Below are 72,089 nucleotides of genomic sequence, written 5' to 3'. Positions count from 1 at the left end.
TCGCTCATCAACTCATCCCTGACCGCTGGCTACGTCCCTTCCGTCTTCAAGAGAGCGAGAGTTGCACCCCTTCTGAAAAAACCTACACTCGATCCCTCCGATGTCAACAACTACAGACCAGTATCCCTTCTTTCTTTTCTCTCCAAAACTCTTGAACGTGCTGTCCTTGGCCAGCTCTCCCGCTATCTCCCTCAGAATGACCTTCTTGATCCAAATCGGTCAGGTTTCAAGACTAGTCATTCAACTGAGACTGCTCTTCTCTGTATCACGGAGGCGCTCCGCACTGCTAAAGCTAACTCTCTCTCCTCTGCTCTCATCCTTCTAGACCTATCGGCTGCCTTCGATACTGTGAACCATCAGATCCTCCTCTCCACCCTCTCCGAGTTGGGCATCTCCGGCGCGGCCCACGCTTGGATTGCGTCCTACCTGACAGGTCGCTCCTACCAGGTGGCGTGGCGAGAATCTGTCTCCTCACCACGTGCTCTCACCACTGGTGTCCCCCAGGACTCTGTTCTAGGCCCTCTCCTATTCTCGCTATACACCAAGTCACTTGGCTCTGTCATAACCTCACATGGTCTCTCCTATCATTGCTATGCAGACGACACACAATTAATCTTCTCCTTTCCCCATTCTGATGACCAAGTGGCGAATCGCATCTCTGCATGTCTGGCAGACATATCAGTGTGGATGACGGATCACCACCTCAAGCTGAACCTCGGCAAGACGGAGCTGCTCTTCCTCCCGGGGAAGGACTGCCCGTTCCATGATCTCGCCATCACGGTTGACAACTCCATTGTGTCCTCCTCCCAGAGCGCTAAGAACCTTGGCGTGATCCTGGACAACACCCTGTCGTTCTCAACTAACATCAAGGCGGTGGCCCGTTCCTGTAGGTTCATGCTCTACAACATCCGCAGAGTACGACCCTGCCTCACACAGGAAGCGTGCCTGCCTAATCCAGGCACTTGTCATCTCCCGTCTGGATTACTGCAACTCGCTGTTGGCTGGGCTCCCTGCCTGTGCCATTAAACCCCTACAACTCATCCAGAACGCCGCAGCCCGTCTGGTGTTCAACCTTCCCAAGTTCTCTCACGTCACCCCGCTCCTCCGCTCTCTCCACTGGCTTCCAGTTGAAGCTCGCATCCGCTACAAGACCATGGTGCTTGCCTACGGAGCTGTGAGGGGAACGGCACCTCAGTACCTCCAGGCTCTGATCAGGCCCTACACCCAAACAAGGGCACTGCGTTCATCCACCTCTGGCCTGCTCGCCTCCCTACCACTGAGGAAGTACAGTTCCCGCTCAGCCCAGTCAAAACTGTTCGCTGCTCTGGCCCCCCAATGGTGGAACAAACTCCCTCACGACGCCAGGACAGCGGAGTCAATCACCACCTTCCGGAGACACCTGAAACCCCACCTCTTTAAGGAATACCTAGGATAGGATAAAGTAATCCTTCTCCCCCCTTAAAATATTTAGATGCACTATTGTAAAGTGGCTGTTCCACTGGATGTCATAAGGTGAATGCACCAATTTGTAAGTCGCTCTGGATAAGAGCGTCTGCTAAATGACTTAAATGTAATGTAAATGTAAAAGTGTTCTCGTTTTGACTTTTCAAAATACAAAAATTTTCACTTTGTCAGACTTAAAATATCCAAGAGAGTGCAAAAAAAAAAGTACTGTCTTGGTACCCAGACCCAATACGTCAAGACTAAAGCATTGCTATTGACGTATGGAATTCACTGACAGGCTCCTTCAAAATACAGCATGTGTTGAAACATGACCAAGCATCGTGCAGTGAGTTGTGTGTCCGTATCTGTCAAATGATGTGTTGGCGTCAGTCAAACTGCCGAGAATGGTCAAGCCATTTGTCTTTGAGCATACCATGTCATTTCACATGCATCCTGTATAGCTACAAATCTCGGTCTAAGAATTTGAGATTGGTTACATTTACCCAGCCCCATCCCTCACCACTCACATCGCATCTCCAATCCAAAATTAAATCTAGAATTAGCTTCCTATTTCGCAACAAAGCATCCTTCACTCATGCTAACAAACATACCCTCGTAAAACGGACTATCCTACCGATCCTTGACTTCGGCGATGTCATTTACAAAATAGCCTCCAACACTGTACTCAGCAAATTGGATGCAGTCTATCACAGTGCCATCCGTTTTGGCACCAAGGCCCCATATACTACCCACTACTGCGACCTGTACGCTCTCGTTGGCCGGCCCTCGCTTCATATTCGTAGCCAAACCCACTGGGTCCAGGTCATCTACAAGTTTTTGCTAGGTAAAGCCCTACCTTATCTCAGCTCACTGGTCACCATAGCAGCACCCACCCGTAGCACACGCTCCAGCAGGTATATTTTACTGGTCACCCCCAAAGCCAATTCCTCTTTTGGCCGCCTTTCCTTTTTGTTCTCTGCTGCCAATGACGGGAACGAATTCCAAAAAAATCATTGAAGCTGGAGACTCATATCTCCATCACTAATTTTAAGCATAAGCTGTCAGAGCAGCTTACAGATCATTGCAACTGTACATAGCCCATCTGTAAATAGCCCACCCAACTACCTCATCCACATATCCCCAATTATTTTGCTCCTTTGCACCCCAGTATCTCTACTTGCACATTCATCTTCTGCACATCTATCACTCCAATGTTTAATTGCTAAATTGTAAATATTTCGCCACTATGGCCTATTTATTACCTTACCTCCCTAATCGTATCTCATTTGCACACACTGTATATAGACTTTTCTACTGTTATTGACTGTACGTTTGTTTATTCCATGTGTAACTCTGTGTTGTTGTTTGTCACACTGCTTTGCTTTATCTTGGCCAGGTCACAGTTGTAAATGAGAACTTGTTCTCAACTGGACTACCTGGTTGAATAAAGGTGAAATATATATATATTTTAAAGTTGTTATTCAAATCCCAGATTGCTCCTCAAACAGCTGCCATAAATTATGAAAATATTCTGATATCTATGTTTATTTTGATGAAGTCAGTATAGTATGAGGATTTATCCATGCATATTATCAAGGTAAGAATGAACATCTGATTTGTAAAACACATGTGAGAGTCACATTTATCAGTTCATTAATTATTAATAGCTTAAAGCTGTATTTTTTTTAAAATATTACATGCATTTTAAATAGCCACTCTAATTTAATAAAGTACCAATGAGACATTATACCCTTGGGTAACTTTTAGAATGAACTAAACAGTCTTATTTGACAGTAAAGCTAATGTCCATGACTAAGTTTTGTCTAAAAAATACCATTGCTGTTTTAAACCCTGTCAAGATCATATTGTTAGATTTATAGATGGAATGTTTGGATTTCAACCAAAGGCCTTTTTCCAACTAGTCACGACCTTGCTCACATGAACAACAAGGCTTCAAAATGTTATTGGCCATTTGCACTCTCTTGAATAACAACTATGTTATTCACAAATGTATTTATTGCTGAACACATCCACAGATAAGTCAATGAGAAAATATATTCTCATGTAAGGTTCAATAATCGGTAGTCTTTTTGTTTCTCCACAAGTTATTCTTAGAACATCAAAAAAGAAAGAGCCACAATAGCCCGGATTTACAAACAATGCTCAAACCCTCAAACCCAATGGCTACATTTCTTTGAACTGAAAGAAATATTCTTTGAACTCAAAGAACTACATTCTTCTGAAAACAGATGACCATGAATGTTAAGAATTCATGCCCAAAGTGAATACTGAGGGGAAAAAAATTAGAAAATGTTTTTTTTTCTCTCTTCACATTTTTGGCGAGGACTCTCAGGCCAGAGCACCCTCTTGTTTTGTCAACTGATAAGGATCAGTCAAAAGCAGCGGACCTGCCACCCTCTCTCCAACATAATAGGCTCCATGGAATGAGAGGTCAGAGAGCCACTGGGTGACTTTAAAACAGTGGGGAAAATCAGAAGATATCAGCAAATATCACATTGGTTCCACTCAAGGAGAAGGAATTTGGAACTTAGGCTCTTACAATAACTTCATGAACTACAACTTATTTGTTAAAGTTGTCATCAGCACGTGTGCTTCACAAATCATCTACATAAAGCAAAGTCATGCTACATAAAGGATGATATGTAATGTCATTACATATGGTAGTTTGCCAAATCTGGCATAGCCGCATTGCCACCCATTGCATTTGCTTGTGAATGATTTCTCAAGCATCTAAATAGGTATTATAAAGGGATTAGGAAGGCTTCCCTAAGCCTCAAAAGTTGGAATTTGTGTAAAAAAAAAAGTTTACAGTAGATAGCTAGTTTTTCAAGAAATAAAACCGCTGACCTATGGCGATTGGTGATTCCACGTTAGTATAAAACTGTCATTCAGTTTCTCCAACTTTCAACCTCCTGAAATTCCAGGGACTGTGAAAACAATTTCAGTGTCATGACCCTCAATGACCCCAATGAACATGTGTTTTCACAAGAGAGAGAAAAAGTATCTCCATTTACATGATTGGGGTGGTGGTATTTCTGGGTCACTGTCCAGAAACCAAATCGTAAGCGTGCAAAAAAATCATTAAGACAAGACATCCATCTTCATCTAAATTACAGTGTCTACCACTAGCAGACATTCATTGACCGTCCCTGGAGGCTCCCCTGACTTTTCCTCCTGATACTCACTGCACCATCTGCTACTCCTGAAGGAACATATTTTATGAGTTTGTGATCATTTCCCCAGGAGCCTCAAAGCCTACCAATTATCAAGAAAATAGTGTTCTCACTTGTCTCACCTTCATCAGAGCTAAGCACCACACACCCTAAGTGCAGCCCAGTAAAAAACATGAAACAACTGGCTTGAACAATGCAGAGAAAATGAATCTGAATAAGCTTCTCTTCTCTATAAGCTTAAAGGCTGGAGCTATGGGATGCCTGGTTAGGGCGGACCTATTTCCCCTACAGTGTGTTGTCAATGTCATGGCTACTCACCATTCTAGAGGTTGGGGTTGGACACTTCTGCTGACAGTGGATGTCTTCAGAGGCAAACTGTGGAGAATTCAGTTAGTGTCTTCAGAGGGAAACTGTGGAGAATTCAGTTAGTAGGATAGATCAGCTGCCTTGCACAGACAGGCTTTTTTACTCACAGCTTTCAGGGTAGAAGCTTGACATGTTACTACTGGACATTTATAAATGGAAATTTAACGTAGTTTGCACTCTTGAGCAAATTGTTTTCAGTTTTGGCCATTTTCGCACTTGTTGCTGAGGTGACGAAATAGAAGTAAAAGATGTTGTAGTTTATACTTTTAACAATAATAACAATATACTACAGAGTAGATGAAATGACCTCACATACATGTATCTCTCCCTCTTTTCATTTTGAAAAATAAACAGCCACCCGCCAACCTTGCCGGAATCTTTTCTAAATGATCTCACCCTTGTGGCATTTTTGTGGCAATTCTTTTCTAAGTCACTAAAACCAAAACCTCTGTCACTTGATACTTTATGAAATAACTTATAATGTTTTTCATAGATGTTCCTAGTGGGGTTAATACGCATCTGGGTGTGGTAATGCAACAGTCATATCATGATGTCATCCGGGACAAATTTACTGGAGAAAAAAATGTATTCAGAATTGTATTCCGATGTCTAATGCGCCAACAGCCTATAAATGTCTATAACGTGTTGTCAATTTAACAATAGCTTGCAGTTGAGTAAGACGAGCACAGTTGAAGAATTGTTGTAAGAAGTGTAAGCTGAGCAGGTGTGCTCTGTTGGGAAAAGACCAATTGTACTGTTTGGTGTCATTCCTGCCATTCTAAGAGTGTCCCCACTGGGCACAGACGTCAACTCAACGTCTATTCCACGTTGGTTCAACGTCATTTCTTTGAAATGATGTGGAAACAGCATTGATTTCAACCAGTGTGTGCCCAGTGGGTCTCCTCAAAGGGTCACGTAAAAGCATGGTAAGTAAGAGCCATTTTAGGATATTTGCTGAAGCGCTTTTCTTTGGAGAGCCGTTTGTGGCTGACGTGATAAATGAAGGTAATGCAGAAACGTTGTCATGGGGTGATTGACAAATGAGGACATGGTCACTAGCTGTACGCTAACCCCTTGTAACTGCCAACACATACGTAGTATGACTAATAGTTCAATGAGGGGGGGGGGGGGATCTTTGATCGGGGGAACCCGCCCTCTGTGAACGTGATGGATGGAGAGGAACATGTACAACACATCAAGAATAAACATGGACATGAATCACTTGATGTCAAGGGAACCTGTGGCTGAACCAAACTCACTCTTCCAGTTCTGTCTGGGACAACAAATTAATGCATTTGAGCATTTGTTTATTGAAACCAGTCATGGCTGGTAAGTTAGTGGGAGGACATGTGGGAAACAAGGACTATTTTTTACAATGTTTTTGATTATTTTTAATGTTTGAAAAATGCAGTGTAAAGTACTTAAGTAAAAAATAATTTAAAGTACTACTTAAGTAATATTTAGGGTGTCTGTAATTTACTATTTATATTTTTACCAACTTTTACTTTACTACATTCCTAAAGAAAATAATGAACGTTTTACTCCATACATTTTCCCTGACACACAAAAGTACTCGTTACATTTTGACAATTCACACACTTATCAAGAGAACATCCCTGGTCATCCCTACTGCCTCTGATCTGGCGGACTCACTAAACACAAATGCTTTGTTTGTAAATTATGTCTGAGTGTTGGAGTGTCCCCCTGGCTATCCATCAATAAAAAATAAACAATAAAAATGGTGCCGTCTGGTTTATACTTTTAATATTTAATTACATTTGAGAGCAATTTATGATTTTTAAGTAATTCATTTGCATTTTATTGCATGACATAAGTATTTGATCACCTACCAACCGGTAAGAATTCCGGCTCTCACAGACCTGTTAGTTTTTCTTTAAGAAGCCCTCCTGTTCTCCACTCATTACCTGTATTAACTGCTCCTGTTTTAACTCGTTGCCTGTATAAAAGACACCTGTCCACACACTCAATCAAACAGACTCCAACCTCTCCACAATGGCCAAGACCAGAGAGCTGTGTAAGGACATCAGGGATAAAATTGTAGACCTGCACAAGGCTGGGATGGGCTACAGGACAATAGGCAAGCAGCTTGGTGAGAAGGCAACAACTGTTGGCGCAATTATTAGAAGAAGTTCAATATGACGGTCAATCACCCTCGGTCTGGGGCTCCATGCAAGATCTCACCTCGTGGGGCACCAATGATCATGAGGAAGGTGAGGGATCAGCCCAGAACTACACGGCAGGACTTGGTCAATGACCTGAAGAGGGCTGGGACCACAGTCTCAAAGAAAACCATTAGTAACACACTACGCCGTCATGGATTAAAATCCTGCAGCGCACGCAAGGTCCCCCTGCTCAAACCAGCGCATGTCCAGGCCTGTCTGAAGTTTGCCAATGACCATCTGGATGATCCAGAGGAGGAATGGGAGAAGGTCTGATGAGATAAAAATATTTATTTTTGGTCTAAACTCCACTCGTCGTGTTTGGAGGAAGAAGAAGGATGAGTACAACCCCAAGAACACCATCCCAATCGTGAAGCATGGAGGTGGAAACATCATTCTTTAGGGATGCTTTTCTGCAAAGGGGACAGGACGACTGCACCGTATTGAGGGGAGGATGGATGGGGTCATGTATCGCGAGATCTTGGCTAACAAATCAAATCCAATTTTATTTGTCACATACACATGGTTAGCAGATGTTAATGCGAGTGAAGCGAAATGCTTGTGCTTCTAGTTCCGACAATGCAGTAATAACCAACAAGTAATCTAACTAACAATTCCAAAACTACTGTCTTATACACAATGTAAGGGGATAAAGAATATGTACATAAGGATATATGAATGAGTGATGGTAGAGAGCAGCATAGGCAAGATACAGTAGATGGTATCAAGTACAGTATATACATATGAGATGAGTATGTAAACAAAGTGGCATAGTTAAAGTGGCTAGTGATACATGTATTACATAAGGATGCAGTCGATGATATAGAGTACAGTATATACGTACATTATATAAGGTAGCATTGTTTAAAGTGGCTAGTGATATATTTACATAATTTCCCATCAATTCCCATTATTAAAGTGGCTGGAGTTAAGTCAGTGTCAGTGTGTTGGCAGCAGCCACTCAATGTTAGTGGTGGCTGTTTAACAGTCTGATGGCCTTGAGATAGAAGCTGTTTTTCAGTCTCTCGGTCCCAGCTTTGATGCACCTGTACTGACCTCGCCTTCTGGATGATAGCGGGGTGAACAGGCAGTGGCTCGGGTGGTTGATGTCCTTGATGATCTTTATGGCCTTCCTGTAACATCGGGTGGTGTAGGTGTCCTGGAGGGCAGGTAGTTTGCCCCCGGTGATGCGTTGTGCAGACCTCACTACCCTCTGGAGAGCCTTACGGTTGAGGGCGGAGCAGTTGCCGTACCAGGCGGTGATACAGCCCGCCAGGATGCTCTCGATTGTGCATCTGTAGAAGTTTGTGAGTGCTTTTGGTGACAAGCCGAATTTCTTCAGCCTCCTGAGGTTGAAGAGGCACTGCTGCGCCTTCTTCACGATGTCGTCTGTGTGAGTGGACCAATTCAGTTTGTCTGTGATGTGTATGCCGAGGAACTTAAAACTTGCTACCCTCTCCACTACTGTTCCATTGATGTGTATAGGGGGGTGTTCCCTCTGCTGTTTCCTGAAGTCCACAATCATCTCCTTAGTTTTGTTGACGTTGAGTGTGAGGTTATTTTCCTGACACCACACTCCGAGGGCCCTCACCTCCTCCCTGTAGGCCATCTCGTCGTTGTTGGTAATCAAGCCTACCACTGTTGTGTCGTCCGCAAACTTGATGATTGAGTTGGAGGCGTGCGTGGCCACGCAGTCGTGGGTGAACAGGGAGTACAGGAGAGGGCTCAGAACGCACCCTTGTGGGGCCCCAGTGTTGAGGATCAGCGGGGGAGGAGATGTTGTTGCCTACCCTCACCACCTGGGGGCGGCCCGTCAGGAAGTCCAGTACCCAGTTGCACAGGGCGGGGTCGAGACCCAGGGTCTCGAGCTTGATGACAAGCTTGGAGGGTACTATGGTGTTGAATGCCGAGCTGTAGTCGATGAACAGCATTCTCACATAGGTATTCCTCTTGTCCAGATGGGTTAGGGCAGTGTGCAGTGTGGTTGAGATTGCATCGTCTGTGGACCTATTTGGGCGGTAAGCAAATTGGAGTGGGTCTAGGGTGTCAGGTAGGGTGGAGGTGATATGGTCCTTGACTAGTCTCTCAAAGCACTTCATGATGACGGAAGTGAGTGCTACGGGGCGGTAGTCGTTTAGCTCAGTTACCTTAGCTTTCTTGGGATCAGGAACAATGGTGGCCCTCTTGAAGCATTTGGGAACAGCAGACTGGTATAGGGATTGATTGAATATGTCCGTAAACACACCGGCCAGCTGGTCTGCGCATGCTCTGAGGGCGCGGCTGGGGATGCCGTCTGGGCCTGCAGCCTTGCGAGGGTTAACACGTTTAAATGTCTTACTGTAGTCCGTGATTGACTGTAGACCCTGCCACATGCCTCTTGTGTCTGAGCCGTTGAATTGAGATTCTACTTTGTCTCTGTACTGACGCTTAGCTTGTTTGATAGCCTTGCGGAGGGAGTAGCTGCACTGTTTGTATTCGGTCATGTTACCAGACACCTTGCCCTGATTAAAAGCAGTGGTTCGCGCTTTCAGTTTCACGCGAATGCTGCCATCAATCCACGGTTTCTGGTTTGGGAATGTTTTAATCGTTGCTATGGGAACGACATCTTCAACGCACGTTCTAATGAACTCGCACACCGAATCAGCGTATTCGTCAATATTGTTATTTGACGCAATACGAAACATATCCCAGTCCACGTGATGGAAGCAGTCTTGGAGTGTGGAGTCAGCTTGGTCGGACCAGCGTTGGACAGACCTCAGCGTGGGAGCCTGTTGTTTTAGTTTCTGTCTGTAGGCAGGGCTCAACAAAATGGAGTCGTGGTCAGCTTTTCCGAAAGGAGGGCGGGGCAGGGCCTTATATGCGTCGCGGAAGTTAGAGTAACAATGATCCAAGGTTTTTCAACCCCTGGTTGCGCAATCGATATGCTGATAAAATTTAGTGAGTCTTGTTAAAATCCCCAGCTACAATGAATGCAGCCTCCGGATAAATAGTTTCCAGTTTGCAAAGAGTTAAATAAAGCTCGTTCAGAGCCATCGATGTGTCTGCTTGGGGGGGGGATATATACGGCTGTGATTATAATCGAAGAGAATTCTCTTGGTAGATAATGCGGTCTACATTTGATTGTGAGGAATTCTAAATCAGGTGAACAGAAGGATTTGAGTTCCTGTATGTTTCTGTCATCACACCATGTCTCGTTAACCATAAGGCATACGCCCCCTCCCCTCTTCTTACCAGAAAGATGTTTGTTCCTGTCGGCGCGAAGCGTGGAGAAACCCGTTGGCTGCACCGCATCGGATAGCGTCTCTCCAGTGAGCCATGTTTCCGTGAAGCAAAGAACGTTACAGTCTCTGATGTCCCTCTGGAATGCTACCCTTGCTCGGATTTCATCAACCTTGTTGTCAAGAGACTGGACATTCGCAAGAAGAATGCTAGGGAGTGGTGCACGGTGTGCCCGTCTCCGGAGTCTGACCAGAAGACCGCCTCGTTTCCCTCTTTTTCGGAGTCGTTTTTTTGGGTCGCTGCAAGGGATCCATTCAGTTGTCCTGTTTGTAAGGCAGAACACAGGATCCGCGTCGCGAAAAACATATTCTTGGTCGTACTGATGGTGAGTTGACGCTGATCTTATATTCAGTAGTTCTTCTCGACTGTATGTAATGAAACCTAAGATGACCTGGGGTACTACTGTAAGAAATAACACGTAAAAAAACAAAAAACTGCATAGTTTCCTAGGAACGCGAAGCGAAGTGAGGCGGCCAACCTCCTTCCCTCAGTAAAAGCATTGAAGATGGGTTGTGGCTGGGTCTTCCAGCGCTGACAACAACCCAAAACACACAGCCAGGGCAACTAAGGAGTGGCTCCGTAAGAAGCATCTCAGGATCCTGGAGTGGCCTAGCCAGTCTCCAGACCTGAACCCAATAGAAAATCTTTGGAGGGAGCTGATAGTCCGTATTGCCCAGCGACAGCCCCGAAACCTGAAGGATCTGGAGAAGGTCTGTATGGAGGAGTGGGCCAAAATCTGTAATTGCAAACAAATGTTTCTGTACCAAATATTAAGTTCTGCTTTTCTGATGTATCAAATACTTATGTCATGCAATAAAATGCTAATTAATTACTTAAAAATCATACAATGTGATTTTCTGGATTTTTGTTTTAGATTCCGTCTCTCACAGTTGAAGTGTACCTATGATAAAAAACCTCTACATGCTTTGTAAGTAGGAAAACCTGCAAAATCGGCAGTGTATCAAATACTTGTTCTCCCCACTGTATATTTAAAACCAAATACTGTTAGACTTTTACTGAAGTAGTATTTTACTGGGTGACTTTTACTTGAGTCATTTTCTATTAAGGTATATTTACTTTTACTCAAGTATGACAATTGAATACTTTTCCACCACTGGAAAAATGTTTGAGGAGGACTGTCTCCCTATTTTTCCCAGGTGGAGCCTTCACTAAATGAAACACATAAAATATGTGCTTTGTTTCCTAATCAGTTAAGTGAAAAATCTGATTAAGAGAAAGTTAAACAAATAAAATCTAGCTAAATAAATATATTTTGCACATGTCATCCACGCTTTGTCCACACGTAAAATATTGGCACAGAGGGAGAAGGCGTAGAAGACTGTAGAGAAATACAAGCCTTTCTCTGTATATCAACACCCACAATTAAAAAGCCATATCAAATCCGAGAGAACACAGTACATACCTTCATCATGCTGTGTTGCATATTTGAGAGGAAATGTCACTCAATCAAAAAATTGCACCAGACACAGCATTGTGATGTCTTTAGAATTTGCCAAGGAAAATGACTCACACAGGAACTGATCAAACATACAATAGAATGATGCCAAGCATCAACAACAGAGACATCAGATCCACTGGAGACGAGGTCCCTGCAGTATTAAGGAATCTGAGTTTAGCTGTGGACTGTGGTGTAAACGTGATGGGCTGGTGTAAATGATGGGCTGGTCCCCATGTGGTTCTGCAGCTGTGCAAACCAATCGCGCTACCATCTGTCCAACTCAGACAATCTCATGATGTCATCGCAGGTGAGGTCACTGCTGTCACTAAGCAGAGTGACCGGGAGTAGCGTGCTGTCAGTCAGGAGCGGACACAGGTGCGGGGACATGCTCAATGCTCCAGCCCAGCCGCCTCACTGCAGTCTTTACCGACCGGCCAAAAGCAACAGCTCACGGCTGGTTGGGTTTTACTCTCCGTCAGACGTCCCCCCACCCACCACTTTCCACAAAAAAGCCAACATTTCCCCTTTCTGTGTCCCAGGTGAACAAATATCTGCACACTGGATTTAGTGGAAATTCGATTACCCTGAAACAGTGGAGGAAAGAGAATGTCTCATGAGGTCAAAGGCTCTTGTTCGCCCAATCATCACAAAGCGGTGTCATTATTACCATTCCATTATTTATCCTCAGATGTTCCCAGTTGAACGTGACATCAACAATACATCATTGTGTTTGTAAACTGGTAAATAAGACATTATAGCTAGATCACTTCTTTTTTCATGACGACATCAAGTCATGTTTTGGTTCTTACAGTTGAAGTCGGAGGTTTACATGCCATCCAGGACCTCAATATCAGGCAGTGTCAAAGGAAGACCTGAAAAATTGCCAAAGAATAAAGCCACCCAAGTCATAGACTGTTCACTTTGTTACCGATCGTCAAACGGCACCGGAGCATCGGCTCTCGGACCAACAGCTTCTACCTCCAAGCCATAAGTTTAAATAGCCGGACTGCTAAATAGTACATTTATGGTCCCCAAACTATACACACACTCTGTAGACTATATACACACACCATATACACACACTCCGTAGACTATATACACACACCATATACACACACTCCGTAGACTATATACACACACCATATACACACACTCCGTAGACTATATATACACACCATATACACACACCCCGTAGACTATATACACACACACTCTGTAGACTATATACACACACCATATACACACACTCTGTAGACTATATACACACACCATATACACACACTCCGTAGACTATATACACACACCATATACACACACTCCGTAGACTATATACACACACCATATACACACACTCCGTAGACTATATACACACACCATATACACACTCTCTGTAGACTATATATACACACCATATACACACACCCCGTAGACTATATACACACACACTCTGTAGACTATATACACACACCATATACACACACTCTGTAGACTATATATACACACACTCACTAGACTACGTAGGTGGTCAGACCGGATATAAAGACGTATGTTTCTGGTCACTAAAAAGACGTTAACAAAACTTCCTTTCCCAACTAATATACAACGTGGCCTGGACTTCACAAAAACTGTCCTAATGACGTCATTGCAACCAGTTTGGCCTGCTAGGGTTAAAGTATTTATATTTTCTAAATGTGGAGGGCAATATTCCTCAGCAGCTTTGCATTCCAGTTTTGTCCCTCCATTACAGAATCAGTTGCTTCTCCTACGTAGTGATCACATCTTGTGTCGTTTCCAATACGCCAAGGGCTAAAGGAGACCCTGAGCAATCCGCCCCAGGCATCAGTGACTGTCAGCTCAAGACCTTTGCACACTTCCCGCTGCACACTCCCACAGTAAAGCATGCAGAGCCACAGCCAGAGTCTGATCAGTCAGGGAGGAAACGTGACTGACTACTGAATAATCTCATCCTCCGGATGAAACTAACTGTACACGCATCTGAAAAGCTGCTTTCTGAAGCCCAACAGGTACAGCAGATATTAATAGTCGAATCAGTGATCTTGTTGGAGGTTAGTTTGGAAGGCAGTTAGTTGAGAATGGCCAAACAGGCTGATGTCAACATTTAAGGTATATATTGTATTACGATAACCTGATTACTACTACCAATATTCAATGTTATGTACTGTAGCTACATTTCTATGAGCTGGGAGATTATTTACATTTACCCTCCTATATAAGAGTGTTGATAAGCAGCTATGAAGCCACATAAAGTACTAATCAGTGGCAGAGAGAGAGAGAGAGAGAGAGAGACCTATTTATTTGTTTACTTTAATATCATAAGCCCCTGGGCCAGATACAGAATGTGCCGTGTTCAAAGGGGAGAGAGAGAGAGAATTGTTGAACTACTATTGAACTACAGTATACTGAACTAGTACTATTGAAAACCATACAATGAAAACACGTCTAAGCAATGTGTGTGTCCCATACGTGTCCACTGTGATATTCCCTCATACATTGAAATGATCCATGCTTCACATCTCCTGCTTTGTGTACCTCTCTTCTGATTGGAAATCAATATGATAATACCTGACCTGACCTTAAGTCCTTAACCCTTAAGTCCTCTAGGGACACTGACCAAATATACCAGCATTTTCCCACCATGCAGCTGGGGGCCCTCAGCAGGTGCAGCTGATTAACAAATCCTACTCTCTTAAGGATAGTTATGAGAGGGAAAAACTCCTTTCCCACTGAGAACATTTGCTTTTCGTCCATTTGGTTTGAATCCAGGAGGAATAGAGAGCTCAGCTCAGCTGGGTTGGACCCTATCAGTCATCTAACCTCCTGGCTCAACCAAAGAGGAAACTATAATTTCCATCACAAGCTGAAGAGCTATCAGCTAACTGAATTAGACAAGCTTTACCTGAGGACTTTATCATACCATGACAAGTGTAATGTAAATGAGAAATGTTGAGCACACTACATATTTCAATTGAAACAGAGCTGTGGAGTGTAATTCTAGTGTTAAAGCTCATGTCATGTGTCATGTAGCATAATGGTCAGATCTAGAATCCCATTGGAGAAGTGTACTGTATGTGCTAAGATGTTGTTGAAAATGATTTAGCCTTTCATTATGAACAAACGTGTATGCGGAATTGGTTGAATTCTGAGGTACTCAACAAATCCTCAACGAAAGAACGGTATAAACACTGCACATGGACCCTAAATGTCTTGGTTAAGAGGGTGGTCTAGGCTGCTTATCTCTGTGGTCTGTTTTTAAAACCCTCTTTGGTTTAAAAGATCTCTCTAGATCTCTGGAGATGGCCATTGTCACTGAAATGAAATGCTGATAGTTGCTGTAAGAAAAGACTGATAAAAGGGGATGTAGCTCAGCGCCACGTCCCAGAGCCTGTGTAAGAGAGCATTGCTAAATATTGAGAACATGCATTACACTCTCGTAAACACAAAATGGCATGACACATACAATGATTAAAGGGGCAATCTGCAATTGATACATTATTTTTTTTTACTTAAATGAATGACATGTACCCACTGATTCTTGATAACTTATAAAATGCCTTAGAAACTTAGTTCAACTGTCGTACCCATCAGAACCCAAAATAGAAACTTGTTTAACTCGGATGTTTGTAAACAAAGTAAATGTAATGGTTAAAACTATCATTTTAATTTCATGGATGGTCAGTGCTTACATCCATAACTCTGTTCATGTGGTTACATTTCTCCAGCGCCATCCCTCGTCTTTTTACCGAAACCGGGGCGGAGAGACGCTTTGTTATGGTTTCAACTGCTGATTGAGGCTTTACGGTGAGCAATTTGGCACGAGTATCAATATGAACGTATAATGTTATTTGACCCGTTTATGGCAAATGGAATTACGATAATGTACGTTTTTGTCTATGTTGAGCATTGCCATATCTACAGTCTATTGCCCAGCTGTCACAGCTGCATTTTAGCTGATGCCTACGGTCTCTGACCCCTGTGAGACCATAGTTTAGTTATGAATGCGTATACATGTTGTAAGTAGCCTCTTCATGTCCTATTCCGTCCACCAGTGGTAATACAGCAGCAGTCATCCTGATAAAGGAAAAGTCCATAATATGACTTTTGACTCAATATCCTCTCCTTATTATGTAGGAAAGAGTTTGGGGGGGAAGCGTATGCTTCCTAAAGCTACGGCAGCTACAGTATGTGATGTGGATGGTGAAGTAGCTTGCTGGAGCCTTGTAGCATTAGGTCAACTGACTTGGTGGAAAAGTCAGAGCATCACCTCATCAGATTGGGAAGCCAAAGGATCCAGTTTGTCTTGGCCCTGTATAGTCACAATTCAACTGCTAAGGAAAAACACTGCAAATATGGGCTGGATGACACAACAGAGTTACATGTCATGGATATTGGAGTAAATCAGCACACAATGGACAGATGCAGGAAAAAATGCTGGACACATGCTGGAAATACAGGATTCAAGCATTTTGAAGAATCTTTATTAGCTCCTCCAGGCTAATAACTAGGCTTTGGCTTTGAGGGCTAAAAGAGACCATGGTTCGAACCCCAGTCAGTCATACAAGGACACCCTAATTGACCTATTGAGTGAATATTCCAATAGTATTTCATTCCGTTTTACATTGACGTTTCTTTGCGATTACTAAGACTACAAAAAAAGCTTTTGCCATATTGTCTGATGAATATAGAGGATTTTGAATGATTCTTTTAATGTCTTATTCTACGGGAGTGACAAGAAAAACAGCATCTGTGACCTTGCAAATAACTGTCTAATCAGTCTGCTACCCTGTCATTCATCAAGTGTAACAAGAGTTCAACTCTTTCTCTAAATACTTACCTCATTCCCTGCATTACTAGCCCCATTATTTATTTTTATTTAACCTTTATTTAACTAGGCAAGTCAGTTAAGAACAAATTCTTATTTACAATGACGGCCTACCAAAAGGCAAAAGGCAAAAGGCCTCCTGTGGGGACGGGGTTCTGGGATTTAAAAAAATAAATAAATACAATATAAATACAGGACAAAACACACATCACAACAAGAGAGACACAACACTACATAAAGAGAGACCTAACACTACATAAAGAGAGACCTAACACTACATAAAGAGAGACCTAACACTACATAAAGAGAGACCTAACACTACATAAAGAGAGACCTAACACTACATAAAGAGAGACCTAACACTACATAAAGAGAGACCTAACACTACATAAAGAGAGACCTAACACTACATAAAGAGAGACCTAACATTTTTATTTTTATTTTACCTTTATTTAACCAGGCAAGTCAGTTAAGAACACATTCTTATTTTCAATGACAGCCTGGGAACAGTGGGTTAACTGCCTGTTCAGGGGCAGAATGACAGATTTGTACCTTGTCAGCTCGGGGGTTTGAACTCACAACCTTCCAGTTACTAGTCCAACGCTCTAACCACTAGGCTACCCTGCCGCCCCATAAAGAGAGACCTAACACTACATAAAAAGAGACCTAACACTATATGAAGAGAGACCTAAGACAACAACATAACAGCAAAACATGACAACACTGTTAACACAGTAAATGGATCAGCTGTACTGTTCATGACACTAGAGCTGTCACCATTACAATCTCTCAAGCACATGTACTTTATCTACTGTAAACTGTACATGATTAGTGGTCATTCAACAGCTTTTCAGCTCTCCTCCAACTCAAACAAGCACCTCAAATCAGACAATCGATGATGTTGATGACTTTTGCTGTCGTTTTATTTTTTGCTCCTTTTCTCCCCCTCACACGTCTCAAAATTAGCAGAAGCATTCACATGACTGCCACTGTTGATGTGTCTAATGTGCCTGTGAACGGATCGGTTCACTTTCCCAGCGAAAACTGTCTCTCTGTGACTCATTGCCTCACTGGCCAACAATGTGATATGCAGGAGCTGTGATGGAACAGCATCTGTTTAGGCCACTCGGGATTAGTAGGAGGGGGAGAAATCAAATTGTACTTGTCACATGCGCCGAATACAACAGGTGTAGACTTTACCATGAAATGCTTACTTAAGAGCCCTTCCCAACGATGCAGAGTTTTAAAAAATCTGACAAAATAAAATAGTAGCACAAAATGAATAAAATACACAAGAATGAAACTATATACAGGGAGTACCAGTACCAGATCAATGTGGAGCTATATACAGGGAGTACCAGTACCAGATCAATGTGGAGCTATATACAGGGAGTACCAGTACCAGATCAATGTGGAGCTATATACCGGGAGTACCAGTACCAGATCAATGTGGAGCTATATACAGGGAGTACCAGTACCAGATCAATGTGGAGCTATATACAGGGAGTACCAGTACCAGATCAATGTGGAGCTATATACAGGGAGTACCAGTACCAGATCAGTGTGGAGCTATATACAGGGAGTACCAGTACCAGATCAATGTGGAGCTATATACAGGGAGTACCAGTACCAGATCAATGTGGAGCTATATACAGGGAGTACCAGTACCAGATCAATGTGGAGCTATATACAGGGAGTACCAGTACCAGATCAATGTGGAGCTATATACAGGGAGTACCAGTACCAGATCAGTGTGGAGCTATATACAGGGAGTACCAGTACCAGATCAATGTGGAGCTATATACAGGGAGTACCAGTACCAGATCAATGTGGAGCTATATACAGGGAGTACCAGTACCAGATCAGTGTGGAGCTATATACAGGGAGTACCAGTACCAGATCAATGTGGAGCTATATACAAGGAGTACCAGTACCAGATCAATGTGGAGCTATATACAGGGAGTACCAGTACCAGATCAATGTGGAGCTATATACAGGGAGTACCAGTAGCAGATCAATGTGGAGCTATATACAGGGAGTACCAGTACCAGATCAGTGTGGAGCTATATACAGGGAGTACCAGTACCAGATCAATGTGGAGCTATATACAGGGAGTACCAGTACATTTACATTTAAGTCATTTAGCAGACGCTCTTATCCAGAGCGACTTACAAATTGGATAGAAGAGGGGGAGGGAGATAGAAGAGGGGGGGGGTGTAGACAGTGATCAGCTGTGGTGGCACCAAGAGCCCCCTCTGTTCTCTAGAGGAAGACCACGGTTCAATCTGAAGTCCAACGGAAACACCTTCCTCTTTATTCAATCCCCCTTTGAAAGATCAGTACCAGATCAATGTGGAGCTATATACAGGGAGTACCAGTACCAGATCAATGTGGAGCTATATACAGGGAGTACCAGTACCAGATCAATGTGGAGCTATATACAGGGAGTACCAGTACCAGATCTATGTGGAGCTATATACAGGAAGTACCAGTACCAGATCAATGTGGAGCTATATACAGGGAGTACCAGTACCAGATCAATGTGGAGCTATATACAGGGAGTACCCGTACCAGATCAATGTGAAGCTATATACAGGGAGTACCCGTACCAGATCAATGTGGAGCTATATACAGGGAGTACCAGTACCAGATCAATGTGGAGCTATATACAGGGAGTACCAGTACCAGATCAATGTGGAGCTATATACAGGGAGTACCCGTAACAGATCAATGTGGAGCTATGTACAGGGAGTACCCGTACCAGATCAATGTGGAGCTATATACAGGGAGTACCCGTACCAGATCAATGTGGAGCTATGTACAGGGAGTACCAGTACCAGATCAATGTGGAGCTATGTACAGGGAGTACCCGTACCAGATCAATGTGGAGCTATATACAGGGAGTACCCGTAACAGATCAATGTGGAGCTATATACAGGGAGTACCAGTACCAGATCAATGTGGAGCTATATACAGGGAGTACCCGTAACAGATCAATGTGGAGCTATAACCATTTAATTAACTATTTAGCACTCTTATGGCTTGGGGGTAGAATCTGTCTCTGAGCTTGTTGGTCCAGGAGACGATGCTCTGGTACCATTTGCATGACTGTAGCAGAGTGAACATTCTATGGCTTGGGTGGCTGAAGCCTCTGGCAATTTTTCGGGCCTTCCACTGACACAGCCTAATATCGAGGTCCTGGATGACAGGGAGCTCGTACCCAGTGATGTACTGAGCACTCACCACCTGATGTAGAGCTTTGCATTCGAGGTCAGTGCGTTTGGCACACCAAGCAGTGATGTAGCCAGTCAAGATGTTCTTGATGGTGTAGCTGTAAAACTTTGAAGAGCAGAGGGATCATGCCAAATCTTTTCAGCCTTCTGAAGGGGGAAAGGTGGTGTCATGCCCTCTTCACGACGGTGCGGGTGTGTATGGACCATGTTAAGTCCTTAGTGATGTGGATGCCAAGGAACTTGAAGCTCTCGACCTGCTCCACAACAGCCCTGTCGATGTGGATGGAGTGTGCTCTCCTATAGCTCACGATCAGCTCCTTGGTCTTGCTGACATTGAGGGAGAGGTTGTTGTCCTGGCACCACACTGCCAAGTCTCTGACCTCCTCCCTGTAGGCTGACTCATCGCCGTCTGCCTGCCACATCATGCCATCAGCAAACTTGATGATGGTGTTGGAGTCGTTAGCTGCCATGCAGTTGTGGGTGAACAGGGAGTACAGGAGGGTACTATGCACACACCGATGAGGGGCCCCCTTGTTGAGGGTCAGCGTGGCGGAAGTGTTGTTGCCTACCCTCACCACCTGGGGCCGGCCCATCAGAAAGTCCAGGATCCAGTTGCAGAGGGAGGGTTTCAGTCCCAGGTTCCCTAGCTTGGTTATGAGCTTGGAGGGGACTGTGTTGAACGCTGAGCTGTAGTCTATGAACAGAATTCTCACATAGTTATTTCCCCTCTTGTCCGGGTGGGAGAGGTCAGTGTGAAGTGCAATTGAGATTGCGTCGTCTGTGGATCTGTTGGGGCGGTATGCGAACTGGAGTGGGTCTAGGGTGTCTGGGATGATGATGTTGATGTCTGTCATGACCAGCCTCTCAAAGCACTTCATAATTACAGATGTGAATGCTACAGGACGATAGTCATTTAGGGAGGTTCCCTTGGAGCTCTTGGGAACAGGGACAATGGTTTGAACGTTTTTGGGATTATAGACTAGGGCGAGGAGAGTTTGAAAATATCAGTGAAGACACTTGCCAGCTGGTCTAAGCATGTTCAGAGAACCTGCTCTGGTATTCTCTCTCCTGGTGTTCAGAGAACCTGCTCTGGTATTCTCTCTCCTGGTGTTCAGAGAACCTGCTCTGGTATTCTCTCTCCTGGTGTTCAGAGAACCTGCTCTGGTATTCTCTCTCATGGTGTTCAGAGAACCTGCTCTGGTATTCTCTTTCCTGGTGTTCAGAGAACCTGCTCTGGTATTCTCTCTCCTGGTGTTCAGAGAGAATGAGAGAGAAGGAGTGAGAAGGAGAGAGAAGGAGAGAGAGAAGGGGGGAAGAGGACACACACCAACACCCACAGTAGATGGAGAGACAACTGGACAAGAGAAACATACAGACATCCATCAGAACAGGGAGACAACTACACTGTATGACATCAGAGGGCTAGTATGGCTTGTTGACCAAACTTCACCACGTAGGTGTGCCAGAGAAGATAAGACACTATTCAGTTATCACTGAAACCTTACTGTATATTCCCCCATAGAGAATATCACTGGCTTTTTACTGCTGAAACACGTATGGTACAACTTCCAAGCTGTTCAACATTGTGTTATTGCTGAAGTATGTATTCCTACGTTTATCTATGATCATGATGATAGTACAACTACAAGTATCGTCAGGAGTGCAGTGAGTGTAATAACACTGGCAAGGTATACAGTTCGTAACGGCTTTGCTCATATTGTCTGAAGTACTGCTTTGGGTAACTGTCAGCTACGTATTTCTCCAGCAAATAAAAGAGGGAAAGAAGGACAGATGAGGTTTCTGTTCAGGTTTTGTTTTCAGTTATGGGATGGGAAACTATCCAAGGGGAAGATTGGAAAACGTTATGTGGCGAATCAGTTTGACTTCAACTGAAATATGAATCCCTCCCCGTTATGGATCCAGAGATGTATAACAGATATTACGTTCATTCAACCTGAGGTCCAAACTGTGGGGGGAGAGAATGGAGTACTGCCCAGAATGGGTGGTCTGTCCATAGAAATAGACTACCCATTGGTCGAGACACAGTCTGATGGCCTTTGTCCCTTCTAGTAATTATTTTCTAAGGGTCTGTTGCTCAACTGTCTCGACCAATGATGTATATAAACCCTAGACTGCTGATCTTATGTATTGGCCATTGATACGCTTTGAAGCAGCTCTCCATAGGAATTAATGGAATTCTACAATATTTCAATTAAATGTTTCAAGGACAAAATTACATTTATTTAAGTATTATTTTGCTATAGTGGCAACAGTAGTAGACATTAGTCATCTCTAAATATTATACTTTAAGGATTTTTACCAAACATATTTAAAAAAACGTAATTTGTATGTTTAGCTCACATAAAATAATTTAAAGTATGCATTAAGGTGTCCGTAATAGAATACATGTTTCAAAAATGAATGTAGACATGAATAAATGCATTTCTATAGCTTCTAAAATGTTTTTTTACAATGGTGGGGGAGTGCCAAGATGGAGGCTTCGACACACCGCCCCATACAGTCATCTAGTATATACATAAACCATTGGTCTCAACTCAATCTAAGTTTAACATTTTAAATAAGGACCCAACACTTCCAATTATTTTCTGTGATTGAAACTCCTAGGCCAGCTGAGCCTGTCCTGACCTGTCTGTTAGAGAAGGATGATTGAAAAAGACAGCCGCTGCCGCTGAGAGGCAAGAGAGTGGAATTAATCGGGAATTCAACAAACACATAGCAGACTCCTGAGAAGCAGCAACTCCACTCTTGCAGATGGTCTTGCCAGTGGTGAGACTATATCCATACAGTGATGTACCCTTTGGAAGTGGAGATCATTTAGCCTGGTCCCAGATATGTTTCTGCTGTCTTGCCAACTCCTGGCATGATCAATGGCAAGACAGCAGAAACAGAACTAGGACTAGTCTAGGTATCATTTTGGGGGTAAATGATGACTGATGCTTCGGGTGAAGGGATACTTTGTAGGATGATATGGGAAGTAGAGTGGATTTCAATGCAGCAGGTTAGGTTTGATCAGGCCATCTGTCACCAGAGGAAAGGCAGATGCAATACATGACTGTGCCTCGCTAGAGCTTTTGAACTGCCAGAACCAAATATTTCCCATTTTATTTCATCAATTCATCACTTCTGCCAAAAAGTGGCAGCATGCAATTTAATTTAATGTATTTTTTTTACTCCATCTGAGGGGGAAGATTTCTACCTTCTACAGAGTAAAATGTATTAACTTCTACATGAAAGTGTTTTTTCCCCCTTATCGTGCAACTCAGAACCAAGTATCAATTGTACAAAATGCAACTGACTTATATAGAAAGCACATCTTTGCTATTCTTCCATAACAACTCTAGACCAAGCACAGTATCATAGGATATAGCGTCTGCCTGAGGACATGCCAATAGGATTTCACTTGTGCAATAAACTCTTAACATGACAGCGCTGTGCAGTATCTGCTCTTTGTCGTCAATTGGCAGTTACCAGTTAACGCTATGCTCAATCTCCCTTTAAATGGCCCTATGTAACTCTTTCCTGAGATCAAGCTGCAGCCTGATAGGGTCAAACAAGGTTCAGGCTTTGATCATTGACCAATCAGGAGCACCATAAAGTCAGTTGCCATCTAAGAAGTCTGATAGCCATCAGGTCTCCCAATAAAAGAGCCATTTTTATAGGAAAAAATTATATCCAAATAAATCCTGTTTTCTTTCTTTGGTTTGGCTCTGGGGTCAGAGTCATTTGGGGTCATGGTAATGGCACCAGTCATTCATGAGTTAACCCCTTCTTTGCCTTCTACTACCCATGCACTGATAGCTTGGCTTGGGGAGGAGCTGCACAGTGGAACAAAGGTAACTACATTTTGTGAAATGGATGTCAATTTTGAATCCGTGTGTGATCATTAATGTCTCCAATTTTTTTTTTTCCTAAAAGGTCCCTTACGAGCAATAAAGAGATGGACCAGAGATGAAATGTATGAGTCTTCTCTAAGACAAATGAACTTGAATTGAGATGATCATTTGCCCAAGATTCCTATCATGGCTGATGCATTTCTCTTTAATTGACTAAAGAGCAACAGCTGAGACATCACGAGGAGTTAGATTAACGTGGTATCATAAACCAACAATTCACTTACCTTGATTTTAAGTGTTAGTACAAAGGCACAATAGTATAGGCAGGTACAACTGGATAATTGTCACGCCTTGGTCTTTAGTATTTTGTGTTTTCTTTAATTATTTGTTCAGGCCAGGGTGTGACATGGGTTTTTTGTATTGTCGTATTGGGGTTCTTGTAGGCATTGGGGATTGTGGCTGAGTAGGGGTGTTTAGAATAGGCTTGGCTGCCTGAGGCGGTTCTCAATCAGAGTCAGGTGATTCTCGTTGTCTCTGATTGGGAACCATATTTAGGTAGCCTGGGTTTCACTGTGTGTTTGTGGGTGATTGTTCCTGTCTCGGTGTTAGTTTCACCAGACAGGCTGTATAGGTTTTACGTTCCATTTGTTGTTTTGTAATATATTAGTAATTTCATGTATCGTTGTTTCTTCATTAAAGAACATGAGTAACCACCACGCTGCATTTTGGTCCGACTCTCCTTCAACAGACGAACGCCGTTACAATAATACCCTGAACGGAAGTTGTCACACAAGTATGCAAACATCAGGCAATACTGTGTCAGTTCCAGCTGTATTCAATCTGATCAATGAAATTGTATCACATGTAAAGTTCTGTTGTGTTTTATCTCTAGCTAGCAATAGTGAACACTAAACTTGTCAGTTAGAGGACACATTCTTCCAACACAGGCAACTACCTCCGAAAAATCAAATAACAGCAATAATGAAGACCCACAGACCTGCAACGAGCAGTCGCGGAATCCTGACACTGTATTCTTCCACTGTGTTGTGCTGTACATGAAGATAGCATTGATTGTGGGTTTCTGGACTGTCTTGACTATTGCATAATTATTTGAATTTTTATTGGCTGCCATTTTGAATTTCCTATTTACTTGAGCAAACAACCCACTGGGCACACACCGGTTGAATCAACTTTGTTTCCATGTCATTTCAATTAAATTACTTTGAACCAAGGTGGAATAGACATTGAATGTATGTCTGTGCCCAGTGGGAAGCAGCTTAATCAAAGAGGAAACTGTTGATTTCATGTGAAAGAAAGCAAAGTCTTACAATCTGAGTACAGCTGCACACGGGCTTTAAAAGGCTCTCATGTGTAAAGTGCAACCACAAATTCAAAGATGGATGAAATCAGGTACTTAGCTTTTCAGGAGAGCAGTAGGTTGACTAATGAGTATGACTAATGAGCTGTATGATCATCGGCCAATACAAAGTTCTGTGATCTGTTTGGGCTTTTCTCAAACATGCATTGCATTCTATGCACCTGTTAGATTTGGCAGCAATAGTGATGGATTCCATACCAGACCACCACTGTTCAGCCAAACCTAATGACTGAAACTAAATGACCATCTAATGATCTGTTATGAAGGAATATTGAAATTGCTAAGGGCATATTCAATATCGTGGGCATTAGCCCTCTCATTATGTTGGATCAATCAAAACAAACATTGTCCATTCGAAAAGACAGGTGCAGTCAATTATGGGAAGAGAAGAGATTTTGGTCACAGCTGTGAGTGAGAGCATTTTCTCAGTCTATGATTTCCGACCGCATTGCGACACAGTCAAACTGATATTTACATCTGAATCCTCTGAATGAGACGACTGCATTCCTCCCATCTCTCGGCATCAAATAAAGTACAACATACAGAGTACAGCGATGCTTAGCTGATTTGTAGGCACAAGGAGGGTAAAACTGCTTTCTGAACGGATGATGAGTATTTAAACATTCTAAAAGAAGGTAACTGACTGCCTGATAGAAGAGATGAGAAGATAGGGTCACAGGTGGATCCCAATGTTTTTTATGATACAGCCTCCCTGTTGTCGATACATAAGTCATGTGGAATTGCACTAAAACTCAACTATTTGATCAGAGCTCCCCCTGGGGGAAAATGTGCTCACTTACAACCAATAAAAATAATATGAACATAAAGATGGGCATAAGTCATTTATTTTTGAGTAAAATATTGTGCAGGTGTACATAAAGGATGTTTAATATTTTTAAACTTTTGTGATATCAGGGGAGAACTAGTGTTTCATCACTTACCAAGATAACTAACAAACCAGCACAGTACAAAGAATCACACCCTTCTGTATTTTCTAGTTGCAATGCAAACTATTTACCAAGCTTAATCTGAAGATGCACTGATACTGGAAAAGATACACTGGATACTATCTGTGTAGCTACTACAACTACAATATAGAGCAGGGAGTTTGTCAATCGACATACTGTACCGTGGCCATCTGACAGGAAGATAACCACCAGAGGGCACTGTTGTACAGCAAAGTGACCCTCCTCACCATCTCCTACTGTCACATACTTAATGAACACACACCCCCGCCAGGGATCACATAAGTCAGAGTGTGTGGCTCAATAAAGACACAGTCATGGTCTCATGGATGACTGAAGTCAGGGATCTTTAAACTAATGGTATAGTGTGTTTCATCGACATCACAACAACATTTAGTAGGATAGGCGTGGTATGGTAGGCAGCAGTGGTGTCTTGCGTTAACCATTTTATCTAAAAAGGAAATCACTGTTGATTATTTCACCAAGAATAAGAGGTAGGTTTAAAGGTAATATATATGCTAAACTATGTATAACCGTTTATATTATAGCATGTATCATGCTCATAGATTCGATGTATTAAGTCACTATTACAATGAACAGCAGAGAGGTTCAAATAACAGCCGCAATGTGAGACACTTTATACAGAGAAACATATAGGTTACAAATAAGTCCACCAATGTGGTATTACTAGTAAGAGAAGCGAGCTTAAAAGAATACCTCAAACGTCCTTGCTCTTCTGTCCCGTGAAATTTCTGCCTGGCACGTGTCTACATAAGATCGAAAAGAAAACTAAAGAAAACAGGCACAGTGTGCCTTTCAACACTGCCAAAAACCCAAAGCGTGTCAAATAATGTTGGTGATTCAAGCTCTAGGGATTTCGTAACTTTCAGTGAGAACATATGTTGTCGATGTAATTGAGGACATGAAGACTGGTGGGGTTCCTGCTGATCTTAAACAAGTCTTTCTTCTCTTTACTCTATTACAACTGTATGCTGTGTGCCAACAACAAATACCTGTGGGCACCATCCATCTGGAGAGCCCCGTCCATGGACGCCTTGCATCAATGCTATGGCCTTAGTTGTGCCCAAAACCTGAGCAACTAACTATATGGAAGATCAAAAGTTATTTATTTTTCAACTTACTGCTTGCTCACTTGGGGAAATAGCTGTCAGGGGTGAAATAACATAAAAGTCACCTTTGGAAATGACAGAACAATTTGTTTATATATATTTAAATGTAAAAATGGAGACATACTATTCTATATCCTCTCCTCTCTAAATTGTTGATTTATTCTCTCTTCTCTCCTTTGTTTGTTCCCTCTCTCTCAAGGAAGTTATTCCATGCTGGGAAAACAGACATGCATTTTCTCCCCCAAATGTTCCAGCTATCTGCATAGCGAAAATCGTACAATTTTCAATATCTTTGCTTCCCTACTCAATGTCCCACCACAGTAAAGGAGCTTCATCGATTCACTTGTTCTACTCTCCAGTGAAGAAGAAGCTTCTGTATGGTGGTGGGGGATGGGGAGGAGTTCACCCTAGCAACCACAGGCCTCGCTCTGGATATGTGAGAGAAGATAGATTGGCCTGAAAGCCTGCTTCCTGGGGCCTACATTTTACTGACATAGAAGCCTCTGACAGCTAAAAGCTGGAACCTTCTCCGTTGCCGCAGCGACCCAGGCCTGACAGTTTATAAATGTGAGGTTATGGTGGATCCATGAGTCTCCTTTCAGCCCAACACTGAGTCTGTGTCCTAATGGGTCATGGTCAAAAGTAGTGCACTAAATAGGGAATAGGGTGTCATTTGGGATGCAAAGCTGATTCTCTGCAACCAGTGCTCACAAGACAATACCAAATCAATCTCCTTTGTTGCACTCGGTTTCTGATTCAACAAGGCACAGTTTTCCAAATTCCTTCTAAAGAGAGGGAGGGTTGGAAAAGTGCAGTCACTGTGACGTGTGGCCTGCAGAGGCATGTACTCTATGTACTGTAGATAGTCAAACTATTCCCTGGCTCACCGCCACATCACAGAGACCCCCCACAGTTTGACAAAAGAGGACACTCAGAGGATGTGTCCCAAATGGCACCCTATTCCCTATACAATGCTCTACTTTTGACCAGGGCCCGTAGAGTGAACTATGTAGGGAATAGGGTGCCATTGGGGACACAAGAAGCATATCTCTCCAGGAATAGCTGGCCAATTCAATAGGACAGGGCCTCTTAAGGCAGAATCCAATTCAAATAGCGGCTACCTCGCATAAGATAGAGAGAATACCAAGATGTTAAGCCTACTCATTCATCATAATGTAGCAAACATTTACAGAGTGAAAATGTTAATATGACATCTTTATAACTACATGTAAACCTTAACATAGTTCACATTGTTTATTTGGACTGACACACACACACACACACACGTTGATTATGTTTGAATGAAGGACAACTTCTTTTTCGGTCCTTTATGTCCGTTGGACAATCAGAACCCATTGGCTTGCATGACGCAGTTCAACCTTTACGTTGTATAATGCAGTTATTTGCCTTTCTGCAAAAGTTAAACACGGGTTCTGCTTCAGTGAAGCCATGGTCAAGGTTAGCTAGGCTACACTAACTAGCTTTGTCTGTCCATGACTATTGTGTAGGGGCTTGTCCACCCATTTGCGTCAGATCCTCACATGGGAGCTTTGAGTTTTGTGATGTAAGTACCCATATTGAAATATAATTATTATACCATGTCAGTCATATTGTGTGTACCCATTAGTGTTCCGGTCGAATTGCTGTGGTCTAAGGGTCATTGTCCCTTCTGGTAATCCTATTTCTATGCATACCACTTCCACTGGTGTGTATAATATGTATAGTGTGATATACCACTAGATAGCTTCTGTGTATGTTTAAGGGGGCAAGCCAAGCCTTAATGGTTCAGAAAACCGCCCTCTTAACCACAGTTCCAGACCAGAACTACTGTGTATAGCCTAGTCAGACAAAATGATTCCCCTTTTATCATCTCCACTTCACCCAGCTGTTACGTAACGTTCAATCTAATCAAAGCTGTCACTGAAATGTTCACGAGAGTAGAGGGAGAGGGGAAAACTGTGGAAACACGATATAGATCAGTTGATGTGGATCCCAGGCACCTCATGGAAACATTGACAGAGAAAATATATCTAAACATTTGCCCTTGGTTGGATGGGAGACTTTCATGATAAACAAACCTAGAACGTAAGTGCCTGTTGGGGAAACATTTAGCTAATCTCCATGCTGGATAACAGGCGCAGAGATGACGATGATGATGATCTTGGGTGATGCTGGAGATGTGGGGATTTGGCGGTAGTCAACTTGATTTGCCAATTGTGTTTAGTATGTGTACTTTGAGAAAAGATCATTCATGCATGAAATAATCGTCTGACTTGTCATATTAGGCACTTCAAAGGAGGTACCTAAAAGACCATGTGACAATGACCCTGTTCGTTATCAGGTTTGACAATAGATTTTAAGAGCAAATCCTTATTTTATCGCCATTGGATTATACTTCATGGTCATTTAATGCCATTCTGTAAAAAAAGGTTTGGTATTATACAAGCAACCAAAGAACGATCGGTTCCACGGGTCTGTTCTGATTTGAATTATGATAGGTCTACAGATTTCATCCATTTTCCTTATTGCCATTGGAAGTGAACCATTTGTCTTCAGGGCACAGCGGGGAACCTGGCAAGGTGCTTCGGCAGATTTCTTTTTCTTTTTTTACACTGATCCATAACAATAGAATTTTGAATAGTTGGATTTTTGGTTTCAAATGAATATGCAAACTTAAACTCTCCTTCTCACAGTGGGCCAGAAAGCTGTGTGTGTGTGTGTGTGTGTGAGACTGTGTTTGTTTGCGCTTGTGTGACTGTTTGCATGCACGTGTTTGTTACAGCTATCGTTTTATAAGAGATCACTTGATAACATGAGTGATGAGGCTGCGAGACTCACACCATAGGGTGAGTTTCTTTGGATTATTCAGTAAACATATTGGTCTAGTCACAGTGTTCGTGCAATGCTCCCCCAATGTAGTATAATATTAGATTGTGCTTTTAGACTAGAGTAGGCCATAAACATCAGAATGTACCACTCCTTTGGAGACAGCAAATCTAGACCAAAATATTTGGCTCTCATTGGTTGGTGGTTGTATACATTTGGTTTTGTAACTTCAACAAGGGACCAATGCTAAGACCAGGGTCATGTGAAGTTGGCTGAAACTGGGAGGGACGACCTGGACTGAAGAGCGTCTGCTAAATCAATTACCTGTAAGCCACCAAATTTATATTTCCATTGAAAAACTTTTAAAAAACTGTTTCAGATGCATGTCCCAATGAACACAGACCAGATTTGCATGTCCTAATTCAAATATTCCTTGATAACACTGCTATTTTACATTTACGTGTTTTGGCAAAGCAGGCCCTGCACAGAATACCATTGTTCCCCGGTCAACCGGTGCTCCCCTCCTTGACTCACCATATGGCTTTGGCTAAAGATGGCGTCATCAGGATCAGGGCATGGACGCCTTGCAGAGAGTGTTTTCTCTCTTCACACCTGTGTTCATTTATGGTGTAGCCTCTCGTTTGATCAACACAGAGAGACAAAGGCCAAACAAAGCTCTCAGGTACAGAGGCGATGACTGTGTTTGATGTTGCATCTCTGGGCCATTGTTTAAAGAAGATGGATTACCTATGTTCCATTCATGAACACATTCTGGCCCTTCTTAAATGGGGACATGCTGGCTATATGGCTCTGAGTTATAAACGATTTAGCCAATGAAAATGCTCAAATCAAAAGAAACTACTGGGCCTTAGCCTCATTGACCTCACTGTTACGGTCTGGAGAAAATGTGTTTGCATTCATGTTCATGATAATGTTCTGATAATGCTGATGACACTGAGAAATGAGAATGCATTGTTATGTAGTTCTAGTGTATTGTACAGTTGTCATAAACATGCGTGAGCACCTTATAAAGGCTTATCATCTCGCAACGATTCAAACTATTTACAACCATTTTGTGTCAGAGGCAATCTCCTACAAAGAGAAACATAACGTATAATTAGGCTTATAAGATATAAAAGCACATACATCAATTTATTTATTTTTTTGCCTAGTTTGATATTGAACAACAAATGGTATACACTTTAGGTCATTTTATTGGTTTTGAGAATTATCAACACCAGAAAATGTAAAACCTTGTGATGGAGTCCAGTTATAACACACTGACAGAGTTACAAAGAGTCACATTCAAAGCACTAATATGTACAATTCCACACTCAAAAAGCCTTCACTGGTGTAAACTGAATTGGGATTGTAATGTCAAATCAGACATGTAATTAAGTGATAAATTGTATTTTCTCAATTCCCTCCCCTCTGACCTTCTCCTCCCATGTGTTTTGAGAAGGAGGCAAGGTGATAGGACAAGAGGAATTGAGGAAAGACGATTGAGAAAGACATGAGGTGTTGACAAAAGGGAAGTTCGGGAGAAATGGCGAGACTTCAATGGAATAGCAGCTAGCAGCCATTGCGTGCAGAACCCTTCTGACGAGAAATCAAATAAATGCCTAACAATACCACTTCTGTAAGTTAATTCATCACCGATAACTTATTTTTATCATGGGGTAAACAAATTATTGTGTCTATAATGGCACCATACAGAGTACATAAGATAATTTGACAAACTTTTTTTTGTTCAGTACTCAAACAACTAGCAAAAAAATCCACGTAACAAACTGACAGATTTGCAATGTGTTCCATGTGAAAACGGCACTCACAATTTTGTCAAATTAGTTATGTGTTGAAACATGAACATTTCATGTGACGTGATACAGTTGAGGACAGGACAACTGTCTTGCAAAACGCAAGCTACCCCTAATGTTCATCACAAAGGATTCAACAGGAACAGAGGTGACAGCTAGGAACGTGTTCAGGAAGGAATAAACATCACAGTACACAACATTCAGCACAACATCAGAACACACCTTGTCACTGGGGTTTGCTACTACTTTGTGACACGATGTACAAAAGGCATGTCCACAGACTACATAGTAAAGACAGACGAGACCTCTTCCAGCCATATTTAAGGCAATTTAAAAGCATTTCCTACAGGTATGAATTCTCTTCGGTACCACTGGTATCCCTGTCAATCTTTTTGAGCAATACACATTTTCACAGAAAGCATCATTACAATCGAACAAACAAGTTAGACACAATCAAATAAATCAATCACGTTAACGAGAATATAGAAATAAAGAATGACTGCAATATTATGTTCTTTTAAGACAAAGATGAGAGTGCAACGGATTGTGTAAGGACACATTGGACCTCTGACATCAGACGTACGCTACTATGCTGCCTGCATGAGCTTTACCTGGCGTCAGGCCTACTGTACACATATAAAGGCAATAATAAGCATCATCAGTAAGAGTGAGGAATGTCAAACACGGTGAACATCTTGTGTCACGGAATGCCAATGTTGAGAAGTCTTTGTGCCAGTTTCACAGACATAAGTTACGCATAGTTAGGCGATTGCACACCAGCATGATCCCCCAAAAATATTTGGGTCATCTCAGATTGTTCTGCCAATTCTCACATAAAAACTTAATTGGGAGGAAGGATGTTTCACATGCTTTTTTGAGAAAAGCCATTTTAGGCCCTTTTAAGACCTACCTATACATGCCTCCTGTAAGACCCTATGATCTGTGAACAGTATGTGGTATAGACATCTTGGTGCCATTATCCTCCTTATAGTGTGCTCTGAAATATGGAGTATGTCTAGATTTAAAAAATAATAATAATCACATTAATTGTTTCAACATTAACAACATTATTATAAATATCTCAAAAGTACCATTTTTGATTTAGCTTAGACATATTGTTTGGAACAACATGCTCTTAAAACACATCGCATTTCCAGAGAGGGCTCTCTGCTACTTTCAAAGAAATTATCAATGATATACATCGAAATGTACCGTACATTATAGGTCATTAACCAAATCACACCCTCCTGTAGGATTGCACATTCAGAAAATGTTTTCCCCATTCACTATGTTTGTGATGCTCTTAAAATGTATCATAACTTTAAAAAGTAGCAGAGACCCCTGAAAATTGGATGTACTTGTATAGTATATTACTTAAAACCACCATTTCGGGCCCGTGGGAAAAGCGGCCATCAAGAGCTTCAAAGTGCAGTGGCCTTCATCATACAAGTTCAAAACGTGCGAGTGACCACTTTAACAGAAACGTATCAGTGGACCATATCAGTACGAGCCAGGCCTCAGGAGGATCCCGGGAGTAAGGGGAGTACAGTATTAATGCAACACAGCACATGTGCTGCTCGGTGTAGAGCCAAGGGGATCAAAAGGAATAGGGGCATATAACAGAGAACACAAAGGCAAGTCATCCCGAAAGGGCAAAGCACGACACAGTAAGCCTAAAGTGGGGGAAGAAATCTAATTGGACTTCTCCAAAACCACTAGTGATTCTAGTAAACTTCTAGCTCCAACAGGATACAGAAAGACCACGAGGGATAACGATGGTGTGAAGTCCATCTGAAATTAGTTTGGTACAAAGCTGGAGGTTTTAGGAAGCAGGAAAAGGGTGGATTTGGGAAGTTTGGTGTGTTGGTCTTTTTGAGATCAGAGAGGTATTCTGATCAAACAGAAAACAGGTGTTGGGTAATCAACGCTGCTCCGGATGTGTGGCCGATGTTTGAGACCCACAGACGTCATGGACTAAATCGGAGACAGACCCGGATGTCCTCGGATCCAAAGTTTCAGCGGTGAAGGTGGCGACACATGAATAATGGCATTTATCCAGATGCGCCAGGCTGGACTTTCATCGGGGGCTATTCACTGACACAGTTGATTAAACGTGTGTGTGTGTGTGTGTGTGTGCGAGTATCTCTCCCACGGCTTTTATGGTGGTAGTTTCTCTGCGTTTTTGGACAGACTTTGCAGCAGGGTTTTCTGAAAGTGCTCTTCAGATGTTTCAGGGACGAGGAACTCGAGGAGAAGGTCCCAGATACAGTAGACCAGGTGTCTGTACAGGGTAAGAGTCACAGGTTAAAGGTCAGGAGTCTTCCAGAAATCTGCTGTCCAACATTTCCTCTCTCCAAAATTATACATAATTTCATTTCAATTCATAGGTGGACATTTTAAGTTTGTTTAAAATGTTGAAAACTTCATTTGTGGCTAGCGAATTTTACAATGGGTCAAATTACAACCTGATATTTCTGCAATTGTGTTGCAATTTCCCCCATTTACATCAAAGCATGATTTAGGCGAAAGCATACAGGCCAAGAGCATATACTGGCCAAAGATACGTTTTTTTCAAGGTTTTACTGCTAACCTACAAAGCATTACATGGGCTTGCTCCTACCTATCTTTCTGATTTGGTCCTGCTGTACATACCTACACGTACACTACGGTCACAAGACGCAGGCCTCCTAACTGTCCCTAGAATTTCTAAGCAAACAGCTGGAGGCAGGGCTTTCTCCTATAGAGCTCCATTTTTATGGAATGGTCTGCCTACCCATGTGAGAGACGCAGACTCGGTCTCAACCTTTAAGTCTTTACTGAAGACTCATCTCTTTAGTGGGTCATATGATTGAGTGTAGTCTGGCCCAGGAGTATGAAGGTGAACGGAAATAAAATCAAATTCAATAATGTTTCAAACACTACAGGGAAAGGCTCTGGAGCAACGAACCGCCCTTGCTGTCTCTGCCTGGCCGGTTCCCCTCTTTCCACTGGGATTCTCTGCCTCTAACCCTATTACAGGAGCTGAGTCACTGGCTTACTGGTGCTCTTTCATGCCGTCCCTAGGAGGGGTGCGTGACTTGAGTGGGTTGAGTCACTGACGTGATCTTCCTGTCTGGGTTGGTGCCCCCCCTTGGGTTGTGCCGTGGCAGAGATCTTTGTGGGCTATACTCGGCCTTGTCTCAGGATGGTAAGTTGGTGGTTGAAGACATCCCTCTAGTGGTGTGGGGGCTGTGCTTTGGCAAAATGGGTGGGGTTATATCCTTCCTGATTGGCCCTGTCCAGGGGTATGATCGGATGGGGCCAGAGTGTCTCCTGACCCCTCCTGTCTCAGCCTCCAGTATTTATGTTGCAGTAGTTTATGTGTCGGGGGGCTAGGGTCAGTTTGTTAAATCTGGAGTACTTCTCCTGTCTTATCCGGTGTCCTGTGTGAATTTAAGTATGCTCTCTCTAATTCTTTCTTTCTCTCAGAGGAGGACCTGAGCCCTAGGACCATGCCTCAGGACTACCTGGCATGATGACTCCTTGCTGTCCCCAGTCCACCTGGCCGTGCTGCTGCTCCAGTTTCAACTGTTCTGCCTGCGGCTATGGAATCCTGACCTGTTCACCGGACGTGCTACCTGTCCCAGACCTGCTGTTTTCAACTCTCTAGAGACAGCAGGAGTGGTAGAGATACTCTTAATGATTGGCTATGAAAAGCCAACTGACATTTACTCCTGAGGTGCTGACTTGCTGCACCCTCGACAACTACTGTGATTATTATTATTTGACCATGCTGGTCATTTATGAACATTTGAACATCTTGGCCATGCTCTGTTATAATCTCCACCCGGCACAGCCAGAAGAGGACTGGCCACCCCTCATAGCCTGGTTCCTCTCTAGGTTTCTTCCTAGGTTTTGGCCTTTCTAGGTAGTTTTTCCTAGCCACTGTGCTTTTTCACCTGCATTGCATGCTGTTTGGGGTTTTAGGCTGGGTTTCTGTACAGCACTTTGAGATATCAGCGGATGTACAAAGGGCTATATAAATACATTTGATTTGATTTGAAGAGGACCAAAACCTCCTACAAGGTTCAACAAGCCAAATTAGATCAGCAATGAAATCCTTACAATTGAGACCACTTTCTTGATTCTAACAGCATGTTTCAAACACTACAGGGACTTAGTTGAGTCGTAAATATATTATACTGTACCTTACACACACACACACCTTATTTGAACATTTCAATAAGAAGATTAATTGTGACACATGCTGCTATAATCAAAACTAACGTATCTTAAGAACAAAGGGCTGGCAATGTAGAAATCATCAGCTTTACCCACTGGAAACGTGTCTGGAAAGAGGTATATAATATCAAACACGCTAGAAAACTTGGCTGATGCCCACTGATCCAAAACCAGCTCATCACTTGGCTTTAGCACCCTTTATCAACACCTCATGTCATGTTCCTTCATAATCTATTGCAAGACCATGATGTCAGGCTCTTTAAATCATGGCCAGACAGACAGACGGGTAGTGTACGTTACTTTGTTGTGTGTGTGTGTGTGTGTGTGTGTGTGTGGTCACCTGTTTATGTAAGGGTCCTGCAGAGATTCCAGTGCAGTCTGCCAGCTTAGTTGGTATTTGTCTGAGCCCAGCATATCTGAGAGGAGATCTGTAAACACAGAAGAGTACAAATATAGGACCGTGAGGCCACACAGGACTCAAAAGGGATAAGCTAAAAACCATAGCTAGTTGGATATAGTAAGACCAGTAGTCCCTGAAATGGCTTCTTAGAAAGATCAATAGTTCGTTGAAATTATTGAATTTACATTAAAGCAATATCATAAGCAATATCTACGACTGTAATACTGATGAATTGTATGTTTGCAGAGCTCGATAGGAATGAGTGTGTATGGGCCAGGAGTTTCCTGATCATGTGCTGTACTGGACTCCAGACCAAAGTTATAACCTGGTTCCTTTTTCATGGTCAGGTCACAAGGTCAGGATAAACTCCTGGGTCATGTGTATTAGTAAAGTTCATGATTTTTTTTTTTTACAAATAATAATTAGAACGGAAAAATTAAAATGAGCGTTCATTGAACAAGTCCATAATCCCCCGGTTTCAGTCCATTTCCTTCCATTTGGTGCCTAATGAACACGAGCCTGCCTCTTCATTAGTGATCCCTTACCTGGCAGTAGTCTCATGAGGCAGTGCAGAGACTGCTGCTTGGTGTCCTCCTTCTGTTGGTGGTTGCGCTCTGGGCGGGGCTGAGCTGGCAGGCTGCCCCCCGGCCATACAGCCTCCTGGAGCACCCGCAGGTAGATCACCCAGTACTGGGTACAGGTCAGGTTAGCCACACTCACGTCAAGCCACCTGCAAGGGACAGACAACACACACATCAGGGATATGATCAGGACAACATATTATAGATAGTAAATCAGTAGATACAGTCTATTCGGAAAGTATTCGGAAAGTATTCAGACCCGTTGACTTATTCCACATCCTGTTATTTTACAGCCTTATTCTAAAATTGATTAAAACAATTCTCCATCAATCTACATACAGTACCCCATAATAACAAAGCAAAAACTTTTTTTTTTTTTTTACATTTTCGCAAATGTATAAAAAAATAAAACTGAAATATCACATTTACATAAGTATTCAGACCCTTTACTCAGTTTATATATATATTATATATATATATATATATATATATATATATATATATATGAAAGATGAACAGATCGGTCCTTGATGAAAACCTGCTCCAGAGCACTCAGGACCTCCGACTGGGTTCCTGAGCACAGACTTAAACCCTGAAATAGCTGTGCAGCGACGCTCCCCATCCAACCTGACAAGAGCTTGAAGGAATCTTCGGAGAAGTATGGAGAATATATATTGGGAGTTTTTCCCATACTTCTCCGCAGATTCCTTCAAGTTCTGTCAGGTTGGATGGGGAGCGTCGCTGCACAACTATTTCCGGGTTTAAGTCTGTGTTCAGGAACCCAGTCGGAGGTCCTGAGTGCTCTGGAGCAGGTTTTCATCAAGGACTGATCTGTTCATCTTTCCCTCGACCCTGAGTTCCACAGAGGAACTCTAGAGCTCTGTCAGTGACCATTGGGTTCTTGTTCACCTCCTTCACCAAGGCCCTTCTCCCCCAATTGCTCAGTTTGGCCAGGCGGCCAGCTCTAGGAAGAGTCTTGGTGGTTCCAAACTTCTTCCACTTAAGAATGATGGAGGCCAAGGTGTCCTTGGGGACCTTCAATGCTGCAGACATTTTTTGGTACCCTTCCCCAGATCTGTGCCCCAACACAATCCTGTCAGGGAGCTCTACGGACGATTCCTTCGATCTCATGGCTTGGTTTTTGCTCTGACATGCGATATCAACTGTGGGAGCTTATATAGACAGGTGTGCCTTTCCAAATCATGTCCAATTAATTGAATTTACCACAGGTGGACTCCAGTCAAGTTGCAGAAACATCTCAAGGATGATCAATGGAAACCGGATGCACCTGAGCTACATTGAGTCCCATAGCAAAGGGTCAGAAGTATTAAGTAATGAGTATTTTTATGTACAGAAATATCGAAAAACCTGTTTTCTCTTTGTCATTATGGGGTATTGTGTGTAGATTGAGGGGGAAAAACAAGGCTGTAATGTAACAAAATGTGGAAACAGTCAAGCGGCCTGAATATTTTCTGAAAGCACTGTAGAGCTGTAAAGATAGGAGGTCAGTGTGGGAGTAGGGTAAATGTTCATGAATAGAGGATGATGGCAGAGAAGCAGAAATTCCTGATGAATCAGGGAATATCACATCAGTAAAAGTATCAGGACAACATTGAAAGTGTCACTGAGTATCAATAGAGGATGACGGCAAAAAAAGTAGGAATTCCTGATTTAGCAGCAAAAAGCAGCACATCTCTGCACGCTATACAACAGATATGAGAGGCTATTCCAATGGAATAATTCCAAGAGTGCAAACCCTCCATGTCTGTCATTCCAGGTAGGCTCAACCAAATGCTCAGCGTATTTGGAAGATTTAAAATACTAGGCTATTTGGACACGAGACGGTATTGCTTTTTTGCTTGGTTCGTGCAGCATGTGCCAAACCAGCAAGCGGACGTGAGGCAGCCTTGACATTCATCCAGACTGCGCATCTACAGCATTGACAAGCGAAGATGTACCTGTGGAACTCATTTACGTGGTGAAATACCACCTGGCTGCACGGGTCAAGGCACAGTGCAATCCCGATGTCATCACAGTTCCTTTCGTTGAAACATCAATTTACTTCTGACAAGGTAAACCGTCCACTTCTGACAAGGTAAACCGGCCACTTCTGACAAGGTAAACCGTCCACTTCTGACAAGGTAAACCTTCCACTTCTGACAAGGTAAACAGTCCACTTCTGACAAGGTAAACCAGCCACTTCTGACAAGGTAAACCGGCCACTTCTGACAAGGTAAACCGGCCACTTCTGACAAGGTAAACCGGCCACTTCTGACAAGGTAAACCGGCCACTTCTGACAAGGTAAACCGGCCACTTCTGACAAGGTAAACCGGCCACTTCTGACAAGGTAAACCGGCCACTTCTAAAGGAAGACTTTGTGTATGGCGATACTGTCACATAGAGAGGATATTTAACTCCCAATGAGATTAAAACCCAGACTGACTTACATAATGTAGGCACAGAACGCAACAACCCGCCATCCACATAACGTGCAGAGGTTTTTTGAGCACAAGGTAACCTTATAGAAATACAGTAGATGGTATTAATCAACTAAACGAAAGCAGACCAAAGAACGTGCCATGCCTGTAAAATAATCGCTGCGTTTCCAGTCATACACACACAGGGAGAGAAGATTTGCTTGTGGTCTCTTGAGTAGGACTTAAGCAAAGAGAGAACACAAAAAGTGGTTGTATCCAGACTGTATTCAATTGGATGAGAGACTTGATCAAAATCATGTAATAACACTCTGCAGATGTTACATAATACTGTAAAATGCCACTAAAATATGTTCAACAGAATATGTCCTTCAAGGCAAAATGTAATTTATCGTTCATGGCACATTTGATGTTCCTTTAATTGGGTTATTTCATGACAGGATCTTTCGTCCTGTGTTGCCACACACTGTTGAGGGACATGGACGGCCCTTGTTGTTCGTTTTCTTTTCACTACCTTACACCTTCTCATTGTTAATATGTTTCATAACAGCGAGGCTGGCCTCCCAAACCAATGCATGATGACATCCTGACATCTGTGTGGAACCATGATGTGGGACTGTGAGATACTGTTACTATAAAGCCTATGAAGGATTGCCTGCTAAGAACTTCTGGCAAGATTGATGTGAGCAATTATTATTGTTGCACATATGTTGAATGCCTTGGAGGGAGAGAGAAGATAAGTTAATAGGAAAAATACATTCCAATGAGAGAACTTCTGAGTTCAACTAACAAATAACAATGACTAGGAGTTCTCAGAAAATACAAGTTACGTAACACAAGTAATATGGATTCCTTACAAAAATGTGTTGCACATTGAGCTCAATACTTCCTTGACTGAAGAAACTGTCATGTCTCACAGAGCAGCTATGAATTCTGGGAAGTGGACCTTGGCATTTGTTTGCCACGGATCTCCTACTCTTCTGAAGTTAACTCTGCAGTTTTATTTTAGCCCCCTCGGAAGGTGGACAATGATGAGTGTTCTGTTCAACGCCACATACAGTACCGACCGGAGGCAAGCGCATCAGCCTAAATCATGGTCGCTTACGACGACAAAACAGCGGAGGCAAGCGCATCAGCCTAAATCATGGCCGCTTACGACGACAAAACAGCGGAGGAAAGCGCATTAGCCTAAATCATGGTCGCTTACGACGACAAAACAGCGGAGGCAAGCGCATCAGCCTAAATCATGGTCGCTTACGACGACAAAACAGTGGAGGCAAGCGCATTAGCCTAAATCATGGTCGCTTACGACGACAAAACAGCGGAGGCAAGCGCATCAGCCTAAATCATGGACGCTTACGACGACAAAACAGTGGAGGCCAGCGCATCAGCCTAAATCATGGACGCTTACGACGACAAAACAGTGGAGGCAAGAGCATCAGCCTAAATCATGGACGCTTACGACGACAAAACAGTGGAGGCAAGCGCATCAGCCTAAATCATGGTCGCTTACGACGACAAAACAGTGGAGGCAAGCGCATCAGCCTAAATCATGGACGCTTACGACGACAAAACAGTGGAGGCAAGCGCATTAGCCTAAATCATGGTCGCTTACGACGACAAAACAGCGGAGGCAAGCGCATCAGCCTAAATCATGGACGCTTACGACGACAAAACAGTGGAGGCAAGCGCATTAGCCTAAATCATGGTCGCTTACGACGACAAAACAGTGGAGGAAAGCGCATCAGCCTACATCATGGACGCTTACGACGACAAAACAGTGGAGGCAAGCGCATCAGCCTAAATCATGGACGCTTACGACGACAAAACAGTGAGGAGGCAAGAGCATCAGCCTAAATCATGGACGCTACGACGACAAAACAGTGGAGGCAAGCGCATCAGCCTACATCATGGACGCTTACGACGACAAAACAGTGGAGGCAAGCGCATCAGCCTAAATCATGGACGCTTACGACGACAAAACAGCAGAGGCAAGCGCATCAGCCTAAATCATGGACGCTTACGACGACAAAACAGTGGAGGCAAGCGCATCAGCCTAAATCATGGTAAACTACGACGACAAAACAGTGGAGGCAAGCGCATCAGCCTAAATCATGGACGCTTACGACGACAAAACAGTGGAGGCAAGCGCATCAGCCTAAATCATGGTCGCTTACGACGACAAAACAGTGGAGGCAAGCGCATCAGCCTAAATCATGGTCGCTTACGACGACAAAACAGCGGAGGCAAGCGCATCAGCCTAAATCATGGACGCTTACGACGACAAAACAGCGGAGGCAAGCGCATCAGCCTAAATCATGGACGCTTACGACGACAAAACAGTGGAGGCAAGCGCATCAGCCTAAATCATGGTCGCTTACGACGACAACACAGCGGAAGCAAGCGCATCAGCCTAAATCATGGTCACTTACGACGACAAAACAGCAGAGGCAAGCGCATCAGCCTAAATCATGGACGCTTACGACGACAAAACAGCGGAGGCAAGCGCATCAGCCTAAATCATGGTCGCTTACGACGACAAAACAGCGGAGGCAAGCGCATCAGCCTAAATCATGGTCGCTTACGACGACAAAACAGCGGAGGCAAGCGCATCAGCCTAAATCATGGTCGCTTACGACGACAACACAGCGGAGGCGAGTCGAAAACACATCGACGTGGGCACGAGCTGCCAAGGCCAAACATACTTTCTTTCAGCCAAACATTATTTTTTCCCCTCATTTGGGAAAATCTTTGGACATTGCGGCAGATCCTGCTGAAAGCATTGGGAACCTCCCAAGTCTCCCCAGTCTATAATGTCATGGGAGGGCTGGTCTGGTCTGGTCTGACATGCTTGCGGTCGTGGTTTATGTCTTGGGGAAGGAGCAGTCACTCCAGCTCCTCCTACCCAGTCACTGGGGAGATTTATAGCAGCCTGACTGCACTATTTCATCAGGAAACACGGAGGCCCTGGAAACACTCCGAGCGGTGATGTCTTTCACAGTCAGCATCAGAGTAAGTCATATTCACGTTGAAATAACCTCGCCCTGACTCGGTGCACCTGGTGAAGGTCTCCTGCCATGAGTAACCATGCAGGGAAACCAACCGAATAAGTAAGTCTACCCAGTGGGCGATGTTGTCTCTGGAAAAGATCGTGCATCTTGCTATATCGATGAATGGCACCCAATTCCCACCACCACATACTTTCTAAATATGTAATACAATACAGTACTTATTACAGTATCATTGATGAAAATGATGCAACACAAAGTGCAATAGCTAACCAGCCACTCAACATCAGTGTTGGTGGATGGAATGCAGGCCTCTCTGGGATAACAAGAAGACAAAAGCTGCACTGGTCCAGACAAACCATTTAAGGGCTGACGTTGGACCACAGCTAATGTAAGGAGATGGAACTAAAAAAAGCGAGTTGTTCGGAATCAACAGTAGTACATTTTATTCCTACTGCTGACCCGTCGGGCCGTTTATGAAGAGCAGTCCATTTTGACTGGCGGCGGCTTTGACAGGGACACGCAGCATTAGCAGAGAATACATTTCTCCACCTCAGGAAGAATGGGGAAAAAAAGCTCTCCCGTAGCCAGCCATGTTTAAACAATCCCGTTTCAAATTCTAATAGGTGCCTTGATTTCTTCTGACACTGCAAAAACATCAACGTGACAACTATGTTTATTTTGAAGTGCCTAATTGACACAGCCCACGACGTGGTGTTGTTTCGGGTGGGCAATGGAAAGGGGAGTGAGAAAGACAGTTAATTCATTGTCTGTGACAGACAGAGACCGACCCTGATGCACATGCTGGGAGGAACCCTTTAACATCAGCAGATTTGGAGCATATTGGCTCTGCTAGTTGATTGTCATTTCTCCTCACTGGAACCCTTGTTGGAACTCGCTAGCTGTTCGAAGTGAGATGATAGAAGTAGTGGACCACTCTCTGACCTTCATTTAATACCTTGACACACACAGGGTTAATGAAAAAAATGAATGGAAAAGCATCTCCTTGGCTTTTTTTTAACGTAGACCAGGGGTGTGTGGAGGGCCTAGTGTCTGTGTGTTTTTGGTTTTTCCTTTCAATTAAGACATGGACAACCAGGTGAGAGGATTTCTATACTAATTGGTGACCTTAATTCATCAATCGAGTATAAGGGAGGAGCGAAAACCTGCAGACACTTAGCCCTCCGTGGAATGAGTTTGACACGTGACTTGGACGATTATCAAAATGAGGACTTTAGGATTGAGAAGTCCATCATGAAGAAGGCCCTATAGCACTTGAGAATGAAGAACCTGTGCTTTATTGTTAGGGATATTCTGCCATGGCAGTGGGATGCAAGCCTGTCAAACCAGTTTAAAATGCGAGGCCTGTCTGGGTTCAGACTAACACTCATTCCATGTGATCTGTGTAAAACCATCCGGTGCCAATCACATAAACTGTAGTTGTTATTCTAAAGTCTTGGGTGAAAATAGCACAAGGACTTGGGACTCGGCAGCCAATAGTAAAAACACTTTTTGAAACAATAATGTGGAGGAAGACATGAAAGTGTTTTTATGGAGCTCAAACAAATGGGGGAAATAAAATGACTACTTTCTCTAACGTCGGACTCCAGCACAGCTGAACTAGCAGACATTGCGTACTAATTTAGAAATAGCCGCTGGATTAAAAAACCCATTCAAATCCTGCATCACACTTGAGTTTAAATTACGACAACGCTTAAAAATCGGCTAGATGACCTAAGAAAAATATGATGCATTTCCACTTCACTCAAGACTCAAAATTACATTGAGTTAATTACCACAATCAAAACATCGAACAAAAGTCAGAATGATGGATTTTAAGCATGTCCAGGGTGCAGGTGTTAGTGAATGCAGGTGTACTGTGTGTGCACTGGGTAATTAAACAAAAAAAGGCCATCGTCCATCCATCCATCCAACTGCTAGTTGAATTCCCACAATGCTGTTGCCAAACAGAGCAAGATGCCAAGGCAGCCAAAGAGCTGAATTCCATCAATCTATTTAGCTAGCAGAATAATCAAACTGGGAATGGAGGTCTGTAGCCAGCCTTTAAACAATTCATTACATGTTAACAGACTGTTCCACAAACCCAGAGGCACACTGGACTGAGACAAAGTGTTCCTCCTCAGTGCAACGGGTCTGCTTTAGCTCACAGTTATCATTTGCATCAACAATAGTAAAGCCTATGTCATACACAACAAGAGCATTTTACTCCTCAAACACCTAATATAAGGTCCAGGGAAAGATTCCAAGGGTCTTAAAGGGATACTTCAAGAGTTTGGCAACAAGGCCCTTTATCTACTTCCCCAGAGTCAGAGGAACTCGTGCGAAGCCATTTTCGTGTGTCTGCTTGCAGTTTGAAGGAAGTTGTTAACTAGCTTTAGCTCAATGACTGGAAGTCCATGGGTATATGCTAGCATGTTAGTAGATACCCTTAGACTTCCAGTCACTGTGCTAACGTTAGTTTGTACTGGACACAGACATAAAAATAGTATACACGAGTTCATCTGACACTGGGGAAGTGCCAAAATCCCGAAGTATCCCTTTAATGGAGGACTCATTTGTTTGTAAAAAACGAAACAACACAACCACACGGACGTACTAAAGAGTGAAAGACAAACAAATAAACAAGTATTTAGAGTACGGCTGGTAATACGAGAGCGCCGTCTTTATCCGCCGGCTGCATCCCCAAAGTGGCTCCAGATGGACTGTGCTGCAAAAACTCGCTAGCCTTATAATGAACGAACATGGCCTTTAGCTACAGACCAACTACACTGGCTGGAGAGGGGGACAGCTGGGGATTATTTCTGACCAAAGAGACCACCATATCGTACAACAACAAAATGCATGCTACTCCTCAGTCCAAAGACAATAGAAAATGGTATGGCTAGGCCACCGCTAACTGCCGATCACCTGAAACACAATGCCATTCTCCATGTATCAGAGCGCTAATGGACACATCCACAAAACGTCTATTTGGAACTTTAACCATAAGCAAAAAGAAACAACTTAGGAGCTTGAGTTGGGATAAAAGGGAACAGAAAGGTCTTCCGACAGACGGATGTCATCTCATCTGTGTGACGCCTTTCTTCCTCAACAGCGGTAAAAGCACCTCTACTTCAGTCAGAGGCGCTGCGGCTGCATCTCGACCCTGATAACATCTCTGCACATCGATGTGAAGCCAAGAAATTGTGTACTCTGGGTCTCAATTAGTCTCAGCCCTCAAGGCCAAGTGCTACATCAGAAGTTTGTGTAAAGTACGAGAGGAGAGATCTCTGGCTTAAATCAAAGCCAAGCCAGAGTTTACATCTCCGAAAGAGGAGAACATTGGGCAGATGGCCTGAGCAATAAGGCGCATCATCGAGGGGCTCTTGAGAGGTCTGTCTCTGTCTGACGAGTCCTGTTGGATGTCTGCTAGAGGAAACTCAACTCTCTATATGTCCAGAAGAGGGGGTTTAAGGCTGATAGTTCTGTGTGATGAGGGGTGTGGGGGACAGGGGCATAATTTTCTACTTATAAACAGTCAGGATGTTGCCCCCCCCCCCCCCCCCCCATAAAAAAGCTGTGTCCTCTTCACTTCAGAGCTCACAGGGAAGAGCACATATTTTTTTTTTATGACCAAACATCTTGACTGTCCATAAATTGGAAAGGACTTACGGGAAGTCTGCCGCTGTATGACTCATGTTAATTACAGGCCCAGCAGAACCTCATAAGGAATAAAGGTTGGGGGGGCTGACAAATAATGACACAGCAGAGTGGGGGGCTATTCAGTGGCAGTGCTGGAGCATCATTATGAAGAGCTTTAGCACTGCAGGCATACTATAGACACGCACTACTTGGCTCACTGCAGCTCCCACTAAAAGGGGCTTAGGGGGCAATGTTAGAATTCTCCTCTGGATCTGACAATGCCTTGTAGGGAGACTCATGAGACTTAAAAACCAGGGGTGGATTTTGTGTGTGAAGTCCTGTGAACACGTATGGTTGCACATAGGCCTGCGAGCACAGTGTGATCATCAGAGGGAGACTGATAGCTTGGTGAACACCTCAAATAACCCCTATTGACCTCAACAGAACACACTATGTTGTGCTTCTACATTGGCCTATTAGGCAAGCTTAACAAATTGCTTTCAATCCGAATCTGTAGTAGAGACATGGAGAGCATTTCATTAAAACTCACACGATGCAATCCAAAAACCCCTTAACAATCTCCCTCTGTTCTTTGCACACAAATGGTCAAGAGGTAAAAAGACTAAATGAATAAGAAAAAGGATGGTAGAACAACATGTTAACAAAGATTCAGAAACCTTTTGCGAAATATTTGAATTACAGAATCATAGACTATCAAGGGTTAACTATAAACTTGATAGCTTGAGCTATTAAAATGCTATAGTTATCTTGTTGCCAGAGAGTTCTTTAAGTTTCTTAAATGCATTATAATGGCAGTCTCCTCTGTGATTGTTCATGGAATGCATTCAATACACTTCCAGTGCTGATATTACAGCACAAAGTGCTTGGTAAAAATAACCACGTGGCAGACTTGAGCTGTGCTTACCGTAACCACCTCCAAGAGTGGGAAGTCATTTGGATGGGACAAAATAAGCAGTCAGCCAAATTGGCCAATGTTGTAATGAAGTGTTAGTAAAAGCCCCACTCTATACAGCCGACTTCCTGGTAAGAATGGAGGAGTGTGATCATCTGGGGTGCATTTCTCTTCAAATAGATCCATCTCCACTGTGGTCTTTATTCTGAAAACCTTGTATGGTGTCTGGTGTCCTAATCATTCTGGCATGCCTGGGTAAGTGAGGAGAGCGCTGCATCAGAGAACTAGTGCTTACCAGACCTGGGTTCAAAAAGTATTTGAAATATTTGGAATACTTGTGTTTGCTTGAGCCTGCCTGGAATGTGCCAGATGGGTGGGGTTTGCACTCTTAGAACTATTTCAGTGGTCCCATTCCACCAGGCGAGCTCAATCAAGCACAGCTTAAGTATTGGAAAGATTTCAAGCACTATTTTTTACACCCAGGTCTTGTGCTAACATCTTCCGTTGAAACCTCTGTTGAGCCAATTAGCATCCAAAAGGTGTCTGGCAGACTGAGGCCTCCAGGCAGCCTTCAGACTCCAGGCGGATCGTGAGCCAGAAAGGCCAGCAGTAGCAGGAGCAGCACAGTATAGTAAAGTATTACCTAGTTCTCCTCTGGCCTCCACAGGCATTTGATGCATCTGTTTCCACTGAGGCGCAGGCTGGCCTAGCCTAACCAGGTATGGTCTGGCATCATCAGATCACCGTCTACATCCACCATCTACCCCATCCATGCTATGTCGGTGTATGTGTGTGTGCACGTTTGACTATACTTGTGAGAACCAGAAGACCTCACAAGAAAAGTAAACCAACTCAAATTCAGAGAAGTGAGGAAATTTTGCTGTCCTCCCTTGTACAAATACAATTTTGGGGTTCGGTTATGGTTATAATTAGGATTAGGGGTTTGTGGTTAGGTTCAGAATTTGTGTTAGGTAAATAGGATTTTGAATGGGGATCAATTGTTGGTCCTCACAAATATAGTAAGACATATCTCTGTGTGTGTGCATCTGCGTGTGTCTTGTGTGTGTCAGGGGCTGTTTTTATTGGGAGTGTCGTGGCACCGCATTTCATCGGCTGGTCAACACACTGACATCTAAAGTTACCGACCGTGTGTGGCTGGGGCAGGTTTTCAGAAAGGCTGATTTCACAGTCTAGTGCATCGCGCCAGGGACAGTTAGAGGCTGTGTCTCTCCAACATCCATCTCAAAGTGCCCTTTTCCTGCTAATAGTCTCTCAGACTGAAGATCATATCCCCCTTTGATTCACTTGCGCATAGGGCAGACTTCCTTGAACCAATTTCTGGTAACAATGTATGTCTATACCAACGATTGTGGTCTGGAGGACTACGGCATTTAAGCTACCATGAAAACCACCAGAATAATTCTCTCATTACAGACTATCTAAAAGATACTCAATTACAGGAAATGGGATAGAGTTGAGAAAGATTGGATACTGCAATGCCGTGGAAACCAAAGAAAGTATAAGGAAAATGTTATACACCTAACATTCCAATAGGATTTGGGTAATGGCTTGACACCTAACACAGGCAACGCAGCTCATAGAAGTCAGAAACAGTATTTGCATGCCTGTCGCATGCCTCGCATGCCTGTCGCATGAGTTACTTTGCCAATAGCTTGTTTCAATTCATCGTTGTCATTCGCAAACCCTTCACTTCCATACATATTAGTAAAGGAGAGTGATTGAATATATGCAGCCTGAGACAGTTATAGAAGACGTAGTAGCAGACCAGTCAGTCTGGGTGAAATACACGTCTCTCACATGAGAAATGAGAGGAGGAACCTGCCAGACAGTATTCCTCTCTGTTAGTAATTACTTGTGGGTTGGGGCTTGCCAGTACAGAGCAATTTACAGCAGCAGGTGACATGTCATCCTGAAAAGAAAATCACCCGGCAGAATTTCCTTGTGGTCAGAGCGGCACACGACGAGAAGAATTACCAGGAGCCATGAGCCACCGCCAGCCCATGACAAGCACGGACCGAGAGAGGGTGATGGAGAGGAGCTGTACTCGCCAAGATCCCATCCTTACGAAAAAAGATTGCTGTCAGAGTGGATTGCAGTCAGAGTGCAGTATCACTGCAGTACGTGACAGTATAACTGCAGTTAAGAGTCCACTATAAATGCAGTATGCTGCATCTACAATACCACAGACCAACTTTGGGAAACACTGGTATAACCTACTAGGGTAATCCAACATTTCAATACACATGGCTCTCTTTAACTGAGCTTTAACTAACACATGGTTGTACCTTGCTCGTACTAACTAGCCTACAGTCGAATTTGACTTTAGAACTCAGATGCTACACATAATAAATGATTCAATACAAAGAAATACCCGTGAAGGCAATTACAATCGTAGCCCAATCAAAATAACTTTAATTGTTGAATTAATTCGTTTCAATTCCTTAGTTTAAGAGAATATCGATTGAATGCTTGGCCAGGAATCAGTAATAAAGAAAACAGATGGCCAGTCAGGCTAGTATCTGCATAAAAGATTGTCAAGTTGTGCCTGCAACTATTCATGTTGTTGACACTGGGCTGCATTGCTTTAGCTGAAGACGACCATTTTTGGTCAAAGGAGCATTGATCCGTTTGAACTCAAATTACCCAACAACTTTTTTATGAGCCCGAGTCACTGCAGAACTATGCCTTTGGTTTGTCGTCACAGAGCACGTCGTCCCCATGCAGCTCAGGTGGAATAAAAAGGATAGCTGAAGTGTGAACAGAGGCATTAGCCTACCGCTGACTTCTGTTTATCGCTTATCAGGGCTAATTTTACCCAGCCTCAGATCATATTGCTGGTTGTGCACTTTTCCCTGGACCTAGCCACTGTCCCAAACCGCTAACTTTCGTACTTTTAAACCAAAAACCAACAGGAAGTCAATATGTCTGATATAAGCATGTTTTAAATTGCAAGTATCCTACAGACACAGCTAGCTGACTGAACTAGGGGGAATACAGCATAGAACAATGTATTTCAGAACGTTTGCTTCGGCAGGAGGGGAATAAAACTCACCAAAGACTTGATCCTTGCCTGGCAGATCACTAGAACCCATACAGGGTGTCCGGACACTTTCCGCCAGCCAAGCTGTTAAGTAGTGGTGGGTAACGATGGAACCAATGCAGCCTGGTCCAAACCTGATTGCAACATGGTCACGAGGAACTTTCCCTCCATCAATGGACTTTCCATTGGGTACAAGTTCAACACTGATATTGCTCATTGTCTTTGTGTCGGACAGCATGATCACACTGTTGAAGAGGGTGCCGTGTCAGAACAGACTGTTGGGGATGTCACACCTCCTCAACGGAACACCGAGTGATAAGGTTACATAACAGGGCTCTTTTCCATTCCTGCTCTGCCAAATCTGCTGGAAACCAATGGCCTGACCACCAGTGTAGTGGAATCAAACAAAAGTTGGGCGCCTGCAATGGGGTCTTCCTCCACCCCTCCTTCACTGCTGGGTGAACGACTCCTAACTCAAGAGTATGAAGCACAGGAAGACCCTCTGTGCAATGAAACTAACCAGCACCACTGTTAGAAACCACCACCTCTGAAGGATGCTTATTTTGGGGCCAATTATTTAGGCTGAACAGCTGAACTCGCCCTGGCTGTCAATGAAAAGCATTCACCATTAAAGAACAACAAGGCCTCACACTTAACTCTGGATAAATCAAATAAAATCAGATTTGACACCTCCCCAAAAAGACGGCTAATGAAAAATGTAAGTTGGGAGAAATAAAAAGTGAATACGGGGAAAAGGCGGAATCCATAACAGGACATCAACAGAAAAACACTGCCTTGAAACAGCTGGTGTTTTTATAGGTGCTAAATAAAAATAACTCAAGCAAACTATTGGGTAACAGTAATACACATCTGTAACATTTTGGGCCTGTCCACCAGTATACTGGCAGGACCCATCATTCCATCTTCCCCCTCCGAAAATGGATGTCGGCTGTGGAATTGGCGGGAAGCCCTGCTGTACACTACAGTGCAAATTACCCATTTGACATGGCAAAACATGTCACCGCACGGATCTGCTCCACACATGACAGCAGAGCTGGAGAGCCGGGCTGTACAAGCTGTGGTCAGACTGGTCCTCAACTGGGTTAAAGATGTAAAACGTACAGTAGAGTTGTTTGCCACCTCACCTCCACCACGAACAAGTGCACCATTCAACGTCCTGAGAAAGAAGGCCGTGTGGTGATGGAGTCGTAGGGTATTTCAGGTGCCACTCCAGCAGGGAACACCTGTACTTTGTCTATTCTGTCAAGGGTCATACTTGGCTTGCTGTCGATTCATTACCCAAACATGAAATATTTTCTGGACTTGGGGAGCAAAATGTTCCACACTGGAATATGTTATCAACTGTGCTCAGCTGAGGCAAAAGGTTGCACCGAAGTTAAGCTACTTCATTCAACTTGACTACTGGGAGGTTTCAATCGTCACTTCATGTACCACCGTTATGTCATGCCAGTAAGACTGACATTGGATGCTAGAACAACAGTCCAGTACTATATAGGCATGCCCCTGTCTCAAACTACAGGTGTCAGAAGTGGGATCCAAAATGACCAAAAAAGAGGAAACTATCATTCTATTGAACTGATAATAAGACAGGGGCTAAAGGGTGAAAATGAAAGAGAATGGGAACACGGTACAGGCGATGTGATACAAAACAGTGGAGAAGGACACAGACACCTATTTCTCAACACCTCTTCTCACTTTGGAAATGCATCTGGACACATTTGAGAGCCATGTCGTGCAAAACAGATCTCAGATTCCCTTGGCTTAAGATGGTCCCTTAAGTACACTGATGGCTGAAGGATACTGCACATAACAAAACACGCATATCATCACCCTGTCCGACCACCTTATGGGGAAATGTGGCATATTTAACACTTACGGCGTTACCCACTGTTCAGAAACCAGACAGAGTGAAAGGACTGTTTGTGTGAAGTTCATATCTGTGTATATAAAATTGTTGTCATTCACAAAGCACAAAGATAATTTTGCTGCTGTACCCTGCGAGGCTACAGTATATATATATAATGTCACTGAGAAGATGATTTTATCCAAAGAGAGTTACAAAACAGTGCATAAATTGAGTATGTGTGTATGTGATCCCTGTAGGAACTTAACCCATGACCTTGGTGTTGCTAGCGACACACTCCTACCAAATGTACCGGACAGTATATGAGGCATATTGTTCAATGCTATAAGATTGTCAGTCATTCCTTCGATGCCGTTCCTCTGAAGATTGTGCTTGCTTCATGTACAGACAAAAAGACACAAATCTGGCCTCGAGTGGATTTTCCAGACTTCTGTCTAAGGGTGAATATTTTCATCTTAGATTTCCCAGTTTCCAGTCTATAAAATTATGCATCTCCCTAACCAATGCCTTAGACCCCATTTACGAGAGCATGTCTCCAGCCAAATTCATCACACAGACGTTGTGTGTTGGAGGCCGGCTCCATCCACTCGCGGTTCTTGATTAAAGCAGAGCAGACATGCAAGCGATGCCGGTGACAGTCATGGACCGGGTTTCCATAGCCTGCATCTCCTTTGCATTTTTACTAAAATCTTATGTCATATTAAATAGGTTTAGTGCTGGTTTCTTGGCGTTTCAATTTTGTAACTGTAAGTAAACAACTCAAAAACTCTGAAGTCATCGATGCACTGCACTGAGAAGTACTGCAAACCTTTAATCAAATTCGGTAGTGTCTCGAAAACCTGAACAGATAAGACAGTACAGTCAACAGTAGCCAAAGCTATATGCCTAGTAACTGTTTAGCCTAGCTAACCTTTCCCTTGTTAGAGAATTTAAAGAGTGAAAGAATTAAAAATGTGTTTTCCTCTACTGCTATCTCCAGAGGCTCTTAGGCCTGTCTGTTAGGGTATAGCTAGCATAGCTGAGCAACATGTAAAAAGATGAGAGGACTAGTCGCCAGTGAGAACAGTCTCTGCTGACAGACTGATGCTTTAAATAGCTCGGACCAACAACACAGGGGCCACTAATACCGGGCCCTCTGTCTTTAGGGAGGGTTAGGTGACTTAGATCACACAAACCCGAGAACATTGTATGCATGTTGAGTTTACTGCTACAGGGTCAGCTATACCCGTCTATGACCGAACCTCTGTGAAGTTGTTGCTGAAGGCATTCTCAGAGAAGGGAAGCCAACCAGAGGTACCTTAACAACACCAGAAGTACCTCTCTTTCCATTCAAGAAAATGAGTTTAATGAGCCTAAACTCAAAATGTCAACCTCAAAACTACCTTCTCAAAAAAGCAACATTCATTACATTAATCAAAATCCTTCTATTAATTTTAAAGAGAAACAGTTTTTCCTCATAGAATTAGAATGAAGACTAGGAAGCGTCGACTTCATAAAACAGGATTGGTCTTTGCACATGGCCAATCACATCCCAGTCTGGCTGAGGCTCAGCTCACACATCAAGGCCCAGGGGCCCCTGTGATACGATACTTTCCGATGCTCCTGTCGAAACGGAAACCCTCGTAAAAGTCGTCAGAGCGGCAAGAGTCAGAGGAGAAAATCTCATTAGGAAAACAAGTTAGCCTAAGCATTATCACAGCATCACCGATATTTATTTTGAATGGAACTAGGTCAAGCGTTTGTTTATACACCATCCAGTATGCTTAATCTCAGACTAGTGCTGATATAGGATCAGTTTAGCCTTTTTGTTCAAGATGAATATTTTACCTTTATTTAACTAGGCAAGTCAGTTAAGAACAAATTCTTATTTTCAATGAAGGCCTAGGAACAGTGGGTTAACTGCCTGTTCAGGGGCAGAACGACAGATTTGCACCTTGTCATCTCGGGGGTTTGAACTTGCAACCTTCCGGTTACTAGTCCAACGCTCTAACCACTAGGCTACCCTGCCGCCACAGAATGAATATGATTATATGGATGAGGGGGGGACCTGATCCTAGATCAGCTCTGCTGAGACACTTTGTGAATACAGGCAGAGTTCTCCAAACTGCTTCTAATACACAAAGACTTCAGAAATAAATGTTGTCAATTAAGATGAAATGCATTGTCAAGATACTATCATTAGGGTCTATCAAGCTTTAGGATAACTTGGTAGGCCTACTGATCATAGCAGAGAAGAACTTACTGCTTCAAAATCAGTTTTCCCACAAAGAAATGGAAACAGAAGCAACTAATTGCATAACACATAACTTTCCACAGAGGCACTGTGGAAAGTTATAGAACAGCAGGTTGAGGAAACTTGGAAATAATTGATTTTCAAAGTGATTAATACAGTGGAGGGAGTTGAAAGTCCGTGTTGCCCAGCAACAGCCCCAAAACATCACTAGAGGAGATCTGCATGGAGGAATGGGCCAAAATACCAGCAACAGTGTGTGAAAACCTTGTGAAGACTTACAGAAAACATTTGACCTCTGTCATTGCCAACAAATGGTATATAACAAAGTATTGAGATTGACCAAATACTTATTTTCCACCATAATTTGCAAATAAATTCATTAAAAATCCTACAATGTGATTTTCTGGATTTTCTTTTCTCATTTTGTCTGTCATAGTTGAAGTGTACCTATGATGAAAATTACAGGCCTCTCTCATCTTTTTAAGTGGGAGAACTTGCACAATTGGTGGCTGACGAAATACTTTTTTGCCCCACTGTATATCTTCCAAATCACTGTAAACTTGCAACGTGAAATAAATAACGGGACTCTGTGAAATGTGAAGAAAACATCTGTCTCGGAGCAAAAGGAAAAACATTCCTTTAAAATACGAGCTCCTGACAGATGGTATTATTGTGAAGCCATTTGAAGGGACCATGACAGACACGTTTATAACTGCGTGCGTGTGTGTGTGTGTATATTGCTATCCTTGTGGGTACCGGAAATGTGTGTGTGTCTGTGCGTCTAGCCCTGAGTGAGAGCATGTCGGACTCGGAAAGTGGGGAGAGGCGAAAGGTCATTGGAGAATTAGAGAAAAATCTCCCTTTGCTTGAGACTACCCTTTCAAAAAAATGACTGTGACACACAGAGGCATGCAAAGAGACAGGCTACTTGACCGCCAAAATAACGATTACCCTCCGAAGACCCAACATACCTGTCCCATATGTGCGAGGAGAGGAGCGTGACCAATTTGACTGGAGCGTGGAGCGAGTTCCCCAAAAGTTGGAGCAGCGAACTTCTCTCCCACTCCAATTTCGCTCACTTCACGAGCTCAGGACATGCCCAGCCCAGCATGCATCTGTAGTCTACTTGTGTGCTGCTACAGCCCCTTGCTTTAGCTACTGTCATGGAGTTCACTAAATATTTTCATAAAGAAACTTGTGAAACACTCCGGTGCAAAAACAAGGTGACTTCCAAAGATCAGGAGGACCAAGAGCAAGAGAGGGAGTGCGGTGATGTGGTGTCCACAACTAAAGAACCATTATGGAATCTGAAAAGACATGCATCTCGAAAGCATGATGGTGTACTTACTATGTGCACTTGCTAACGGAAAGGAATGAGGTGGGTAGCTAGCAAAGTGTCATTATAGCAAAGTATTTATAATCAAAAAATCTGATTTCGTAAAAGTTTGGTTGATTTTGGTTCTGTTATCTATAGAATAGGATATCATTGATTTTGGCCCAATAGGCCTGACATATAACCTCTTTCAAGGAGCTTTCTGTTTTGATTGGGTTATTTTGCCTAAAAACCTTTCGGCCTACCTATATATATATATATTTTTACTCCGAATCCCTGCCCAGCCTGGCAAGTGGCCCAAAGGGTGTTTAGCATCCCTAGTGGCTCTGCAAGCGCGGAGAAGGTAAGAAGGCAAGCTCTCCAGGCACCATCGCATCAGCCACAGACTCTGGCCAAATTCGTGTTTCTAAAAGTGAAAAGGCCTAAGACATTCTTCATTTTATTTACTTGTAAGTAAGTCATAGCCTTTATGCACAATTTATAGACTATAATAATTGAAAACAAAGAAATGTTGTTTAAATGCTGAGCGCTTAATGTTCATGCCAGCCTAGCGTGTCTCACTCACAAATGCTTCACCATTTATTTATTTGGAGGCTATAACCTTGAAATAATCAGCTAATAATAATAATAATAATAAAGTCTAAATATTTCATTTTCGTTCCTTCTGAACGATGCTTCTTAGGCTCCCTGTCTGGCTCTTGACCTATTTACACTGTTTATATGCTGTTTAATATGACATGTAGCCTATTTGAAATGATGAGTGTTTTTTACTGTCACCTTTTCTTGTTTATTAAAATACGTTTCATTCAAATCATATGGTTTGGTTTCAATACTTCAAATCTAAATGATAGGTCCAGGTAATCACAAAATTGGTTAAACTGTGATTTTAAAGAATGGGGCGAATCTGGAGCAGCGTTTTTTAGCGGGGCCGTTGTAAAGGACGTGAGGCGCCGGAGTGGAGCACAAGCATAGTTCAGTGAGCGATGAGCGGGATTTCTGACCGCACAACTTCACACACATGCTCTGGTCCCAGTACACAACATCGCTGCGGTGCAAATTCTTCACGAGCTCAGAGATTGTACTCTTGCACATTAGAGGAACAGTTTCCAGTTATTCAGCAGAAACCACAACAACAACCACGTTGGCCCTTTTTATAAACTCCTTGAGATATGCAAGAGACCTTACTTGTTTGACAAAATAATACTGGAACAATACTGTATCCACATAAGCCTTTTGCTAAATGCTTTCATTCTAATAAGAGTTTGGGTGCACAGTAAGTCAAAATTAAATCCACTCACAGTCAATCTTCTGAAAAGGTCCATTTCGAAATGATAGGTTCCTGATTTCCATATGTTCTGATATACAGTACTAGATATGAGAGGTCAGTGGCTGACTGGTAAGTTGTGACAGATGTCAACTCGTTTTGGAGGACATGTGCTCTATGGCTGTCCATGCCATAGAAATAGAATGGAGTAGAGTAATAATTATATTTCTATGGTCCATGCATCAGTACAGTACCTGTCAATGAGGGTTCCAAATAGCAGCCGGATAGTCTTCCGGATGTTGTCGGTGCACAGCCAGCTCCACTGGTCCTTCATTAGCAGACACATTATGTCTAGGGCCACGTCAGCCAGGGCCGTCTCCGCCACTGTGGACAGTGCCACAAAACACACATCAAATACACACACACGCGTAAATGACATGCATGCACACACACATATGCACACTTTACAAAGTAGCCCACATTCTTGAAACAAGCACAATAAACACCATAGGTTTGAAGCCTATTCACCATGCATTAGCAATGGTCCAAAGTAAAATCATTTAGAGAAAGCAACTGCTTCTCAGTTTTCAACCAAAAATACTAAATAACATTCTGGCTATGAAATATGAAAATCACAAAACACTTAAGCCTCACGTAAGAGTTGGATATCTACTGTATGTCAACATTATTGGCAAAATTTGTCAGAGGAAATCTGTAAAAAGGAAAAAGCCTATGATACACACAATGTCAAACATTGACATTAACAAACAGTAACCTCTTGCTCCTGGACAGATTTCTCAGCATAGACAAAAAAATACCCCCAACAAATGTTTGCCAATACTTCCCTCTAGTGGTGACATTATAGTACTGCATGAGTATGCTGGTCACATCATTCAGGTTAACTTTTCAACCTTGAAATGTTCAGGAGTGATCTGGATGTTTCAGACCTGTCTGGTCAGTGAGAGTGAACCAGACGGCTCACCATGAAAGTCTGGCCCACATCTGAAACGCATCTCCTTCAGACAAGACAATGAGCAGATGTTAAACATGGAAGCCCTAGCAATTTGGATTCAATTAAAAAGGAACATGCTCATTCCAATGTCGAGTCGTGGGAGATAGTTTCCATATGAAGTCAATGAGATCACCATTTTTTTCTAAGGCCATTCACTGGATCGGAGACATACAATAGACTGCTAGTCTTCCATGTGCGGAGATAGAAGTAAGAGGCAAGATCAGTTAGAGGACCTAAACCTTCGGTCCACATTCTAAAACACTGAATATTCATAGACCGGGCCAGAAACTGAACTTAAACCAAGTAAGAAAAGTAGCAAATCCTGTTTTTATGTACAAAAAAACATAATTTCACAATGAATGAGCCAGTCAAGCTCAGTCTGGAGTGGAAGATGTGGGCGGAATTGTGCTTCCCCTGACTTCACAATCACGCCACTCTGTCCGTCTGTCTGTCCACACAGTAAGAAGCATGCATTCACGCACGTACAAACAGACACTGCCGGTATGAAAAGAAAGCGGTCATAACGTAAAGATCCATTATCACAAGCCAAGATTTTTGCATGAACTTAGTTCCTGTATTGAACTAATGGGGCATTGAACAATATTGTGAGAGGTGTCATTGTGTAAGTTTACGCACCCACAATTTCTAAAATATCCACATTCTCTGCACAGTCCTTACCAGAGTCTTGAATGGATGCGCCTGGTAAATGATTCCGCGTGCACCCACAGCCTCCAACTTCTCCTTTGAGGCCTGGACAGCCTTCCCTCTCAGCCTCTGCGTCACACATCACCGCTAGTTCCTGCTCCTTAATAAAGGCCTCTAGACCAGCAACCGACAGGCCGTTAAACCCCTGCAAAAAGAGAAGCATGACAAACATTCATTCGTTTAAGGATTAAAAACTCTTAGAACAAAATGTCATGCAACAATCGTCACTGTAGACGAGAGACCACAGTACAGTGAAGTACTTACTGTGCTCCCCTCATCTAAGCAGTATAGCACTTTAGGCCTCATGTCAGACACATTAAGGACTGGGGTGATTTTGCTGGAGAACCTTAGCCGGGACCTGTAAACAGACACACATATCAAACTTTATAGCAATTCATTTCACAAAATGTCATGCACATTTCATAATGTATACATATACACACACACACATCCACCCACCCACCTACACCGAGTGTACAAAACATTAAGAACAACTTCCTCATATTGAGTTGCAACCCATTTTGCCCTCAGAACAGCCTCAATTCCTCAGGGTACAAGGTGTTGAAAGCGTTCCACAGGAATGCTGGCCCATGTTGACTCCAATGCTTCCCACAGTTGTGTCAAGTTCGCTGGATGTCCTTTGGGTGGTAGATCATTCTTGATACACACGGGAAACTGTTGAGCGTGACAAACCCAGCAGCGTTGGAGTTCTTGACACACTCAAACCGGTGTGCCTGGCACCTACTACCATACCCTGTTCAAAGGCACTTCACCCTCTGAATGACACTTTACCCTCTGAATGGCACACATGCACAATCCTTGTCACAATTGTCTCAGAGCTTAAAAATCCTTCATAAACCTGTCTCCCCTTCATCTACACTCATTGAAGTGGATTTAACAGGTGACATCAATAAGGGATCATAGCTTTCACCTGGTCAGTTTATGTCATTGAAAGAGCAGGTGTTCATAATGGTTTGTACACTCAGTGTATATATTCAGGGTTGGACTTGAAAAATGTAAATACAGATTACATGACAATAACTGTAATTTGTAAAATAATCCATTGGATTAATCAAATTGAATAATGTAAACTGATTACTTTTGGATTAACGCCTTGGTAAATTAGCATCTGCCTCGTAAGTTTATCTTGCAGAACAATCAGTTCCCTCTAAAGCTTACTGTAAGCTTCCCAGTCTAAACATTTCGAGAATATATTATGACAACATTTTGGGACCTTTTTGTGTTCAGCAGAAGTTTTTTGGGCTGTTTGAGCACACAAAATGTTGTCTTGAAGCTTGACGAAGTTCGGTAGCCGAAGTCATCGCCCCTGGTATGACTTCCAAGACAGACAGATAGGTAGATTTCAGTGTACTCATTTCCACTGAAACTTGAGATTTAGCAGTAAGTAGCGGTTTGTCATATCTGTCATGCCAGTTCTTGGGAAGTGAAGAGGGTGTTGCCTCATCAAAAATGAACTTTATACACAAACTTTTTTTGTGACTTTTTTTGTGGTGAAAAACATTCCTGTGAAACGAAACTAGGCAGATTTCAAAATAGATTAGAGCAGAAAGGAAAAGCTTCCATTCCCACTGAAAGGTGACTTCTAAGCAGTGGGGCTCAAAACAGCTTTCAAAGATCTGCCATTTCTGTGTGTTTGAGGCAAACACTTACAGCCCCCATCTTGATATTAGAAGAAGTAGTGCAATCAGCTGTTTTTAAGAATGTAACTGTAATCCAATTACACATTTAAAAAATGTAATCTGGCCTGATTACAGTTACATAAACATTTGTATGTGATTACCTAATACATGTAATCCATTACTTCCAACTCTGACTCTATTATTGAGACACCATTTATTGTATTGTTCTACAGAAGGAGTTCATTTGACTTACTTGTTTTTCTTATCTGAGGAAGGCTTTCCCTCAGAGTCTCCGTCCATGTCTTCTGTAGGGCTCTGTAGCTCTGAGCGAGGAAACGCCGTCTTCAAGGTGTCCACAATCTACAGAGCCATTTGTTCACACAGTTACATTCAACCTATGTATTTACTGTATTTGGACAGTGAAACAAAAACGTTTCATTTGGCTCTATATTCCAGCATTTTGGATTTGAGATCCAATGTATTATATGAAGCGACAGTGCATAATGTCACCTTTTATCTGAGGGTATTTTCATACATATGTGTTTAACCGTTTAGAAATTAACACACTTTATGTATTTAGTCCCCCTATTATAGTGTATTAAATTGAGTAAAAGGTTTAGTATTTTTGTCCCATATTCCTAACTCGCAATGACTATATTAAACTTGTGATTCCACAAACTTAGTTTGTTTTGGTTATGTTTCAGAATATTTTGTGCCCAATAGAAATTAATGGTAAATCATGTATTGTGTCATTATGGAGTGACTTTTACTGTAAATAAAATGATATGATGTTTCTGAGCACTTCTACACTGTTGTGGATGCAACCGTGATTACGCATAATCGGGAATGGAACGTGAATATTGAAAAAACATTCTAACTTCTCACCATTATCATTTACAGGGGAGGTAAAATGTTTGGGAGTGCGATATTGATGCCTCTTAAGTTCCTCACTCTCCGCATTGAGGTTTTCTGTACAGCATCTCCTTGTTTCTAATGCATACAGGCCTAGTTAATTAAAGTGATTATCAATAACACATACCTTGTCTATGTGTGATACGATGAACGGCTTCTTGACAAACGCAATTCTTGCATCTGTATTAAGAGCAAGGAACTCCTGCATTTCTTCACTGTTGGCAGTTTCGGGTATAGCACAAAGTTGCTGAAAAATAGGGGAGATGAGTGTTAGTTTTCAAGTAACAATAAAATAACATTTTATTTGTCACATTCTTCGTAAACAACAGGTGTAGGTAGACTAACAGTGAAATGCTTGCTTTCTGTTAGTCTAGACCTGTTGTTTACGAAGCACGTGATGAATAAAATAGTATTTGATTTTGTAATGTCATGAACATTATGTTAATTCATCCAAATAAATTTCACTCAGATCTACAGTTGAAGTCTGAAGTTTACATACACTTAGGTTGGAGTCATTAAAACTTGTTTTTTAAACACTCCACAAATTTCTTGTTAACAAACTATAGTTTTGGCAAGTCGGTTAGGACATCTACTTTGTGCATGACACAAGTAATTTTCCAACAATTGTTTACAGACAGATTATATCACTTATAATTCACTGTATCACAATTCCAGTGGGTCAGAAGTTTACATACACTAAGTTGACTGTGCCTTTAAACAGAAAATGATGTCATGGCTTTTGAAGCTTCTAATAGGCTAATTGACATAATTTGAGTCAATTGGAGGTGGACCTGTGGATGTATTTCAAGGCCTACCTTAAAACTCAGTGCCTCTTTGCTTGACATCCTGGGGAAATCTAAAGAAAAGAGCCAAGACCTCAGAAAATAAATGTGTACCTCCACAAGTCTGGTTCATCATTGGGAGCAATTTCCAAACGCCTGAAGGTACCACGTTCATCTGTACAAACAATAGTATGCAAGTATAAACACCATGGGACCACGCAGCCGTCATACCGCTCAGGAAGGAGACACATTCTGTCTCCTAGAGATGAGCGTACTTTGGTGCAAAAAGTGCAAATCAATCCCAGAACAACAGCAAAGAACCTTGTGAAGATGCTGGAGGAAACAGGTACAAAGTATCTATTGCCACAGTAAAACGAGGCCTATTTCAACATAACCTGAAAGGCCGCTCAGCAAGGAAGAAGCCACTGCTCCAAAACCGCCATAAAAAAGCCAAACTACGGTTTGCAACTGAACATGGGGACAAAGATTGTACTTCTTGGATAAATGTCCTCTGGTCTGATGAAATAAAAATAGAACTGTTTGGCCATAATGACCATCGTTATGTTTAGGGGAAAAAGGGGGAGGCTTGCAAGCCGAAGAACACCATCCCAACCGTGAAGCACGGGGGTGGCAGCATCATGTTGTGGGGGTGCTTTGCTGCAGGAGGGACTGGTACACTTCACAAAATAGATGGCAATATGAGGATGAAAAATTATGTGGATATATTGAAGAAACATCTCAAGTTAAAGCTTGGTCGCAAATGGGTCTTCCAAATGGACAATGACCCCAAGCATACTTTCAAAGTTGTGAAAAATGGCTTAAGAACAACAAAGTCAAGGTATTGGAGTGGCCATCACAAAGCCCTGACCTCAATCCCATAGAAAACTTGTGGGCTGAACTGAAAAAGTGTGTGCGAGCAAGGAGGCCTACAAACCTGACTCAGTTACACCAGCTCTGTCAGGAGGAATGGGCCAAAATTCATCCAACTTATTGTGGGAAGCTTGTGGAAGGCTACCCGAAACACTTGACCCAAGTTAAACAATTTAAAGGCAATTCTATCAAATACTAATTGAGTGTATGTAAACTTCTGACCCACTGGGAATGTGATGAAAGAAGTAAAAGCTGAAATAAATCATTCTCTCTACTATTATTCTGACATTTCACATTCTAAAATGAAGTGGTGATCCTAACTGACCTAAGACAGGGAATCTTTACTAGGATTAAATGTCAGGAATTGTGAAAAACTGAGTTTACATGTATTTGGCTAAGGTGTATGTAAACTTCGGACTTCAACTGTATATGGTAATGAGAAATATTACATTAAAGTGTATAATACATGCAGTTTACAAAGTACAAAACGAACAAAAAAGTATTGTTTTAATTGATGTTACCAACCTTGAGGAAAGTCTCGAGCAGCCCTTTCCTGGCCTCAACTTTGTCACTGTCCATGTTACCAAACGGCAAGTCTGGAAATATTTTCTTTGGTCCTTTCACATCTAAACCATGTTAGTGAGATCAGTTAGAAGCTGTAAGAAAGACACCCAGTCTAGTTCCACATGACACATGGAACTAAAACGCCTGTCATTGTTCAGATAACAATACTCACTTTTGATGAGTTTTCGCAAGTCTGATTTCTCCTCCAAGCGGGTCTGTAGGTTGAGAAACTCACTATATCGCCGGTTGACCGTGTGATAGGCAACTGGCTGGATAGACCCTGGGATATTAGAGTCCATTGCTGTTTCATACTGAAAGACATATGTTTTAGCACAAAACAAACTAGATTAATATAGACAAAAATAACCCCGAAACTTCCCTTTCCACTACTTACCTTTTCTTTCCACTACTCTGTGTTCTGGCCTTAAAACCAACACACCTCATCAATGATCAGAATAAGTTGTTTTAGCAGCGTATATGAAGACACATATGTAACCTAGCATATTCAAACCACCAACATGTAATGTTCTCCATACTGTTCTCCAAACATTAAACAACAAACAAATTCACCTTGCAATAATAACTCACCTTGACCGTGTAGAGAGTGTACGGGTGCGAGCCGGTGCCACGGTGCTCCTTGGCCGTGATGGTCCCGGGGATTCGAAGGTTCTGGATGATGATGGGGCCTTCAGGGCTGCTGAGGGGCTCGAAGCTGAAGGAGGGCAGGGGAGCCATGGGGGAGGAGGTCTGCAGAGGGCCACTCACCGACGCCGTCAGCCCGTTGGAGTGGCAGCCCACCGCCAGGTCTACGCTCAGCAGCTCTCTCTCTGGGCTAGTGCCGCCGTCCCTCATCTCCAGGTCCTGGAGGCTGCTGAAACTAGAGGGAACGTCCTCGGTCGTGGTGCACAACACGTTAGCAAAAGCTTCGGGGTGATCCTGTTGTTCAGAGACCAGGACTTTGGGGGAGGAAGTGACCTCGGCTAGACCAGGGTAAACCCGGAGGTCATCTTCCAGATCCATGACGCTGCTGATGTCAGTGGGCGTGGCACACTCTCGAAACCGGTCCGACAGCCCTTCCTCTGCACCAATCAGAACCAGGGACTCCATTGAGCTCCTCTTGAAATCTGTCAGAGGAGAGTCCAGGTCTGAGTCGGTCTCTTGGTAGAACGGGTTGGATTTGACTGGTCTCAGGTAGTCCATTGGGCAGATACCAATGTACTGTCTAGCCTGTCGAGGCTCTTCTTCCTCTATATTATTCTGAGGGCAGTACAATTCTGCCGAGTCGATGACATCGTAAGCAGCCAACTCGGGTGTGGCAGCCTCTGTGTCGTTAGGTGTTTCTGATAGGATCCTTAAGGGTAAAGAGCAAGGGACCTGAACGTCTTGCTGGGGCTGATCCTGCTCTAAGACAGTGAGATGTGGCAGTGATGGTGTTTTTGGTGGTTCTGAGGCTTTGGGGGCTTGCATACTTGACTTGGTGAAAATGGAAACGATTAACAGGTTCAGCCAGTCTGGATCCGATAGTTTCGTAATGAAGGGGAGAAGGACATTGCACGTGATGAGCTCTCCGACCACAAACCTTCCCGTTCGGGTTTCCAGGTGAGGCAGTGGGACAAGGACATGCAGCAGCAGGTCAACAATAGCCCTGGCGTAGTTCACCTCCATGGCCGAGCTCTTCACAGCAGGGTGAGGTGTGCAGACCCGGGAGTATGCTTTCCAGAGGCTGTTCTCTCCATCCGGTTGCCTCTTCAGCTCGGCCATGACTTCTTTGGCTCTCAGGTAGCTCTGAAGGTGGCCGCCACACAGGTCCAAAACCCTCTGGGTCAGGACCTTCCTGTCCACTCTTCTTGACCGATTCTTCAGCTCCATCGCCATGGAGTACATGGCACTTTGCACCTCGACCTCAAAGTGCCGCTCCGAGGACACTATGCAGTACCAGGAGGACACAAAGTCTCTGATTATCTTGCGCACGGTGGTCTGTATCTCGTGGTCTAGCTGCCGCTCACTCTCAGGCAAAGGAGGGACCCTTTCCAATGTGATGAACCGCTCTAGGTGAACAACTCTGTTGGAGTCCAGGACAGCCTGAGATCCCAGCCAGCCTCCCATGACCACCAGGAGGCTGGTGAAGACACACAGCAGCCATACATTCACCAGTAAATGGAAGAGAATCAGCCATGTCAGAAGAGCTCCAAAGCCCAGTAGGCTCCTCTGACCCAGTAGCTCCGCCATGGTCCACTGATTTGGGCCAACAGTCTCGGACTGAGTGTGAGACATGGCTCTTCATATGACTTTTATATTCAGTGTCTACAAAAAATAAATAACATAAGTAACGTTAGATTCCTTTTACATTATCTACCTGGCAACACAGACATAGCTAGTGAATTTATTATCTGTGATAAACTAAATTTCTTCTCTGAAACCTACAGGAAGAATTGGTATTATTGCCTGGTTAGCTGAGTAGGTCTGGCTAGTAGCAGCCAGTGGAGTGGACCTAGCTAACGTTAGCTTGTTGCCATGTAAAAGTGACAATCCACATAGCTAGCTTCATCTAACGATTTTGTAATGACACATTGACTTTACAATTAACTGATGATATATTATTGATATGATGAGATGTCTGGTTATTCATGGTGGGGGTGGGAAGCTACTGTTAGTTTGCTAGCCGGGTCGTCTTTCCTTTCGTTAGCTTGCTACAGTAACGTTAGCTAGCTAGCCAAGCTAAATTACCCTTGCTAAATTTACCTTCGTCAAATGTACCCCTAGCTTGATGTTCCGGAAAGTACGAAAAATAAAATGATACAAGCAGTCATGGCAACTGTATCACTTGCAAGAAGCTGGCAACGTCTTGTTTTCTTTTTTTTGACAGCTCCATCAGTTTGTTTACTTCCCGTATCTCTTGACCAGGGTTGCCAGGTCTACAAAATTCTAGTCAATGACGTCTCAAAATTGATGCAAATGTTTCTCTCCACAGCAAGAGAGTTGCTACATTAATCCAATAAACCATTTTTCCATAACGCTATGGAGCGAATTAAGGAATGTCGACGTAATTTGTAACTACGTAGGCTAAAATGCAAAGGTCGGTTTTCCATCCAAATAAGAATTATTCCGAGCTTAAATATACAGTACCAGTCAAAAGTTTGAACAAGCCTTCTCAATCAAGGGTTTTTCTTCATTTGTACAATTTTCTACATTGTAGAATAATAGTGAAAACATCAACAATATGAAATAACACATATGGAATCATGTAGTAACCAAAAAGGTGTTAAACAAATCCAAATATATGTCATATTTGAGATTCTTCAAAGTAGCCACCCTTTGTCTTGATGACAGCGTTGCACACTCTTGTTATTCTCTCAGCCAGCTTCATGAGGAATGCTTTTCCAACAGTCTTTAAGGAGTTCCCACAAATGCTAAGCACTTGTTGGCTGCTTTTCCTTCACTCTGAGGTCCAACTCATCCCAAACCATCTCAATTGGGTTAAGGTCGACCCCCTTTAAGGGATCCTTGAAGAACCTATTGACCTTGGGGTTCATTTTTTAACTAAACCCCCACATAACAATAGAACAATAATTTAGTTGTCAGTGTTCTTCATGATTTTAGTGGCAAAGCAGAATAAAAAATCAAAATAATGAGGTAAACTCCCAGCAGAGCCCCAAGTCCAATTGGTATATCCTCTTCCGTGTTGATGTAAATGTGTTGATGTTCTCCGTATCCATAGCCAGAATGATTATGCAGTGCATGGTGATCTAACTGGTTTCCTGTTATATCATCAGAGGTGTAGGGAGGGGCTGAAGTCTGTCAATCCAAAAAGTAGTAATTATACAGATGTTTAACAAAACATGCACACGACAGTATTCATACCTTGGTTTTTGTGGTAAATGTGGATGAAAAAAAACTGTTTTGATAATGGTTTTCATACACATACCTTGTCCATAATGTAGAGGCCTATGTGATTTTAATTGAAGAGGTAAGGGAGGAGGACGGCATGTGATCTGCATAACATACCAATACCAATTGATATACCTTTGTATGCTTCCTCATCTGTATACCTGCAGACACAAACACAAAAGTGAGCAATTCAGTCATCGGCACCCAATACAGCTAGCCTTCAACATATTCTTATAGCATACATATTCTTAGCTCTTTGTTGATTGATATCCATAAAATTGTGTCCATTTTCTATTGTATAAAGATTTACTCAAACGTGAAAAGATAGATGGTATTATCACAAAACAATATCAATTTAGATAATATAAGGGTTAACCCTTACCTTAAATTGAGGAGATCTTTAAATGTTTTCATTTAAATGCCTGGACCTGCACCCCCTTCAAATTCAAATCCAAATCTTTCAGTTGGGCAGTTAGGTTCCTGCCAGAACCCCCACCAACTAAGGAGGTTAATCGATGAACCCCACCTCCTATGGGGTTCTTGGAAGAACCTTTTTAGGGCAATTTTCAGTGCCAAGAACCCTATGGTTCTTTGAAGGACTTTGAGGATCTTACAAGAACCCTTGTTGAACACCTCATGTTTAGAGTGTAGTATAGTTCTTAATTCATTTAGAATTGTATCATGTTGGGGGTTAAGACAATGGGATGATTCTGTATTCTGGAAAGCACATTTTCAGAATGTGTCACACTTTACCAATACCCACACTATGAAAAAGGTCTGGGCTGATGGAAACATGAAATGCCGGTACAATTTTCTAAATGCTGACAGACTATTTGTTATTACAACATGGTGTGATATTTTTGTGTCGGTAAAATGAATTATGCAAGAAATGGCGGTGGAAACACCGTTATGCGCCACTATTGACATAATAACCCTCATATCGAAGTAAACGTGGAGTCAGTCACACGATGATATGTTATGTAGTCCTCCCACTATGACAACGGAAAGCATGCAGTTTATTGGGCTACAGATTAAATACATTATGATGAGCTTCACAGGGTGGTGAATGTGCAAGTAATGTGCAAGGTGATGAGCTTGATGCTCCTTTGCAATTAATATTGAGGGTCTTATTCTGGTGACATGATGGTCGATGCTTGACTGCCTTTTAATCGTATAATGTCGGTAGTCTACTCGCACTGTATGTGAGAGCTGTTGGCTAGAGCACATGTGCCAAGACAACGCAACAGTTTTGTGACAAAACCATCAGTAGAGTTGAAAATGCGATGGAAACCCATTTAACTTGTATTTTTCATTTGGTACATGATAATTTTAGGGACAAGTTAATTTTATGTGCACTACGTCACCATCACGCACAGCCTTTTATCCGCATAAAGACCGTTTGATTAACACATCTCTATTGGGAAAATGCGCATATTATTGTATGGAGATTTGAGTATATTCGCATGTAAATCTGGAAGGAAACCTTTCTACTGTCAGCTTTTTTTCATGTTTAGGCTACACAACACCGTCCCTGAGCGTGCATTCACATTCTCTCAGGATGCTGAAAGAAAGAAATCATATTTCTCTATTCCTGTTCCCGAGACAAAATTAACATTTGGTGTATACTTTTATTGCAAATAACACTTAATTCTGTAGGAGTTCATATTGTAAGAGGCTACATGTGAGGCCTACAGTCAGTGTCCAGACTTCAGTCACTATTCCAAAGATTAGGCCTAGCTGTTCCCATCTGAAATTCAAAGGTGCGCAAACCAGGGTGTCATATATTGTGATTGGCTAGTCTTTTACTAGTACGGCGCCTGATTATTATATTTTCTACCTAGACTCCAGGATCAGCTAACCACATCGTATGTTAAAGAAATCTGACAGTCGATGACGTGGCACGCAGCCATTGGTTGATACATGCAACGTCTGAACAGGGGAACGCAACCAAATTCTTTAGTCATAAAGATGATAAATTAAATGCATTTTATCTGTGACTGCCACAACTGGTCATAGCTGCATCTGAATAAACATGATTGATGTCACTGCTTGGTCAGGTCACTATATGAAAATGTTTTTGTCTTGTCAGATATCCAAGATGATTCGATAATAATACTTTATTTAAAAACAGTCAAAGAAACAGTCATAATTAAACTGATATTCCACGTGTTTGGGTTAGGTATAGAGAGGCAATTGAGTGTGCATGGTAGGCTACACTGTTAAGGTAGCCTGGGCCCTGTAGCATTGCGATGACATTGTTTACATGACATTATCTATTCTATTGCTATACTAATGTCCTTTAGCAATGTTCAGTTGTTCAGAGGCTGCTCAGATTACCTGAGAAAATATGCCACACAGGAAATCAATGTGGCACAATGATGTGTGGAAAATGTCTATGAACTCAAATTCTAAGCTGTCGACTATACCCACAGCCAGTAAAAAGCCATCCAGGCAAATGTCAAGGTTTGAATCATGAATCAGTCAAGGCAGGTTTTTGCTCATTGTTCAAATAACCACATGGTGACTTATTACAGTATGTGAAGAACGTGAGCAATATTGTTGTGTAACTTTCAGCTACCCACAACAATGAGGTCCTTTAAAAATGTTTAAATGAAGCCATCTGTTTGAGCCAATCAGTTGTGTTGTGACAAGGTAGGGGTGGTATAAAGAAGATAGTCCTATTTGGTAAAAGACCAAGATCATATTATGGCAAGAACAGTTTAAAATAGAAAAGCAAAACAACAGTCCATCATTACTTTAAGAGATGAAGGTCAGTCAATACGGAACATTTCAAGAACTTTGCAAGTTTCATCAAGCACTATGATGAAACTGGCTATCATGAGGACCACCACAGGAAGACCCAGATTTACCTCTGCTGCAGAGGATAAATTCATTAGAGTTAACTGCACCTCAGATTGCAGGCCAAATAAATGCTTCACTGAGTAACAGACACATCTCAACATCAATTGTTCAGAGGAGACTGTGTGAATCAGGCCTTCATGGTCGAATTGCTGCAAAGGAACCACTATTAAAGGACACCAATAATAAGAAGAGACTTGCTTAGGCCAAGAAACATGAGCAATGGACATTAGACCGGTGGAAATCTGTCCTTTGGTCTGAGATTAGGTTTTCAACCTCTGTGTCTTTGTAAGATGCACAGTAGGTGAACGGATGATCTCCGTATGTGTGGTTGCCACCGTGAAGCATGGAGGAGGAGGTGTGATGGTGTGGGGTCGCTTTGCTGGTGACACTGTCAGTGATTTATTTAGAATTCAAGGTACTCTTAATCAGCATGGCTACCACAGTATTCTGCAGCGATACGCCATCCCATCTGGTTTGCTTAGTGGGCTATCATTTGTCATTTGGACAATGACCCAAAACACACCTCCAGGATATGTCAATCAATCAAATGTATTTATAAAGCCCTTTTTACATCAGCCGATGTCACAAAGTGCTATGCAGAAACCCGGTGTCATGCCCTGACCTGAGAGATCCTTTATTCTCTATTTTGGTTAGGTCGGGGTGTGACTAGGGTGGGCATTCTAGTTTCTTTATTTCTAGGTTGGCCTGGTATGGTTCCCAATCAGAGGCAGCTGTCTATCGTTGTCTCTGAATGGGGATCATACTTACGCAGCCTTTTCCCACATGTTTGTTGTGGGATCTTGTTTGTGTATAGTTGCCTTGAGCACTGCATAGCTTCACGTTCGTGCATTGCCGGTTCACGTAATAAAGATGATGAACCCAAACCACGCTGCATTTTGGTCCGATTCTTACAACAACGTTCGTGACTCAGCCTTAAACCCCAAACAGCAAGCAATGCTGATGTAGAAACACAGTGGCTAGGAAAAACTCCCTAGAAATGCAGGAACCTAGGGAGAAACTGAGAGAGGAACCAGGCTCTGAGAGGTGGCCCGTCCTCTTCTGGCTGTGCCGGGTGGAGATTATAACAGTACATGGCCAAGAAGTTCAAACGTTCATAGATGACCAGCAGGGTCAAATAATAATAATCACAGTGATTGTATAGGGTGCAACAGGTCAGCATCTCAGGAGTAAATGTCAGTTGGCTTTTCATAGCCGATCATTCAGTGTTAGAGACAGCAGGTGCGGTAGAGAGAGAGAGAGAGAGAGAGAGAGAGAGAGAGAGAGTCTAAAACAGCAGGTCTGGGACAAGGTAGCACGTCCGGTGAACAGGTCAGGGTTCCATAGCCGCAGGCAGAACAGTTGAAACTGGAGCAGCAGCAGGTGGACTGGGGTGGACTGAGGACAGCAGGTGGACTGGGGACATCAAAGAGTCATTAGGCCAGGTAGTCCTGAGGCATGGTCCTATAGCTCAGGTCGTCCGAGAGAAGAGAGAAAAGAGAGAAAGAAAGAAAGAGTTAGAGGGAGCATACTTAAATTCACACAGGGCACCGGATAAGACAGGAGAAATACTCCAGATATAGCAGACTGATCCTAGCACCCGACACATAAACTACTGCAGCATAAATACTGGAGGCTGAGACAGGAGGGGTCGGGAGACACTATGACCCCGTCCGACGATACCCCCAGACAGGGCCAACCAGGCAGGATATAACCCCACCCCCTTTGCCAAAGCACAGCCCCCACAACACTAGTGGGATATCTTCAAACCACCAACTTACTACTCTGAGACAAGGCCGAGTATAGAACACGAAGATCGCCCCTACAGCACCCGAGGGGGGCGCCAACCCGGACAGGAAGATCACGTCAGTGACTCAACCCACTCAAGAGTCGCAACCCTCCTAGGGACGGCATGG

At 42.9% G+C, this 72,089-nt stretch overlaps 1 protein-coding gene across 1 annotated transcript; it reads right to left on the bottom strand.

Moving 5' to 3' along the window:
* Positions 1-31,280: 31,280 nt before the first annotated feature.
* snx19b (sorting nexin 19b) lies at positions 31,281-66,651 on the bottom strand. The gene is made up of 12 exons (XM_029680841.2): positions 66,169-66,651; positions 64,015-65,730; positions 63,599-63,737; positions 63,388-63,488; positions 61,338-61,457; positions 60,552-60,658; positions 58,923-59,016; positions 58,632-58,803; positions 57,196-57,325; positions 37,131-37,315; positions 36,526-36,613; positions 31,281-34,245 (listed from the first exon to the last, which is right to left on the bottom strand). Exons 2-12 carry the CDS (start codon positions 65,698-65,700, stop codon positions 34,122-34,124), a joined length of 2,946 nt encoding a protein of 981 aa, XP_029536701.1. The 5' UTR covers positions 65,701-65,730; positions 66,169-66,651; the 3' UTR covers positions 31,281-34,121.
* Positions 66,652-72,089: the final 5,438 nt, after the last annotated feature.

Source organism: Oncorhynchus nerka, linkage group LG14, assembly GCF_034236695.1.
Source record: "Oncorhynchus nerka isolate Pitt River linkage group LG14, Oner_Uvic_2.0, whole genome shotgun sequence".
Classification (NCBI taxonomy): Eukaryota; Metazoa; Chordata; class Actinopteri; order Salmoniformes; family Salmonidae; genus Oncorhynchus; species Oncorhynchus nerka.
This window is presented reverse-complemented; position numbering and strand designations above follow the sequence as displayed.

Coding starts and splice junctions, on each gene's coding strand:
- snx19b (XM_029680841.2), bottom strand. CDS start 65,700: ATGTCTCACACTCAGTCCGAGACTGTTGGCCCAAATCAGTGGACCATG. Junction 57,326..58,631: donor CGCATCCATTCAAGACTCTG/GTAAGGACTGTG, acceptor CACTGTCCACAG/TGGCGGAGACGGCCCTGGCT. Junction 37,316..57,195: donor TTTGGAACCCTCATTGACAG/GTACTGTACTGA, acceptor TGTCCCTTGCAG/GTGGCTTGACGTGAGTGTGG.